A 72,089-nucleotide genomic window follows, 5' to 3' on the forward strand; every position below is an offset into this window, starting at 1 on the left:
TCAACTAACTATGCACAAAAATTTCTATTTCAAAAAAATTTCAAATTTTAAATTTTAAATTTCAACTTCCAGTAACTTCCTTTTTCAACTTCCAACTTCCATTTTCAACTTTCAAACTTCCACTTCCAACTTCCAACTTTTAATTTTCAAACTTCCAATAACTTCCAAATTTTCATTTTCAAACTTCCAACTACTTCCAAATTTTAATTTTCAAACTTCCAATAACTTCCAAATTTTAATTTTCAAACATCCAATAACTTGCAAATTTTAATTTTCAAACTTTCAACTAGTTGGACACAATTACCAAAGACAAAAAAAATCAATGATTTATATTGAAATTCTTTAAACTAAATATAGTTAATTAATCATAATAAATTTTAACATAATCAAATAACAATCATCAACACACATCATGGTAATTATTCAATTATCTTAACATGTCAAAACATTTTTTAATTTTTTAACAGAATCTAATCGTCTTAGAAACAAAACATAAGCAATTCAAGCATTAATCAATTCAAACAAAATTCAATTAATCATACATACTAAATATAGTTATTTAAACATTGTAAACACAATCAAACAATTTCAACAATTATTTTCTATTTGCCACAAAAATAACTTAATTGTAAATACTAATCATACCTTAATTAATAGAGATGGCTTAGATGTTACCTCTTTTGAGATTTTACTGGTATTGTTGTCGTCGTATGTAACATGTCCACTTTTCTTGGGGGAAATGGTTGTAAATTTGGATACATCTCCCGTTATATGCTTTGAACAACCACTGCCGATGTACCACTTCTTCCTTACATATTCTTCTTTGTAGTTCTCATGAGATTTTGTCATGAGACACAAGTTGGCTTGATCTTCATCATGATCTTGGAATGACATATACCTGAAATTACTTTTGAAAAACAAAGAATTTAAAGAGGCCATGAATCTTGAAGTTGTTAAACTTTCTACAAGATACCTGCTCTGATACCACTTGTTGGATCAAGTGGCCTCGGAATAATTAAGAAGGGGGGGCTGAATTAATTATTAACAAACCTTTACTAATTAAAAATATATCCTTCTTAATATTACCAAAATTAAAAACAATAATTAAAGTGCACAGTGGAAATTAAAAGAGTAGGGAAGAAGAAGACAAACACACAAGAGTTTTATACTGGTTCGGCAACAACCCGTGCCTACATCCAGTCCCCAAGCGACCTGTGGTCCTTGAGATTTATTTTCAACCTTGTAAATTCCTTTACAAGCAAAGATCCACAAGGGATGTACCCTCCCTTGTTCTCTTTGAACAACCTAGTGGATGTACCCTCCACTAGAACTGATCCACAAGAGATGTACCCTCTCTTGTTCTCAGTCAAAACAACCCAAGTAGATGTACCCTCTACTTGTATCACAAAGAATGTACCCTCCAATGTGTTAAGACAAATTTCTTAGGCGGTTAGTCCTTCGAAACTTTGTGAAAGGGGAAACAAAAAAATTCTTAGGCGGTTAGTCCTTTGAAATCTTTTGTTTATGAGAAAGGGAAGAATCAAAAGAATTCTCAGACTGTGTCATTTAGAATTCTTTTACAAGGGAGAAGGGAGACACAAAAGAATTCAGGCGGTTAGTCCTTTATTCTTTTGGAAAAGGGAGAAGAGAGATACAAACAGAATTCAGGCGGTTAGTCCTTGGCGAATTCTTTTTGGCAAAGGGAGAAGGGATACACAAAAGAATTCAGGCAGTTAGTCCTTTGTTCTTTTGGAAAAGGGAGAAGAGAGACACAAAAAGAATTCAGGCGGTTAGTCCTTGGCAAATTCTTATTGGCAAAGGGAGAAGAGAGACACAAAAAGAATTCAGGCGGTTAGTCCTTGTCGAATTATTTTTGGCAAAGGGAGAAGAAAATGAAAAGATGAATAGCACAAGTTTTTAAACAAAGAACTTTTCTTGGAAGAGAAAGTTTTGAACAAAAACTTTTAGAAAGATGAAGAGAAGATGAAACCAGAAAGTTCTGAAAGAAATGAAAGAAGATGTTGAAAGATAGAATGATTGAAAGAAATGATGGATCATTTTCAAATCCATGCCATGGTCACATATTTATAATCTTTTGATGACTCAAGTCAAAGTTTGTGACTCTTGGCAATTTCTTTTAAAATAGTCACTTAGAAAAGTTGTGACTTTTGAAAGAATCTTCAGAAACAAGTCACTTGAAGAATTGTGACTTTTGGAAATGAATTTTTCGAAAACAGTCACTAGTAATCGATTACCATTAAGGTGTAATCGATTACACATCAACAGATGTGACTCTTCATTTTGAATTTTGAAAATCTTAACGTTTTAAAAACACTGGTAATCAATTACATGATTATGGTAATCGATTACAGCTTTGTAAATCAATTTGAAAAACAATGCTGGCTACTGGTAATCGATTACTACCTTCTGATAATTGATTACAAGAGAGTAAAACTCTTTGGTAAAAGATTTTGTGAAAACTTCATGTGCTACTCAATGTTTTGAAAAACTTTTTAATTCTTATCTTGATTGAGTCTTCTCTTGATTCTTGAATCTTGATCTTGATTCTTCTTGATTCTTGATTCTTGAAACTTGATTCTTGAATCTTGAAACATGATTCTTGAATCTTTGCTTGAAACTTTGCTTAACTCTTGATTCTTTGGCATCATCAAAATAACCTTGGAAGGCATTGTTTCCATATCCTGAGGATCAGACTACACCAGTCTTGTCTCCGAACACCTCTCTTACAGCTACACCTATGCTTCACTTAACAGGCGAGGAGGATGTTCAAACACAAGATACTCAGGATCGATCATAGGATTTTTCAATTACTGATGATATTTTTTGTGCCATTTGGTTTATTATTATTTTAATTATGGTTTTAGTACAGTAATTCCTTTTTGCTAGTTTTATTTATGAATAATTGGTTTGCTTATTCTGAAGCATTTTGAATAGTTTATCTTAGTTTTTGATGACATGGCAGTAAAACACTCTTATCTTTTTGTGAAAAATGGGTGTATGTCTTTATTTTGAATTGAATGCATGATTTTGATGGAATTTGTGCTTCTTTTCATGAGTTTAAGCAAGTGTGTATGTTAGACAAAGAAAGAACAAGAATGTGAACTTGCAATTAGAATTGTTAGTCAGTAGACAGATTGATTGAGAAAGAAAAGCTTGAACCAATACTGGTGAGAGTGTGAACTTAAACTGTGAGTGAACGACTAGTTGTGAGTAATAATCTTTGCATGAATCTCTAAATTTTAGAATGAAATGTATAAACGAGAACATGATGAAGGCCATGATTGTACATACACAAGCCTTTTGACCAAAAAGCTTACCTTGAATTATAATTCTATCATTTGCACCCTTTGTGAGCTGAATGAGTTTGTCAATAAATTTAACCCTTAACTTGAATGATACTCTCCAGATACCTTGTTTAGATTCTAGGAGAGCATATAGTTCAAGGCAAATATACCCCAAATTTGGGGGAGTGAAACTAATTGGGATGCAAAGAAAGAGATAAAGCAACAGCACATACAACACACAAGTTGTTTGTTAAAAAAAAAAGAAAGAAGAAAAGTGTGTTGATGTAACAAGGTCAAAAGAAAATGAAAGTGAAAAGCTAGTGAGCAAGCCAATTGTAGTAAAAAGACCATTGGGATAAGTCTAGGATTTGTGCTCTATTAGAATCTAAACTTTTGAATCCTAGAAAAACCAATGAATTTTTGTAGCCAAGCCTCACTACAAGCCTGAGAAAGTCCTTCTGATTCTGTTTATACATTTCTGACTTTATGGCATGAGATGAAATTCAAAGATTGGACCTCTTGCTAGTTGTTACTGATGAATAGCTTAAACACTTGTGCGTGAGTGAAATAGTAGCCGTGAGACTGTGGTTTAAGCTACTTTCCTTGATATTTGTCTTACATCTAACTCCATCTAATTGATCAGATTACATTTTATTCTTCTCTCTACGAATCCTTATGCTTAGCCGACATTTCAAATTCAAAAATCAATCTTTTTTTTTTTGCACAAACAAAAGGCTTGGCTTAGCGCTCGGATAAAACCACTTAGCGAGTTATGCAGATCAAAAAACCTGCAACTCTCGCTAAGACAGGCTCTCTATCGGCTTAACTAAAATGATGCATTTTAAGTACAGAGGAGAGACCACTTAGCTGATAAGGGGTCGCTTAGCGCTTACATTGCCGCAAGGAATTCAGCTTAGCCACCATGATTGGCACTTAGCTCCAGGAATCCCAGTTCTGGCCGCAAAGAAATGAGCTTGGCAAAAACTAGTCGCGCTTAGCCAAACACTACATGACGCTTAGCGGTTAGACCGTCGCTTAGCCAAATTCAAATCAAGTTGAAATTGGCTTAGCTCAGCCTTGGCTAGCTTAGCGGACCAAATCAGCCTCAGATGCCAGGGTCGATCGCTAAGCACGTGAGAATCGCGGCTTAGCGCATGAACAAAGATGCGCTTAGCGCGAGGCTTGCGCTTAGCGAAAGGACTGTTTTTCAGAAAATGTTTTCTAAGTAATTTTTCAGTCCCTTCCTCAACAAATTGAAACCCTTATATCTAACAATCAAGGGTAAGCTGATATACTCTAATGTACAGATTGTAAAGCAAGTTCCACATGATATAATGCATGAAAAACAAAGATAACAGAAATGAAAACTAGGTTGCCTCCCAGGAAGCACTTCTTTAACGTCATTAGCTTGACGCATTTACCTCAATGGGTGATCTCATGTTTTGGATCTTACCTGCAGAACCTCTTGATCCACCTCCATTACCTGTAAGCAAACATTTTATCTTGGAGCAGGCTTGTCTTCAACAAACAAATCAAAATCAATTTTCTGATCCTTAAAACCCATCTCCAACTTCTTTCTACCCATGTCAACTATGCAGCTTGCAATTAACATGAATGGTCTCCCCAATATTACAAGAATGTCACTATCTTCACAGATATCCATTACCACGAAGTCTGTCGGGAAGATAAAATGTTTCACTCTAACCAGCACATCTTCAATTACTTCATATGGTCTGGTAATGGAGCAGTCAACCAATTGTAAAGTTATTTTAGTGGGCATGATTGTTAGTCGGTGAAAATGACTAACTTTTGTGTATAAAACTTGTGTAAATTGTATCAAACTCTTCCAATTTATGGTTATTTTGTAGTGTTATAAGTATTTTTTGTTAAGTATAGGTAATAAATATTTAGTACTTCAATTTTTTGTGTTTAATAATCATTTTCTCTCAATTTTAGGTTAATTAGGCAAGCTTTGAAAAGTTTTGTTTTTCACCTTCTCGCTAAGCCAATCTACTGGCTTAGCGAGCATCCGCTAAGCCAATCTGCTGGCTTAGCGAGCATCCGCTAAGCGCAACACTCATGGGCTAAGCGCGAGGAAGACTCTGGAAGAAGATGATCTGTACAGGTTCGCTAAGCGCACCACTTCATCTCACTAAGCGCACCGCTTCAGTTCATCCGCTAAGCGAGAAAGGCACGCGCTAAGCCGAAATTCACTAATCTGCGCTAAGTAGTCCATAAGTGCGCTAAGCGCACGAGCACGAACAAGGTCACCTATTTAAGCCTAAAATCAGATTTCAGAGAAGGAGTTTGGACTGGGATTCAAAGCTTTGCATTTCTATGGTTTCTAGAGAGAGAAAGGTCCAAGTTCTAGAGAGTTTTGAGAGATTTTGCTGTGTGAAGATCTGCAGAGACCAGAGCTTGAAGCAGGAGCCGGTTTGAGAGTTTGAGATGAGTTTGTGAGTGATTGTCAGATCCTGGAGGTGAAAGAGACATCCTCACCACTTGTTTTTTTTTTTTGAAATCCTTCATCTTGTTCTTCTCTTTGTTGTAAAGAAGGCTTCCTGGTATGGAAAGCTAAATCCTCTGTTGGATCTTCCCTTTAAGTACCTAATGTAAATATATTTTTATCTATTTAATGATGTTTTGTGTGTTCTCTATGCTATCTGCTTTTCACTCCAGTATATCTTTACCTTGATCACGTAGATGCATGCTTTGTTAGGGTCATTCAATAGTGGAAACTGGTCTAACACTAAAGTCCTTGATAGTACAGGGCTAAGTTATCGTACTATCACGAGGAATCGGGGTGCGATAAGTTAGTTGTGTATGTGTGTCTTAATGCGGTCCTGGTTGAGTTTAGTCTTACAGGACGAATCTGCAGACGATGCTTGATCAGGAATAGGCTAAACTATCATGAGGAATCGGGGTTTAGTATCTCAGGAGACACCATAAGAACACATGAGCATTGTTAGATAGAGAATATCTTTTCAGCATCAGGCACCTATTAGGAAGACCAACGTGTTTCTATTTGTTTCTACACATCATTTCTCTCGCGTGATTTTCTTTCTTTTTGCACAGATAGTTTATACACCTGTTCATATTCACACTTATCTTTACATACCAGACACTTAATTGCTGAAATAACTTACCAAATAACACAAGTTCCCCGAGAGTTCGATACTCGGTTCTTACCGTTTTATACTACTTATGCAATCCAGTGCACTTGTCGAAAGCCGAATAATGATCTCCAACTCTCCTAACCTTCTGCACATGGAGAGTGGCATTAGATTTATACTGGCTCCTAAGTCAATAAGAGCTTTTACCACAGTGACTTCTCCAATTGAACAAGGAATAGTTACACTCCCAAGGTCTTTATGCTTAGGTGGAAGGATCTTTTGAATCACAGCACTACAATTTCCTTCCACTACAATGTGTTCTTGGTGAATATACTTATGTTTCCTTGTTAACATATCCTTCAAGAATTTGGAGTAGCATGGCATATGCTGTAAAGCTTCTCCGAAGGGCATGGTTATTTCCAGTTTCCTGAAAATATCTAAAAATCTCGCCAAATGTCAGTCCTTCTCCTTCTTGGAAGGTACCACAGGATATGGTACTTCCATATCTTCATTCACAGCTTTTTTCACTTCTACTCTTCTTTTCATTCTCATTTTTTCATCTTTTTCAAATTCTTTATTTTCTTTTTCTTTTTCTACTTCTTTTTCTTTTTCTTGGTCATTCAATTCTTTTTTCTTGACCATTATTTGTTTTTCTTTTTCCTGATTTTTTTCACCTCTCACCTCATTTTTCTTACCATCAGTACCTTTCTTTTCAATAGCTTTCTTCCTGAGCCCAACACTCTCCTCTTCCTCATCCTCCACAAACCTTTTACTCCTTGTCATCACAGCTTTGTATTCCTCCTTGGCATTCTTTTCTGTATTTGCCACAAAACTGTTGGATGACTTGTCAGCTATCTGCTTGGCCAATTGTCCCACCTAGACCTCAAGGTTCTTCAGTGCTTGTATGATTTGACATTGTTACATGCATAAACTGAGTCAAAGTCTCCTCCAGCTTAGTAGTCCTTTGAAAGATGTTGGGCCCTTGTTGGATTGGCCTGTTCGAAGGTCCACCCTGGTCTTTGTTGAACTGATTGCCCGGGTGCGACCTCCACTGTCCTTGCTGATTATAAGGACTCTGCTAGAATCCTGAAAATCCTCCTTGAGTATACCCTTGTCTCTGTTGATTTCCCATATAATGAATTTCTTGTGTGTTTTCTTCAACATGAATACATTGGCCTGTTTCATGAGCCTCACCATAGATGGTACAACCTGTAATCTGCAAAACAGAAGAATGTGAAGTTTGACCAATGGAAAGTTTAGTTGGCAACTTACCAAGTGTTAATGTTAAAATCTCAAGTTGCTTAGAAAGCAACTTATTTTGTGCCAATAAAGCGTCATGTGATGATAGTTCTAACAAGCTTTTCTTTGTGGGTTGATGGGTTTTATCGCACAGAATGGCATGATCACTGGCTGACATATTCTCAATTAGCTCAATTGCTTCTTTCGGGGTCTTTAGCTTTATTTTCCCCCTACAGAAGCATCTAGTAGTTGCTTGGTTTGTGGTCTTAGTCCATCTATGAACATATTCAATTGGATTGGCTTGGACAACCCATGGGTGGGAGTTCTTCTCAATAAACCTCTAAACCTCTCCAATGTTTCACTCAGACATTCATCAGAGAACTGATGAAATTAAGAGATTGTAGCTTTCCCTTCCACATTCTTGGACTTTGGGAAGTATTTCTTTAGAAACTTTTCAACAACTTCTTCCCAGGTTTTCAGACTGTTACCCTTAAACGAGTGAAGCCACCTCTTGGCCTCTCCTGCCAATGAGAATGAGAATAGGCTGAGTCTTATAGCTTCATCTGGCACACTAGCAATCTTAACAGTGTTGCATATTTCGATAAAAGTTGCCAAATGTGCATAGGGGTCTTCATTAGGCAATCCTTGGAATAAATTCCCCTGTATTAAATGAATCAAAGAATGCGGGTAGTTGATGTTGTGAGCTTGCACTTCAGGACGTGCAATGCTAGTAAAGAATTGCGGCACTGAGCTGCTTGAATAATCCTCAAGGGTGATCCTCTGGTGTTGTTCGTGTGCCATGATAGTGGCTTCAGGCAATTGAGTAGCGGATTCCCTTGATAATGGTGAATCAGGTGATAATGAATCAGAAAAATGAGTTTCTTCCTCAAGAATGGATGCGACTGTTCTGTCTTGCAGAAGCTTCCTTCTCCTCTCCACCCTGTTCGTTCTCAATGTAGCTTCAATTTCTAAGTCCAGAGGAACTAAATTGCCTGTGGGAGATCTATGCATATAAAATACTAACAGACATAGCGACTATCCAATTTAATAAGAGAAGATAAATATAAATAGAAAGCAAATATTCACAGATAATCAAAGAACAACGAATAAAGAATAAACACCTAAAAATGAACTAACTTTCCAAATAAAAAGAAGTTCGCCGGTAACGGCGCCAAAAAACTTGTTCGTGTCTGGCAAGTGCACCGGATCACGCAAATAGTATAAAACATAAGAACTGAGTATCAAACTCTCGGGGAACTTGCGTTACTTGGTAAAGTTATTTCAGTAAATAGATGTCTAGTGTGAAAAAAGATGTGTTTACTATGAATAGGTGTGTAAGCTAACTATTAAAAGGGAAAAATCACGTGAGAAATGATGCGTACAAACAAGTAGACGACACGTTGGTCTTCCTAATAGGTGCCTGATGCTAGAAGGATATTCTCTACTTAACAATGCTTATTCGTTCTATGGTGTCTCTTGAAATTCTAAACCCTAATTCCTCATGATAGTCTAGCCTAATCCTAACCAAGCATCATCCGCAAATTCCTCTTATTGGACTAAACTCGGCCAGGACTGCATTAAGACAAACATACAAACACTAGGTTACCGTACCCCAATTCCCCGTGAAAATACAACAAACTAGCCCTGTCCTATCAAGTTCTAAGAATCAGACAAGTTTCCACTGTTGAATGATCCTAAAAACACATGCATCTACGCGATCAAGGCAAAAGCATGGTAGAATGAAGTTCTAATAGCATAGTGAACACACAAAATATCATTAAATAGATAAAAAGATATTTACATCAAGTACTTACAAGGAAGATCCAATAGAGGATTTAGCTTTCCATAACTGGGAAGCTTCCTTTACAACAAAGAGAAGAGAATGAAAGATTTCAGAAATACAAGTAGTGGGGATGTCTCCTCCACCTCTAGGACCTCACAATCACTCACAAACTCATCTCAAGCTCTCAGGACGGCTTCCTCTTCCAGCTCTGGTCTCTGCGGATCTTCACACAACAAATTCTCAAATGGGGAAGACCTGCTCACCTGTCAACGATATCGGTGGAGTTTCGTGCTCTTGACTTCCATTAAATGCTTTTTTCAATCGCTTGTAAGGGTGATAAGGTTTTAGAAAACACCGATGCCTAGTGTAGACTATTTTTCTATCATGTTTCAGTTGTATGTATGTGTGTGTGTATGTGTGTACATGGTTGTGTGTTTGACAATGCCATCAAGTGGCTACGTAATTGGGAATTGGTGCAAATGAAAAACATTGGCAAATACATTGCAGATTGCAGATTGCAGCTAGCAGCAGTGGAGAATGCATAACTTGTTGGGGTTTTGGTTCCATATACCATTCTGATTGATAAAGAAAGAACATAAAGAAAACCCTATGAACTTAGCTACAAAGGGATCTTCCCCACTAGTCCTACTTTAGTGAATGTTGCCTTTGTCCCTATGCCTGCAATTTCCAAATTCACATAAAAGCAAACCCCGAAGCCATAATTCTCATGCCTTATGTAATAACTCTACATTGCAGTCTCATTATTGACCCCTACACTGTAGTGTAAGGTCAATCTCAAATGGGGTTTTCTCATTAAATTCCTCCCTTCACATTGCAACTAATGAAGTGCTCACATTTCTGAACACAACTTATAATAAAGACATAACCAAAAAGGAACTAAATGTAAGTCATGGTAAAAGCAAGTTAAGAGCTTCTTCTATTTGAAGAAAATGCTTCTTCTATTTGACTTAGTTTTATGTGGGATTGCTAATCCGAAAATAGAGAGGTTGACTAGTTGAGAGCTGCCTTATGAGTTTGTTGACAACCTTAATGAATTTGTTGACAACCTTAATGAGGATCATGAGCCAAACTATGAGCTTCTTCCATTGGCTAGAGGAGCTTTTTCTTTGGATCAAGAGCCTAAGATTCCAATTAAGGCATTGGTAGGACTCAAGGAATTTGATGGACATGAAGGGCTTGATTCAGAATTTAATGGTGATGATGTTTTCATGCTGGACGAATCTCTCTTAATAAGTCATACAAGTGAATGTGTAGTTTCCAAAAATTATGAATATTGAATAGCAAGTTGGACACTGATAAATATCCGAACAGGGTTTACATGAAATTTTTGGCGGGAAATGAAGGGCCTTGTGGTGGGTATTACTTAAGTTACCTATAAGTGTTATTTGATAGTTATGTAATGATTATAATTGGGTGAATATTTGAGGGAGGATAGGCAATATTTGATTGATCATCATGCGGCCACACCTATAACTACTATTGAGGTAAGTCACTTTCATCTTGTTCTAACAAAATCTATTTTATTTTTTTGCTAATAGTAGTTTTTTTATTTTGTTTTCAAATACACTTTAATGTTAATATTGGGCAGGGATAAGAGCTGAAGAAGGAAATTGGTAATATCGTGTACATAGAATGCAACTCAAACACTCAATAGGTTTTTATTTTTCAATGCATATACTAGAAGGTGACAAAGAGAATAGTTATATGTTGGAAGCTGACAAAGAATCAAATTAGAATGTACTGGCAATGGTATTATTTGTCTCCATGGTTTATATCTTTTTCTTTCTTTCATTTTGCTAGATCTTCCATGTGGTAGAAAATCAATTGACTGGAATACAAGAATCAAAAATAGCAGTTGGTGCAGCTAGAGGCTTAGAGTATTTGCATAGTAAAATGAAACCTTTTATCATATATGAAGACCTGAAATGCTCCAATATCCTGTTAGGTGAAGGATATCATTCCAAGTTATCTGATTTTGGCTTGGCAAAAGTAGGATCAAGTGAGGCAGAGCAACAACAGAGCAAGCATGCTTTAACAGTGGGGAGTCAATGTCCAACACTAAGTGAGGCAGAGCAACAACAGATTGCCTTTCAATGTTGAATTTGATCATTTCAGTATTTTAATTTTCATCTTTGAGATGTGTATTTTTATGCTATGTGTATGTGTCATTTTCTGTTAGATTTCATGGTAAAATTTTGTTCCGTGAGATTGCTCTAGATGTGTATAGGATATGGCAGCCTTTGGAGAATGTCATATTGATCAGGTGGAACCTCAGGGGTGTGCCCCAGGTTCCATGGGAGGCTAAGGGTGAATTTCAGGGTACATCTCGATACAAATTGGACCGAAATGGGAAAATTTATGAACACAAAGTAGATAATTTAGCATTCAACTTTCCACAGATCCTCAAACCAATTTTAGTTTTCGATTTGGTTACTGCTTGCCCTGCAAGTCCAAATCTAACATTTTCATGGGGTCCTTTGGATTCCAACTCTTCTTCATGGTTAGAGTTTTATCAGGCTGTTAAGGACACAGTGGATCAAGAAGAAAGGTTACTACCACAAGATTGTATGGCTACATGTTCATAATGGCCACTTAGTAAATTGTTCCCTAGATGATATATACTATACGTTGTAATAGATTGGTTACATATGATGAAATTTGGTCAATAACATACAATGGTTTTTCTCAAAGGATAGAAGAGTGTATATACATAGCCAGGGATGCAGAAGAGTGCAAGTTTCCCATTCTGATATTGGAGGAAATGAAGGTTTTTATGTATGGTGAGTTTACACAGATGAGATAGATCTATATGCTATAATCAAAATTTTATAATTAAGAATTATTTTGATTCTCTTGCATAATGGAATCTTGGCATTTTATTCTCATATAATTGTTTAACCTTAAGAATGTTTAATCAGATCAACTTGAAACATGTTGATTAGTTTCAACTTTCTTATTTGAATGTACATTGACCTGATGATGAAGTGCATCTCATCCTGTAGTGCATCATACTTTCGATTCATGGGAGTTAACAAATAGGATGGAGGTAAATTTGATATTTCATTTATAGTGTTTGATAAGTTTCTCACTTTAAATATTGAATTTGACTTGACAGTTTGAGGATTAACTTTAGAAACTTTAAAATAGACTTATAGAAATTAGACATAAGTCCTGTAAATTTGATTGAGTGGGAGCACTCAACATCCTTGATGTAATTAAATAATTAACCTACCTAGGTCAAACTCTTAACTGTACTTCATGGTGAACAATGAACAATATTTTATTTTGGACACAACTTGTCAATTGATTTTGTGATAATTAAAAAGGGATTATACTTTTTGGGAAAAAGAAATTAATTGAGAGCATGGTTGTTGTTGTTGTGTGAGAGTGTGATATACAACTAACTGGAACAAGGCTTGGATGGTGACACTCTCCAAAATCAGTCACACACACCCTTTGGCCTCAGAGTTACACAGACACACAGTTGGAACAAAACTGATAGTGGCTAACATGCGCCAAAATAGGTGCAAGGGTGTGGTGGGACCTACTTCAGAGAATATCAGCTGTGGCAGCAACTAAACTTCTATATTCTGCTGCAGGGGCCACTTCTATATCAGCTATGGCTTTGTATCTATTGATACTTCCATCATAATTTTCTTTAACTCTAAAGGCCCTGTAGCAACCTACCCTTCGGCGGGAGGGTGACGCGGGGCTCACGGGTGTGTCTTCCAAGGGAGCAAAACGCGCGGAGTCACCGCCAGCATTTATTCGAGGAAAACATTGGAAAAATTGGAACGCGTGGTCTATGAACTTTAAGTATGAAAGGTTCGAGAGTTGTTTTTACGCACGGGGAAGGTATTAGCACCCCATGCGTCCGTCACAAGGGAGGACAACCTTCAATCAAGTGTGCAAATATGACTTCAAAACTACGTATTTTCCCTTTTTATGTTTTTATGTATTTTCCATTTTTTATGTTTTTTATCTTTTAATGGGTCTTTTGTATTTTTTATCTTTTTGTGGTCAACAAGGGTGTTTCCCTTGCTTCTACGTATCCTCAATTGTGATGAGGAAATCAGACCTACATAGTTATTTTAGAACTAAACATTGGTTAAGTTGTTTTTATCTTTTTTCGCAAGATATATTTTAACCGAACAAAATTCGTTTAAGGCATTGGACCTTTAAACGATCTTTTGATTTTTGAAAAGGAGAGAAACATTAAGGCATTGGACCATTAACGATCTCTTGGTTTTTGAAAGGAGAGAAGCGTTAAGGCGTTGGACCATTAATGATCTCTTGGGGTGGTCGACAAAAGCGAGGCTTTTGCTCCTACGTATCCTCAATTGCGATGAGGAAATCAAACCTATGTAGTTCTTGCAAAAACGATCAAGTTAAGACCTAAGTAGTTCTTGCAAAAGTGATAAAGTTATGTGTTGATTTTATGCTTTGAATGGTCCATTTTAACCAATAAAAGCAAAGAGGACCGTTTTAAGGCGTTGGACCTTAAAACGGTTTTGAGTGACTTTTGCAGACAAAGCTTGGTTTGTGAGTTGATTTTAGCCTTAGTTTCACTTTGTTTATTAGTCAATTCATTCAAGGAAACTTTCAAAGAAAAACGTCTGATTGATTTTTTTTATTATTTTATTATTAATATTTTTTCAAGATATTTTGATTATTATTATTATGATTTTGCTTTTTTTGGTTTAACCAAGGTTACAGTGTAAACGATCAGTTAGATTTTGCTTTAACAATGATTAAACGAGATTACAACGCAAATGATCGGTTGAAATTCATTTTATCAATTATTAGGTCAGAAAACGGCTTAAATAAACGGTTAAAGCTAGTTAAAAACGGAAGAAAAGAAAACTGAAAGTGAACGAAATAAAGATGAAAGCCAACGAAACAAGAAATGAATTGAAAGTCTCGAATTCGAAAACTTACCAGTTGAAGACCGAAGAACGCACGAAGAACGGATGAAGAACGACGAAGCACGGAGGAAAATCTTCACGAAATTGCTCATGGAAACATCTCAGAAGCGTTATAGAAGCACCTCAGCTTGGATTTTCTTCACGGAAAGACGTTTTTTCACCCAAAACAGCTGAAATGCATAGCATAGGGGTCAGGGACCCTTTGGAACAACCCCCCTCGACCTATTTATAGAAAAAAAGGGGTGGCGCTTGCCGCCCAGCTCGCCCAGGCGAGAAGGTGGCTTCCTCAGGAAGCTTCTTAAGGCACCCCCCTTTTTACTAAGTTCACCCCCTTTTTCGTAATTTATGGAAAAGTTACGGAATCCTTATGGAAGCATATCGGACTTGACTTTCTTCTCACCCATCTTAAGTGAAATATGTTTATTTAGGGTTACGGGAATTTTACGGAAGCATTATGGAAGCCCCGGAAGCCATTTTTCAACAAAATGGGGGAGGAGGTTGCCGCCCAGCTCGCCCAGGCGAGCTAGGTTGCTTCCTCCTTAAGCAATCCAGCTTCCAAAATGTTTTGGAAGGGCTTAGATTCGAAAATTTCTATTTACACCCCTATCTTGATAAGTTCACCCCCCCCCCCCATTTTTGTGTTTTTTGGTTGTTTTCCTTCTGAAACCTCACAAAACTTTATGAATTCCACGGTGATGGGTATTAAGCTTTCTGAAGCGATCAACAATGCTCCTCGAATCAAATTAGGGTATAACAATCTATTTACGTACCCCCCACTTTGCTAAATACACTCCTGTTTTCGTGTTTTTGGTCGATTTCTCTGAGAAACATCCCGAAACTTTAAACATTTTTAAGTGGTCAAACAAAGGTTGCATGCCGACAAACAATGGTCCCCGGACGAAATTAGGGTATGACAGGCCCACTTACATCCAACATCATTTTTGTGAGGAAGATGAGAGACTAGGGTCCCAAGTGTTGTTCTTTTGAAGAGCTTGAAATTCATCGATCATAGCAGCAAACCACTTTGATTGTTGAAGAGCTTATTTAACTAACTTGGGTTCAGTATGAACAAGAAGCAAGGAAGCATGAATTCTTGACTGCACTATGCCATCTTTGGCTCATGTAACCATAGGATGCAGATTGTTTGGTTTGACAAGAGCTGGTTGAGGAGGATTGGGAGATTCAGTTGCAGACAACTGAGGAGGGACATGAGACAACACTGTAACAGAGGCAGAAGAAGCCAAATTAGAAGACTGTGCAGGACCAAAATGTTGGGAGACAATAGTATCAGACTTGGAAGCCTTAACAGAAGGTGAAGAGTGGGGACCCTCAATAGAGGATGAGGAAGAAGGATTAGAATTGAGAGGAGGATGACAAACTGAGTCAATGGAGGATGAGGAAGAAGGATTAGAATTGAGAGGAGGATGACAAACTGAGAACAAGCACTTATAACCCTTGTGACTGAGTGAATAACCCAAAAACACACATTCAGAAGACCTGAATTCAAGTTTGAGTATTATAAGGACACAAAAAAGGAAAATAAGACAAATCGAGCACTCTTAAAAACTGCTAATCAGATTCAGTTTGAAAAAGAACCATCTAAGGAATGGCAAACTTAAGAGGAGCTGAAGGTAACCTGTTTATGAGATACACAACAGTCTGAAAAGCATGATCCCAAAAAGAAAGAGGTAGGGAAGCATGACTAAGAAGAGAAAGACCCAATTCTACTAAAGAGAATTTCAACAAGAAGGATGATGAACATGTGCTTTGTCCACGTTTTAGAAAGCAGAAAACTCAACAAAAATTTTCAGCACAAGTGATTTCGTTATATAACATGCACATGGAACTCATAAATAATAGCTTGCACATGCTTAAAAGTTTCAGCACAAGTGGTTTCTTTATGTAGCATGCACATACTAAAAAGTCTCAGTTGATCCTTATATAGCATGCACATGGAACTCATAAATAATAGCTTTAATAATTCAAAATTGGAACTTCCTTCAAATGAAAAGGTGGGTGGTATGGTTATTAATTTAAATATTTCTTTCTCACCAAAGGAAAATAAAGTTGTATGGACCATTGGTTCAACAAACCGCTCCTAAAGTAATAAAGGCAAGGAGAGAAACGATAAAATCTTCTTCTTTTTTGGCATTTCATGTCCAATAACCAATTCTTTATTTGGAAAGTGCCAAAATCCTTAATGTAACATAATCAAACACACTTCAAAAACTATAACATGCCTAATTCAATCCAGAACATTTATGGCTAACAACCCAGAAACAACAGCTAATGTAAATATCCAGTCACAAGTTACATTTGAAATTACCTGGATGACTGCCTTTGATACAACAAATACTTCAATCTTTTTCCAATCACGATAAAATCTGATACAAAATGAAGGAACAAGAAAAAAACAATATGAGATAATGCAAAAGGATGGTACTAAGGCCATAAAAGGGAAAAACAAACAAATAACTTAGGCTCAAGCCATGTATATTAAATCAAACTCAGCCTCAGGCCATGTATTTTAAACCAAACTCAGGCTCAGCCTCAAGCCGTTAATATTGACTCCAATGCTTCACATGCACATAACTATATATATATATATATATATATATATATATATATATATATATATATATATATATATATATATATATATATATATTTATATATATATATATATATTTATTTATATATATATATATATATTTATAATATAATTGAAAAAAGCATGTAAGTAATTGAAAAATATTAAATTGACAAGCTATTGCATCACAAATGAATAATTGATATCCAATGAATAACGCAGATGTTGCTTGTGTTTGTTGAGTTCAAAGTTGAAAATTAAAATAGAAAGCTCATAAGTGCCAAATTTTTGTAACTTGAGGCATATACTTGGAAAAAATTTCCAAAAGCTTGGATTTGAAAGGATAATTTCTTATCCCACAAAAAAGTAATATAAAAACTAACTCCTAATCCCAAAATTGAGCTACATATAAATAAGACAATGCAGACACTTTTTACTTATACAAAAACATAATATTTATATGAAAATACTTAACCACTCCATAACTCAATTGTCCATATCTGGTTCATGATTAACTATTGATGGAAATGATCAGTTTATAATAATAATTATAATGGGTATTGGTTCTTCAAAATGTTGGTTTTAGTCCCTAGAAAAACAAGAGTTTAATACGTTTTTAGTCCGTGCATTTACCTAAGGCTATTTTTCTTAACTAGGCTCTTTTTCATTATTAGACCCACAGACTGTCTTAGTCCTCGCATTTTGCTTTTTCTTAAGGTGTTAGAGGCAGCAAGGTTATAAAACCCGGTAGTACCACTACTCAAAGCCCAAAGTAACATTAGAGATTTATTGTAAAATAATAAAATTTATTAGAGGGAAAAGAAGAGAAAATGAGAGGGAGGACTGAAGACCAATAGCGATACAGGATTAACTAGCATCATAAAGGATAAGCTTACAGATCAAATGATATGATCAATATTTGGACTTAGTTTTGATTTTGGGGATTATTGTATTCTTCAATAATCTTTACTAAAAGCTGTTAAGATGTTATTATATCATTCTAATACTAGTATTTAAGTAACTTCTGCAATATTTATTATGTCATCCCAAACTAGTAACTAGAACCAATATTTTATTTTATTCTATGCATAGCATCATTGTTGAGCTTGTTTTGGTTCATAAATAATGATAAGTATATATAGTTGCCAATACTTACATGATACAATGGAGAATCAACCATATTGAACTAAAAATACATGTTGCAGAAAACTACTAAAAACAACAAGGACTTGTATTTACAAGTTTTCTCTCATGAATGAATTTTATTAACTTATTTCCTGGACATAGGGCACACCAACTTTAACAAAATACCAAGCACAAAACTTAGTCTTAAACTTCAAAGTCACAACAGCAAAAACAATCTGCCCAAAATATCTCAGCATATAAACTGCTTCACATTTATCCTTGAACATCCAAGTTTAGTCCTAACAGATTCAATTGTTTTCTTCGTTAGAGTTAAGCCACCACTAAACACAAACCCACTTTTCCTTACCATTCCCCCTAATTATTGCACAACATTGTTTTTAGATCATATGTATATAGCTACTACCTTCATTCTTCTGCTTATTATAAGCCTTTTCCTGATAACCCATGGCTCATATTTCACAGCCCCAACTTCTATGGTTTTCTATTTCTATTCTTAACAGCACAAAAAATTTATTTGGCCCTTAGTTGCTTTCAGCTCTTTATTTGAAATACATTTTTTTTCTCTTTTCTTTTCCTTTTTTTTTTAACTAACAATGGCACTGTAACAACTGACCACATGCTGCAATTTACCTCTGGTTGTGTGTTGTTATTAATGTCCCTACAACAAAAATCACCCAAGAATCCTCCCCCAAATTAGGGGCAAATTTTCCTTGACCCATGCTCTCTTACAACCTAAGATAAGGTAGTTATTAATTTCATTTGGCTCGGGTTTCAAAGATAATTTATTCACTTTAGGCTCAACAGGGTGCAAGGTATGTATTAATTCATGACAGGGTGGCTATTTGGCTAAGTGGCTGAAACAATTTAATACAAACAAGACCTTGATCATTTCCATATTTTGTATATACTCAAATAGTCTAAGAATCATGCAAAATCAGAAAGTTTAAAGACAGTTGTTCTCTCACAATCAAAGGTTCGCATAACTCATCAGACATTTATGAAGTACTTGGCTTAACCAACCATGATTTCTGTTCAGACGTGCTAACCTCTATACCATTGTGCTTTCGACTCATACTTCATCACTCACAATGGCACCTGCTCACACAAGAATAAGAACAATTATCTCATCAGTAGACAGTATCTCATGCATCAATTCATCCATGTCACAACCTACCCTTTTGCGGGCGAGCGAGGCGAGGCTCACGAGTGCGTCTTCCAAAGGAGGAAAATGCGCGGAGTCGCCACCAACGTTTATTTGTGGAAAACGTCGGAAAAAACCGAAGGAAACCGGTCATGAAGAATATTCCAGATTCGGGAGTTGTATTTATGTTTGAGGAAGGTATTAGCACCTCTCACGTTTGTCTCAAAGGACAACAGCCTTAATTTTAGAATTGTGTGAAATTGTGTACCTAAACTTTTATTCCTTTTTTTTATCTTTTGAGGTCGACAAAAGTGGGACTCTTGCTCCTACGTTGATGCAATCCTACCCCGCAAGGGAATTGGATAGAAAACTCCAAGTAGATTGGGCCAGAGATGCAAGAGAAGGCCCTAGGGTTCTTATGAGCCTTAGGGTAGATTTCGGGCCCATGGGCTAAGTACGAGCCCACTTATCTTTGTAAATATTAGATTAAGGTTTCATTATTTTTGGGACTTGTATTTAGGGCTCCACAATGTAGGTAGGGTACCCTAGAAATATAGGATTTTTCAGCCCTTATATTTTAGGGCACCTAGACTAGTTTTTGTATTAGGGGTAGTTTTGTAATTTCACATGCACTAAGTGGATATTTGATGTGTGGTTGGAAATAAATTTAATTGAATTGGTAGAAGCCCAATCCAATTAAATTTTAGAGGGGGAGGTGAGCATTTGCTTACTACACCCCATTGCCACATCATATAGTCACACTTTGTGCATGTCCTTCATGCTTTTCATGCCTCATGACACCTAAGCACACTTAGTGGAGAATCTTGGAATTGATCTTGGATTAGTGGGCTGAACCATAACTAAAATTCACTAATCATAATTAGTGAAATTTTGGCTCCAAAGTTTGGCTCCACAAATTCAAGTGAAATTTGAATTTCCCTCCAATTTTGTGTGACACTTAGGCTATAAATAGAGGTCATGTGTGTGCATTTTTTTCAACTTTGATCATTTGAATATTAAACTTCAGATTTAAAAGCTCATTTAGAGCACAAAATTTCGTGCTCTTCTCTCCCTCTCCCTTCATTCATCTCATTCTTCCTCCAAGCTCTTATCCATGGCCTCCTATGGTGGTGAGCTTCTTCTAGACTCATCTTCTCCTTGAAGTGGCGTCTCCTCTCTCTCTTCCTTTCTCCATTCCGCTGTCATTCATCTTCCAAGAAGCAAAGGAATCCATTGATGAAGAAGATCCTAGGCCTACAAGCTCCAATGGAGCTTACACCATACGTACCCTCCATCGAAGAGGAAATCAGACCTACGTAGTTCTTTCTAAGGGGCGAATCAAGCGATTCTTTTTACTTGGAAGGTGGTCTTTTTAAGGCGTTGGACCTTAAAATGATCCATTTTTACTTGGTGAGAAAAACTGAGGTATCGAACCTTAAAATCCTTTTTATTGATTTTTTGCGGACGAGCTTGACTTTGCGAGTTGATTTTAGCCTAAGTTTCACTTTAGTTATTAGTCAATTCAATTAAGAAAGAGAAATCCCAAAGAGAAACGTCCGATTGATTTTTTTGGTTTATTTTACTAAAAGATATTTTTTATTATTATATTATTATTTTACCTCTTTTTGGTTTCCAACGTGGTTACGGCATGACCGAACGGTTGGATTTCATTTTAACAGAAATTAATGGATATTACAAATCAAATGATCGGTGGAAATTTATTTTATTTTTTGATTAGGCGAGAAAATAACTTAAGTAAATGACTAAAGCACGTCAAAAGGGGGTACGGAAAGTAAATGAAACGAGAATAAAAGTACGCGAAACAAATGGGGACCACCAAGGGTACATAGAATGAATTGAAAAGTTCAATTTCGGGAACTTACCGGTTGAAGACCGAAGAACGACGAAGAACGAACGACGAACGAAGAAGAACGAACGACAAACGACGAAGAACGGTTGAAAATTTTTGCCAAATCACCCACGGAAACGTTACGGAAGCGCCTCGGCTTGGATTCTCTTCACGGAAATAATTTTCCTCACTAATTTTAAGTGATTACGAAGTACCAGAAGGGCTAAACCCTTTTCTTCTTCACTCCTCCCTCTATTTATAGGAAAATAGGGGAGGAGCTTGCCACCCAGCTCGCCCAGGCGAGCCAGGTTGCTTCCTCCAGAAGCAACTGCCTTCTGGAGGAACATCCTGGAAGGCCCAAGTGGGCCTAGTTGCTATTAGCACCCCCTTTTTACTAAATACACCCCCTTTGCTTTTTTGGTGATTCTTTTTCCATAACGTTATGAAACTTTACGAATTTCGTAACGATACTTGTTTTCTTTCTGTAAGGTTATGGAACCTTACGGGTCATGTAATTACTCCTTTTTTAGCTTTCAGAATGTTACGGAAACTCACGGATTGCGTAATAATACTTCCTTTCGATTTCCGGCATGTTACGGAATTTCACGGATTGCGTAACAAAGCTTCCTTTTGATTTCCGGCATGTCGCGGAACTTCACATATCATGCAACAAAGAGTGCCAAGTACCTCGAAGCGGTCAAACAAAGGTTGCATGCCATCAAACAATGGTCCCCGGACGAAATTAGGGTATGACAGTTGCCCCTCTTTACTTGCCTTTTATCGGAGATAAGAGGAAAGCAAAGATAAAACACTGATGATGAAATTAGGGTATGACAGTTGCCTTCTTCTTTCTCTGCACAACACAAAACAAACACAAACAACAAAAAACACCAATAACATAATATACACATATACACATGTTTGGCAAAGGAACCGATCGGGAAAATAACAAAAAACCATATTTTCCAGTCATCGGAGGCTTTGCGCTTGATGACGGAGGATGCATGAACAACGCTAGGCAATCAATTCATGGGGCTCCGAATAGGACGGTGGAGGATACACGAACAGCGCTAGGCAATCAATTCGTGTGACTCCGGACTCGATGGTGGAGGATGCATGAATGACAATCAATTCATGGGGCTACGAACAAGTTTCGTTGGTGGAGGATAGACGAACAGTGCTAGGAAATCAATTCGTGGGGCTCTAGACTCGATGGTGGAGGACGCATGAATAGCGCTAGGCAATCAATTCATGGGACTCCGAATAAGATTTGAGGGTGGAGGATAGACGAACAGCGCTAGGCAATCAATTCGTGGGGCTCCAGACTCGATGGTGGAGGATGCATGAATGACAATCAATTCATGGGGCTCCGGATAAGATTTGAGGGTGGAGGATAGACGAATAGCGCTAGGCAATCAATTTGCGGGGCTCCAGACTCAATGGTGGAGGATGCATGAATGACAATCAATTCATGGGGCTCCGAATAAGATTTGAGGGTGGAGGATAGGCGAACAGCACTAGGCAATCAATTCGCGGGGCTCTAGACTCGATGGTGGAGGATGCATGAATGACAATCAATTCATGGGGCTCCGAATAAGATTTGAGGGTGGAGGATAGGCGAACATCGCTAGGCAATCAATTCGCGGGGCTCCAGACTCGATGGTGGAGGGTGCATGAATGACAATCAATTCATGGGGCTCCAATTACGATTTGAGGGTGGAAGATAGGCGAACAGTGCTAGGCAATCAATTCGCGGGGCTCTAGACTCGATGGTGGAGGATGCATGAATGACAATCAATTCATGGGGCTCCGAATAAGATTTGAGGGTGAAGGATAGGCGAACAGCACTAGGCAATCAATTTGCAGGGCTCCAGACTCGATGGTGGAGGATGCATGAATGACAATCAATTCATGGGGCTCCGGGTAAGATTCGTTGGTGGGACCGAATGGTCCACCGGGTTTGTTCACCTAAAAAGGCGAACATGCTTTAGCAAGGAAAAATAAATCATTTGCGAGAACACCATATCTTAGAGAAACAATATACCCATGCCAAAAGTAATTTTCCTTGTAACCAAAAATGAAGGGCAGGATGTCAACATTTAGCTTTTAAATGAACATTCAGGGGAAACGTCGGGTCAAACTGAAATTGGGAATAAAATCACTCAAAGTGTATAAAAACTCACACAGGGAAGGGTTTTACCCTAATCCCAAACCATAGCTGCACCATGACTTTATTTTGTACATGATTTCCTATCGAACCAAAAGATCACACGCACGATCACGGATCAATAGGATTTTCTCGAGGGTAGTGTTTTTGGAGAGGAAGCTGGGTGTTTCGGTCTTTTCCTCCTTGTTTATGTGGGGCGGGATATTGCCAGTCGAGAGCGACTTTGAATGGCAATCCCAAAGGAAGAACCACTTTAAAAATGGGTTTTCCCTTTGCTGGCGGTTATTTACCTCACCGAAAATTTATTTGGTCCGAAGATCTCCTGTCCTCTTTCTTGCTTTCCATTATTGATCGGGAATTTATTCTGTTTTCCTCCGATCTTTTCCTTTTTACTTTCTTCCGATCTTCAACCGGGAATCCTTCTTTTCCTTTTCTTTTCTTTCTTTTCATTTCTTCCTTTCCGATCTTTGTTTAGGAATTCGGGTTTTAGCATTCGTTATTCGCTCTCCCTTGAGGAGATTCTACTGTCCTTTTCTTCGGGGGAAAGGATGAGGATTCTTTTCATGGGCCAAGGTTCAAAGTAGCTTAAGGTTATGTCTCAACATGGTGTTTTTATCGTGCGAGCCTGATTTGATACCTAGGGCAAAACAAATTCATGTGTCAAGGTGTCGGTCTTGGGTTGAATTTCCATATTATTTCCACGAGGCACGCGTAACAATGATGATTTGGAAAAAACCTGATTTATGCTTCCTATGACCATAACATGCCGACCTTCGAGGTCTTTCTTTCTTTTTTCTTTTTTGTTTCATTTTTTATGTTCGCAAGAACTATACATCCATCGTTATCTGTGAGAAAAACTTTTTCTTTGTACACCTACATTCCTATACACGACAAACTTTTTCTGTATACACACGCTTTAAAAATTCTTTCTCTTTATATCAACATGGTCTATATACAAACTTTATTCCTATTCAAATATTTCTTTTTCGTTTTTTTTTTCAACATACACTCGTGGTTTATACAAAAATTTCTTTATATACACTCGTTGCTCACACACAAGAATTTCTTTTCACGCATTATTTAAACACACACAAAATCTTTCCATACATTTTTTTTCTTTTACATATAAAAACTCTTTTCTTTTCTTTATATAGACATGACATTTGTTCACAACGTGTCATACCCTAATTTCGTCCGGGGACCTTTGCTTGATGACATGCGACCTTTCTTTGGTCCTTGTGAGGTGCTTGGTACCCATCATTAGGCAATTTGTGAAATTCCAGGACATGCCGAAAAACCAAAAAAATATTGATGCACAATTCGTAAGTTTCCGTGACACACCGGAAATCAAATGGAAGCATCGTTGCATAATTAAGTGAGGTTCCGTAACATTCCGTAAGTCAAAAAGGGGATGATTATGTAATCTGCAAGGTTCCGTAACATTACGGAAAGAAAACGAGTATCGTTACAAAATTCGTAAGTTTCCGTAAATTTACGAAAAAAGAATCACCAAAAAAAGCAGAGGGGGGTGTACTTAGTAAAAATGGGGGTGCAAATAGCACCCAGGCCCACTTGGGCCCTCCAGAATATTCCTCCAGAAGGCTGTTGCTTCTGGAGGAAGCAACCTGGCTCGCCTGGGCGAGCTGAGCTCGCCTGGGCGAGCTGGGCGGCAACCACCTCCCCTATTTTGCTATAAATAGGGGAGGAAGTGAAGAAGAAAAGGGTTCAGCCCCTTTGGCACTTCTCTCTCTTTCGAATTTGCTTGGAAAAATCGTTTCCGTGAAGAAAATCTAAGCCGAGGCGCTTCCGAAACGTTTCCGTAACGTTTTCCGTGAAGAATTTCGCAAAGGTTTCAACCGTTCTTCGACGTTCTTCATTCGTTCTTCATCGTTCTTCGATCTTCAACGGGTAAGTACCTCGAACCAAGCTTTTCGATTCATTCTATGTACCCGTAGTGGTCCACATTGTGTTTCGTGCATTTTTATTCTCGTTTTGTTTACTTTTTATACCCCCTGTTGACGTGCTTAAGCCATTTTACTTAAGTCATTTCTCGCTTAACTTAAAAATAAAATAAATTTCCACCGAACGTTTGAATTGTATTATCCATTAACTTCGGTTAAAATAAATTCCGACCGTTCGGTCGTGCCGTAACCACGTTGGAAATCAAAAAGAGGTAAAAAATAATATGAATAATCAAAAAGACATCTTTTAGTAAAATAAAGCGGAAAATCAATCGGACGTTTTCTCTTTGGGATTTCTCATTCTTAATCGAATTGATTAATAACTAAAGTGAAACTAAAGGCTAAAATCAATTCGCCTAGTCAAGCTCGTCCATAAAAATAGGCTTTTGAAGTTTGTCATTTCATTTTCTCACTAAGTAAAATGGATCATTTTTAAGGTCCAGCGCCTTAAAATGATCACCTCTTAAAGTAAAAAAGAATCACTTGATAAAAAAGAACTACGTAGGTCTGATTTCCTCATCGCAATTGAGGATACGTAGGAGCAAAAGCCCTGCTTTTGTCGACCACCCCAAGAGATCGTTAATGGTCCAATGCCTTAACGTTTCTCTCCTTTCAAAAACAAGAGGTCGTTAATGGTCCAATGCCTTAACGTTTCTCTCCTTTCAAAAACAAGAGGTCGTTAATGGTCCAATGCCTTAACGTTTCTCTCCTTTCAAAAACAAGAGATCGTTAATGGTCCAACGCCTTAACGTTTCTCATCTTTCAAAATCAAAAGACCGTTTAATGGTCCAACACCTTAAATGACCTTTTGTTCAATAAAAACATATTTTACAAAAAAGAAAAAAAACAACTTAACCAAACACTTTGTTCCGAAAGAACTACGTAGGTCTGATTTCCTCATCGCAAATTGAGGAATACGTAGGAGCAAAGGGAAACACCCTTGTCGACCACTAAAAGAGAAAAAATATAAAAAGGGTATAAAGGATATAAGGACATAAAAGGGAACGTAAAAATCAAAGTCATGTTTGCACATTTGATTAAAGGCTGCCGTCCCTTGTGACGGACGTGTGGGGTGCTAATACCTTCCCCGCGCGTAAATACAACTCCCGAACCTTTCACTTAAAAGTTCGTAGATCGCGTCTTTTCCGGTTTTTCCGACGTTTTCCTCAAATAAACGTTGGTGGCGACTCCGCGCGTATTCCTTTCGTGGAACACGCATCCCGCGAGTCACGCGTCGCCCTCCCGCCGAAGGGTAGGTTGCGACACAACGCCTCTTTTTTTTTCTATTCTTGGCGTTATCATGATTTTTGTTCATTTTATTTTTAGGAAGACGTTCCTAAATTGAAAACTCTACATGGTTCCGGAATTTCAACAAACATTATCGACAATAACGAAGTAAACACTAACGCAACAGTCCAAACAAAACGTATGCAGAAAACAAATAACACTCGAAAAAACAAAACAAACGTTAGTCCCTCAAGTTATAAAAATAAAAATGATATGTAACAGATAAAAGAGGAAATATAAAAGAGAATACGAATCTGGGGATCTCCTGGTCACGTGGCTCCACTCCCTCCCAAGAAACCGAGTAAATTTGTCATCTCCTCATCCATGCGGGCCTCCTCCGCGTCGTCGGGAGCCTTTGCGGGCGCCTCCCTTGCCTGGGCCTCAGGCCAATCTCTGGGCCATGCAACCTCAGCCCTGAACTGATCTAGAGTAGGACGCAAAAGGAGCAAAACCCTGGCTCTGCAGATTGAGGATGAGCTGGTAGAGACACTCATGGGTTTGCACCTGCCACCTGTGGTTGGCCGCCTGCTGGCGAACCAAGTGCTGTAAATACCGCTCCATGACAAATGACCCAGCTGGATCAGCCTGATGAGGTGGTGGCGGTGCGTCTACGGCCTGCGGTGCATCATCACCCTGCGCCTGTCTAGGTGTACAATACTTCTCAATGAAGGTCGGGTGATCGGCGGTCGAATCACCTTACTAGGTGTGACGGGAACCCCGAATGACTGGCAGAGACCCGTGATCAACGCTGGAAACCCCAGGGCCCTGTTAGACTTATCTGGGTCTAGAGGATGCCTAGTAGGTGGCATACCTGCAAATAAATAAATGGCGTCAGTGATCAACTGAGCCACATGGACGCTTATCCGTGTCAGGATGGCATACACCAGCTGACACTTCAGCAGAGGGAGGTCGGAGTTATGATCGTTGGGCAGGACGTTGCTGAGCAGCAACATCATCCACATCTGAGTCAAGGTGGTCATGCTGGTGCGCATGATCCGCACCCGTCTCCCGGCAGCGGTCTGGGCAAAATCCTGACCCGGAATGCATAACAGCTGGGCAATGGCCTCCTCGTCAAATCCATCGGCCCGGTTCCTTCTCTGACTAAACTCGCACTTCTGGCCCTCCTCTAACACTAGCGGGTCTCCCAAAAACTGGCTGAGGGCGTCTGCATCAAAAGGATTCCACTGGCCCCTTACCCATGATCGCATGTCCCGCACTCCCTCCTTCGTGGGCCAAGCATTGGCGTAAAACTCTAGGACTACATCTGGGTCAAACTTTGCCATGGGAGTGACCAGCGACGTCCAACGCCGGTGAGCTATCTCTTCCTGGAAATCTGTGTACTCATCGTCCCTGAGCTGGACGCGTCTCTCTCGGTGGAATGACCATCCCTTGATGGCCTCGAAACACTGCTGGTGCTCACTGCTCCTAAAACGATGTCTGTCAAACTCGGGAGCGGCACAGGTCCCTTCAGCCGCGGCGTCCTTCCTAGATCTCTTGGCGAAAAGCTTTCTCGGAGCCATTTCCTGCGGGGACAAACATTTGGAAAGTTAGTTTACAAGAAAACGCTTATTTTAAAGCAAAAATGGCATGCTAATCTTTTCGATTTAGAACAAACTTATGCACACATTTCCTTAATGTAAAACATTTATGAACGCGCATATGCGTAAAATATCCTACTATTTATATCAACATACAAGGATATTCAAAACATTCTAGTTACCACACATATATATGTTTTTTGAAAAGAATACGTATACGCATGCTCAAGGTATTGTGCCACAATTACACATGTTCATATCCTAAGTATTTAGCTACCACAAACTACCTACGCACACTTGGAGTATTTTATTAACATATACATTTTTGTTGTTTCATATTTTATATATGCACATTGGAGAGCCAAACTCATGTCATGCACACACTTGCATTTATTTGAGAAAGAACTTTCATGTCATCTATTTACACTTGAAAGGAAATTCCACATCATATATTCATTTGGGAAGCATTCTCGTGCCATTTTTGGCATGGGTACATTTTTTGAAAGGCTCCTCATGCTACCTATCCACAAATATACATATTTTGAAAGGAATTTTTATGCTACCTATCCTACATATACAAATTTCAAAATGCATTATTTGCTATACATTCACACTTTGCAAGTTATTTTTATGCCATATATTCACACACTTTGCAAGGCATTTCCATGCTATATATATTCACATATATACATACCGTTGAAAGGTATTTTCTATGCTACCTAGGTGCAAGGTATTCCTCATGGGGCACCAAAATTTAAAAACGTCTCAAACATGTCCTAATATTCATGCCTTTTTACATTCAAAACCAAAACTTAGATTCCTAGGCGTAAGTCATGCTTCCTTGTATTGAAATTAAAAGCTTGGGTTCCTGGGCCTAGAATCGCATTCGGGCACTCATTTTAAATCCTTCATGCTGTCCCTATACATATAAAACAGTCCCACAATCCCAAGCTTACAACACCATGTCCATATGTCATTGAGGCATCTCACCGAGCACTTGGTAGGCGCATGGTTTGGCATGAATAGCAAGAGAATGGGGGCAATGTGGCATGCCCCATTACTTCAGAATGCAACATAGGCCTAGGGCCATCCCATACAACCCCCTAACTCACCCCAATCAAGCATGAAACAAAGCCAAAATTTCCCCATAGACTTGGGCATATTCACACAATTTAGAGCACCAAAAGAAGACCAAGATACATCCATGGAAAGCTAGAAAGCTCAAGAATGAGATACTAACTTGATGGAGTGAGTAGCAACAATAAGAGTGGAAGCAAAAGTGCAAAAATAGTGGCCAAGGGGTGAAAATCCTCAATTCCCGTGGTGTTGGCGTTTTTTGAGTGAGGGGGGAAGTTTTTTGAATGCAGAAACCTTCCTCCCCCCCCCCCCCCCTTTTGACCATTTTCGTATAGGGGTTGCTCGCCCAGGCGAGCTAACCTGTATTTTTTTCTTTTAGGAGGAAATAAATAATGATTTCTGTGGATCAGCGTTTGCTTACTTGAACCCCCCCTTAGGGTAGATTAGGCATTCAATATTTACTTTAAAGACACAACAATAATAATTACTAGAGATTTCAAAGGATACTGGGCTGCTTCGCAGTGACGCTTTCCGTTTGTCCCGGGCTAGGCAAAGAATGACGACCTATTGGTCGTGACCCTAGCCTCTCCTTGCGTTCGTCCATAAGTACCTGAAAGTAGGAAACAACAAGGCATGGCAAATCATGATCGCGTCGTCGTCTTACCTTGATTGGTTTCTGCCTTTGACCTTGTCTCGACCTCTGACCGTTGTCTAAGATGATTCTGCCCCTGTTATCACAAAATATGCATGTGTATGCGTATGCATGAATGTTTTCAAATGCAATAATCTTCTTAGTGAAAGCTGGTTAGGTTCAGTTTTAATTAAGCGCTTGGGGCACCCCATGAACTGAGCAAAAGGGCTCAGGTTATTACAAACTGCACATGGTTTAAAACCAAAGTGAGGACTAAAGCCTCAGACCCAGGTTCTCTTCTTTTAAAGAACTGTGATGAGACAATTACAGTGGACAGGAATCCCTAGAGGAAACCAAAAAGAACAAAATCACAAAAATAAAAAAAACATGCAGCGGTTTCCTCAATTGCCCCAGATTTCAAGCGTAATATCGCCTAACGACATCAGAGTTCACAGGCGAGGGTAGCTCCTCGCCATCCATGTTGGTGAGCACCAGAGCCCCCCCAGAAAAAGCCCTTTTCACAACGATAGGTCCTTCGTAATTCGGGGCCCACTTCCCTCGGTTATCTTTAACAGCGTGGGATATCTTTTCAGGAGAAGGTCCCCCTGATTGAACTTGCGCTGGCGTACCTTCTTGTCAAACGCATTCTTTATCCTTTGTTGATACAGGCGCCCATGGCTCATGGCCGTCAAACGCTTACCTTCAATAAGGTTGAGTTGGTCGTAGCGTGTTTGAGCCCACTCTGATTCTTCTAGGCCCGACTCCACTAGTATCTTCTGGGAAGGGACCTCTACCTCAAATGGGAGTACCACTTCCATCCCATAAACCAAGGAATACGGCGTTGCCCCAATAGAAGTTCGTACCGAGGTTCGATATCCATGTAGGGCAAAAGGCAGGATCTCATGCCAATCTTTGTATGACACCGTCATCTTCTGAATAATCTTCTTAATATTTTTATTTGCAGCCTCTACAGCCCCGTTCATCTTTGGCCGATACGGGGTGGAGTTATGATACTGGATCTTGAAATCCCCGCACATTTCCTGCATCATTTTGTTGTTCAGATTGGTGCCATTGTCAGTGATGATCTTCCTGGGGAGTCCGTATCGACAAATCAGTTCCTTCTTTATGAATCTGACCACCACACTCCTTGTGACATTGGTATAAGAAGCCGCTTCGACCCATTTGGTGAAATAATCTATCGCCACGAGAATGAAGCGATGACCGTTCGAAGCTTTGGGTTTGATGGCCCCAATGAAATCTATCCCCCACATGGAAAAAGGCCAAGGGGCGGACATGACATTCAGAGGATGTGGCGGAACATTGACATTGTCTGCGTACGCTTGACATTTATGGCATTTCCTTACATGGGCGCGGCAATCGCTTTCCATAGTGAGCCAATAATAACCTGCTCTAAGGATCTTCTTGGCCATAGCATGCCCATTGGCATGTGTCCCAACGAACCCCCATGGATTTCCTCAATCATGTAGTTCGCCTCTTTGGCATCTACGCATCGCAGGAGGGTCATGTCGTGGTTTCGTTTGTACAGGATGGTACCACTCACAAAGAAACCAGTAGCCAATCTTCTTAACGTTCTTTTGTCATTGTCAGAAATCCCTGGTGGATATTCTTTGTTCTCGACATACTGTTTGATGTCGAAATACCACGGCTTCCCATCTCGCTCTTCCTCTATTGCACAACAATGTGTCGGCTTGCCCCAAGATCTGAATTCAATGTACGGCAGATCCCCGTGTGGGGCAAGTTGAAACATGGATGCCAAGGTGGCTAATGCATCCACCATTTGGTTCTCTTCCCGAGGTATGTGGTGGAAAGAAATGTCGTCAAAGAATTCGGCTAACTTCAAGATATGAGTTTGATAGAGCATCAACTTTGGATCCCTAGTTTCCCATTCTCCTCTCAACTGGCGTATTACCAAAGTCGAGTCTCCATACACTTTGAGTAGCTTTACGTCAAAATCAATGGCCGCTTGAATCCCAAGGGCGCATGCTTCATATTCGGCCATACTGTTGGTACAATCGAAACCTAGCCTGGCCGTGAAAGGAATACATTGATCAACTGGGGATACAAGGATTGCCCCTACTCCATGGCCCAAAGCATTAAATGCCCCATCGAAACAAGCAATCCATTTGTCTATATCCTCGTGCATCTGTTTTTCTTCGAATAGGGCCATGATGTCTTCATCCGGGAACTCAGGGTGCATCGGCCGATAATCTTGGAGAGGTTGTTGGGCCAAATAATCTGCCAAAGCGCTTCCCTTTATCGCCTTTTGGGTTACATACACAATATCGAATTCAGATAGTAGTACCTGCCACCTAGCGATTCATCCCGTGAGGGCCGGCTTCTCAAAGATGTATTTCACGAGATCCATTTTGGAAATAAGCCATGTGGTATGACTAAGCATGTACTGCCTAAGACGATGTGATGCCCATACCAAGGCACAGCACGTCCTTTCCAACATTGAGTAATTCATCTCACAGGCGGTAAACTTCTTGCTTAAATAGTAAATGGCTTGTTCCTTTTTCCCAGAGTCGTTGTGCTGACCCAACATGCACCCCATAGACTCGTCTAACACAGTCATGTACAGGGAAAGAGGTCTTCCTGTTACAGGTGGCATGAGTACCGGGGGGTTCGCGAGGCTCTGTTTGATTTTTTCGAAGGCCTCTTGGCAGTCGCCGTTCCACAGGACCGCCTGGTTCTTACACAATAGTTTGAAGATGGGCTCGCAGGTAGGGGTGAGTTGCGAGATAAATCTCACGATGTAGTTCAACCTGCCCAGGAAACCTCGAACCTGCTTCTCCGTGCGTGCCTCTGGCATTTCAAGAATGGCCTTCACTTTCTCGGGATCTATTTCTATCCCTTTCTGGCTCACGATAAATCCCAATAACTTCCGTGATTTCACCCCGAAGGTGCACTTGGCGGGATTTAGTTTCAGTTGGTATTTCCGCAGCCTTCCAAACAGCTTATGCATATTGACGAGGTGTTCGTCCTTGGTCCGAGATTTGGCAATCATGTCATCTACATAGACTTCTATCTCTTTATGCATCATGTCATGGAACAATGCTACCATGGCACGCTGATAGGTTGCCCCAGCATTTTTTAGCCCGAAGGCCATCACTTTGTAGCAGAATGTTCCCCATAGGGTGACGAAAGTAGTCTTCTCCACATCTTTGGGTGCCATCTTTATCTGATTATACCCTGAGAAACCATCCATAAAGGAGAAAAGGGCGAAATTGGCTGTGTTATCTACCAATATATCAATGTGCGGCAAGGGAAAGTTGTCTTTAGGACTGGCTCGGTCTAAGTCCCGATAGTCTACGCACATTCGAACTTTGTCATCCTTTTTTGGGATCGGGACAATGTTGGCTACCCATTCCGGGTATCGAGCTACAGCCAAGAAACCCGCATCGAACTGCTTTCTTACTTCTTTTTTAATTTTCAAAGACATTTCGGGTCTCATCCTTCGTAGTTTTTGTTTAACCGGGGAAGACCCAGGATTCAATGGCAACTTATGTTGCACAATGTCAAGGTCCAGACTTGGCATGTCTTGGTACGACCATGCAAAGATGTCTTGATATTCTTCAAGAAGGGTTATCAAACCTTGGCGGATAGGTGCGGTCATACCGGTTCCTACTTTCACTTCTTTCTTTCCCTCCCCGGTCTCTAATTTTATCAGTTCAGTTTCCTCTTAGTGAGGCTTCATTTCGCGCTCTTCCTGAGCGATCAACCTCTCCAACTCTAGTGAAAGGACGTCCTCTTCCTCTTCTTCATTTATTGTTTGACTTACTTCTCGGTCAAAATCGATTATCAAACCCTCGTTGTTAAGATCCTCAAAGAATCGACCCTTACATCTATACCAATCAAGACAAAATACAAAAACATGCAAAATGATATGAGAAAAGGTGGGATCGCAAGAACAGATGAAACAAGATCTCATTGTTATTTAATAAGGTAGATTTCACAAAACAAAAGAGAAAGGAATCTATAGCCTCTAATTACATTGAATCAGCGGTATAGACTTCTGACTGGCTCATCACGCGCCAGTTTCCCACTTGGGAATTGGGATGGCATGGTCGCATGAAACATGGCGGATCTTGTGGAGACTCCTCTCCTATTGCCGCCACCTCTTCCTCGAACATTATCGCGACACTTGTGAAACACTGGCTTACATGGTCGGGCCATGCCCTATCTGTCTGGAGTCTTGATGGCGCATTCCTTCTTCCTGGTTTCCCGGGTTCATACCCCAACCCATATTTGTACGAGTTTCCCCTAATGTCAACCACATCGACATTCCCGTGGCTGTCCTTGCCCAGACCCGTTCCGGACTCATAACCGTGCCTGAGCATCACCCGTGACACCATTAGGGCCGCATTAGAGAGACAAGGCAGCAACGGACTTGTTTCCACAGAGGCACAACTCACCACCTCGAAGGACTGGAAAGTGGTTTCCAATGATTCCTCCGCTGCTTCCACATATGGCGCGGAGGAGGGGCAGCTCATCAACATATCATCTTCGCCTGACACTATCACCAAGAGTGCACCAACCGCGAATTTCAATTTCTGGTGAAGCGTCGAAGGGACCTGCCATACCCTAATTTCATCTGGGGACTATTGCTTGATGGCATGCAACCTTTGATTGACTGCTTCGAAGTACTTAGCACCCTTTGTTGCACAATATGTGAAGTCTCGAGATGCGTCGGAAATCAAAAGAAAGGATGGTTACGCGATCCGTTAAATTCCGTAATGTGGCGGAAACCAAAAGAAAGTATTGTTACGCAATCCGTGAGTTTCCGTAATTTCTTCAAAAGCTAAAAAAGAGTAAATACATGATCCGTAAGGTTCTGTAGCATTACGGAAAGAAAATAAGTATCGTTACGAAATTCGTAAAGTTTCGTAACGTTACAGAAAAAGAATCACCAAAAAAGGCAAAGGGGGTGTATTTAGTAAAAAAAGGGTGCAAATAGCAATCAGGCCCACTTGGGCCTTCCAGATTCTTCCTCCAGAAGGCGGTTGCTTTTGGAGGAAGCTACCTGGCTCGCCTGGGCGAGCTGGGTGGCAAGCTCCTCCCCTATTTTGCTATAAATAGGGGGAGGAATGAAGAAGGAAGGGGTTCAGCCTTCTTGGCACTTCGTATTCTCTTGAAATTGCTGAGGAAAATTGTTTCCGTGAAGAAAATCCAAGCCGAAGCGCTTCTGTAACGTTTTCGTGGGTAATTACGCGAAGATTTTCAACCGTTCTTCGACATTCATCGTTCGTTCTTCGTTTTCTTCAGTCTTCACTCGGTAAGTACCCCAAACCGAGCTTTTCAATTCATTCTATGTACCCGTGGTGGTCCCCATTTGTTTCATGTACTTTTATTCTCGTTTTCATTTACTTTCCGTACCCCCTTTTGACTTGCTTCAGTCATTTATTTAAGTCATTTCTCGCCTAATCAAAAAATAAAATAAATTTCCACCGATCATTTGATTTGTAATATCCGTTAATTTCAGTTAAAATGAATTCCGACCGTTCGGTCGTGCCGTAACCACGTTGGAAATCAAAAAAGAGGTAAAATAATAATATAATAATAAAAAAATACCATTTTAGTAAAATAAAGCGGAAAAATCAATCGGACGTTTCTCTCGGGGATTTCTCGTTCTTAATTGAATTGACTAATAACTAAAGTGAAATTAAGGCTAAAATCAACTCGCAAAGTCAAGCTCGTCCACAAAAAAGTCACTAAAAAAGGATTTGAAAAGTTTAATATCTCAGTTTTTCTTACCAAGTAAATGGATCATTTTTAAGGTCCAACGCCTTAAAATGATCACCTTCCAAGTAAAAAGAATCGCTTGATTCACTCTTAAAAAAGAACTACCTAGGTCTGATTTCCTCTTCGATGGAGGGTACGTAGGAGCAAGAGCCCCGCTTTTGTCAACCTCAAAAAATAAAAAGAAATAAAAGTTAAGGTAACACAATTTCCACAATTCTAAAAATGAGGTTGTTGTCCTTTGAGACAAACGTGAGAGGTGCTAATACCTTCCTCAAACGTAAATACAACTCCCGAACTTAGAATTTTTGTTTTGACCGGTTTCCTTTGGTTTTTCTGAGTTTTCCACAAATAAATGTTGGTGGCGACTCGACGTATCTTTCCTCCTTTGGAAAGCGCACCCGTGAGCCTCGCCTCGCTCGCCCATAAAAGGGCATGTTGCGACAGTTGGCGACTCCACTGGGGACTTTTTGTGAGTTAGGCCTATTTTAAGGAATTGTGGAAATTGTGAAACTTTGTGTATGCATTTGTTGAACTGTGTAAAATGTAAATAACTGTTGTCTATTTCACATTTTTTACACTGCATTCTAAGCACCCACGGGTTTGAGTAAAAAAGGGGGTCCTATACCCGGGTTCATGGGAATCTAAGGAGTGGAGGTGAATCTATCATCATGCTAGGTCTCCGACTTGCTTGATAATAGTGAAACCTCGTCTAGAGCTTTCTCTCTTTATAATATGTTGTCGCTGGTATTCCATACCACCACAATATTATTATCTTGAGTGATGATACCTCTAGAAAACAGCCATGTGAGTTATGAATCGTTGGGAGTAGTTATTAGAGACCCCTAGATATTGTCCTATAGGTTCCCAAATAGGGGCATAGAGCAAACACGCTCCGTGCCATTTGTTCTCATGCATTTTTTTGCAAATAGCACTAAATTATAGTTTTGTTAGTGATATTTTGTTTCTTTAGAGTAATACGTCACTTTTTAATACTTACGTTGAGGCGCCATGATGCCTAAAATGTAGCATTAAAAAGATGGATCTTTGCGGTCTCGTATATGTAAATTACCCCTTTGTTTTGTTTTCTTTCTGTTTCATGCATACGCATTGCATCATTCATATCGGAGTCTTGATCCACCCCTTTTTTAGGTAAATGATGGGGACAAATCAAAACGGAAAAAGATTTTATCAAGTCAAGGTTAAGGGTCTAGATGTCACCAGCCTCAAGGAATTGGGACGATTGATGGGACCTCTCCAAAGGCAAGCCTTCCACAAAGTGTACGGAAAAATTCTAGATTTGACCACAGCGGAGGTATTTACGGAAGCTGTTGTATCCCTTGCCCAATACTATGATTAACCGTTGAGGTGCTTCACGTTTGGGGACTTCCAAATGGTACTGACTGTTGAAGAGTTTGAGGAGATATTAGGATGCCCTCTTGGGGGAAGGAAACCGTATCTTTTCTCCGGGTTTCTTCCCTCCTTGAGTAAGATTGCAGCTGTGGTCGGAGATTCGACAAAAGAGTTGGATCGCATGAAGCAAACTCGGAACGGCGTAGTGGGCCTGCCGCAAAAATACTTGGAAGGCAAGGCAAGGGATATGGCAAGCCAAGAGAAATGGGTCTCGTTTGAGGATATACTAGCTTTGCTGATCTTTGGGGTTGTCCTCTTTCCGAACGTGGACGGTTTGGTGGACCTAGCCGCAATTGATGCTTTCGTTGCATATCACCATAGCAAGGAGAGTCCAGTGGTGGCTATCTTGGCGAACTTATTTGATACCTTTGACCGAAGGTGTGAGAAGAACAGCGCACGGATTGTTTGTTGCTTACCCGCTCTCTGTGTGTGGTTGGTTTCGCACCTATTCCAACAAGACATAAGACACCCGTGTTCGCTTCAAAGTTATCGCTCGTGCATCAAAAAAAGAAGAGTCGATTGGGACCAACATTTGGCTGGGATAGGAGGCAGCACAATCAATTGGTTTCCTCGATGGAAGGAAGGAAAGGAGGGAGTTCTTTTCTCATGTGGGGACTACCCTAATGTTCCGTTGATAGGGACGAGGGGTTGTATTAACTATAATCCCGCACTTGCCATAAGACAGCTAGGGTACCCCATGAGGGGAGCGCCAACGGAAGAAAGCCTCTCGCCTTTCCTTGTGAGAGATTTCAGCGCGCAAAGTCTCAAGGTTATACAAAGAGTCCACAAGGTGTGGAGAAGTCCATTGAGGAAAGACAAAGAGCTTAGGGCCATCCGTAATGGCGTCATCGGTGGTTATCATGGATGGCTAAGAGTTCATACGCGAGGGTTAGATTGGCTCTCCAAGTTGAAAGTTATCAATGAGGAGAACTTTGAAGCTCCGGAGGAAGATGAAGAAGTCCAAGCTCTAAAATTAGAGCTAGGGAAGGCAAGACTCGCCAAAGAAAAGTTCAAGTCAGCCGCTACAAACATTCGGAAAGAGTGCACCGAGTTACGAGAGGAAAATGCAACCACTGCAAGAGCCCTTGAACAAGAAACCAAAAGGGCCCGCAAGGAGGAACATGGCCGAGATAAATTCCGTGGAGCTTTGTGGGGCAGTAACAATGAGCTCAAGCTTCGGAGAGAAGAAAGAGACCAGTCACGGGTGCATGGCATGATCTTAAAGGAAGAGTTAGCTGCTTGCTCAAGATCCAAAAGGAGTTTGGCTCAACACTTGGAAGCCACGGAGCAAAGCATGCTAGCTATCATAGGGCAGTACAAGGAAGAGTTAAACCAGTCTGTGACCCATGAACAAAAGCTAGTAGAGGATTTCACACAAGTGTACGCTGAAAAGGAAGCAAGAGGGAGGATGATTGATGCATTGCATCAAGAAGCGACTATGTGGATGGATAGGTTCGCCTTGACCTTGAATGGAAGTCAAGACCTCCCGCGACTACTAGCCGAAGCAAAGGCCATCGCTGAAGTGTGTACAGCCCCCGAGGAAATTCTCGGGCTAATCAATTACTGTCAACACATGATAGATTTGATGGCCCATATAATTAGAAACCGTTAGGTTCTGTTGTAACACTTTTGTATAATCTTGGCTAGATAAAAGCCTTGTTCTTTTTATAAAACGAGAAGTTCTGAACTCATCACGTTATCTAAAAAACCTTGAGGTGGATCCAAGTGCTCCGATCATTCATTTGCATATTCATGTTTTGGTGGCATACTCACCGTTGTTTGTTTCTTTAGGGAACTCACCATAACTAAGAAAGTGCAAAGGCACCCCTATAACACTCGATCCAGAGAAATGGATAATGAAGAGGGCGTGCAAGAATAGATGAAGGCCGATCTATCGGCCTTAAAAGATCAAATGGCATCTATCACGGAGGCCATGCTAAAACTTCATAAAACTATAGAAGATAATGCCATGGCGGCCGCCTCCAATATGGCTAGGGAAGCGGAACCGGTGCTACAGCCCGCAATAAACTTGGGCCGAGACAGAAACACGACGGTGTTAGGTCGGAGGTATAGTCCTCAAGCCTACCCTTACCGCTCCGGATGATTTGAGCCGAGACAGAAACACGATGGTTTGCCTCCGGACTTCACTCCCCGTACCGCTCCGGATGATTTGAGCCAAGCCCCTACCTTCGAGGGGCAACTCCCTCCTTATGTCGACTATCCCCTGCAAGAAGATGATGAAGGAGATGCCCATCTAGGCCCTCTGCTTCCCCTCAAAGATTCGGCCCCCCATGAATTACCCCAACCAAACATAGTCCGCCATGTCTCGTCTTCACCCGCACCCGTAAAAGAATTCGTTCCCTTTGCAGAAGATAAGGGAAAGATTGATTCACTTGAAGAGAGGCTAAGAGCAGTAGAGGGCCTCGACAACTACCCGTTCTCGGATTTAGCGGACCTATGTCTGGTACCTGACATCGTCATCCCTCCCAAGTTCAAAGTACCAAATTTTGATAAGTACAAAGGGACGACATGTCCAAAAAGGCATCTTCAGATGTATTGCCGAAAGATGGGGGCGTATTTTGCAGACGAAAAGCTGTTGGTGCATTTCTTTCAAGACAGCTTGGCCGGAGCAACAGTGGCATGGTATACCAATCTGGAAGCTTCTCAGATCCGGTCATGGAAAGACTTGGCAACTGCCTTCATTAGGCAGTACCAATACAATACGGATATGGCTCCCGATCGGAACCAGCTTCAGAGTATGACCAAGCGAGAACATGAGTCCATTAAAGAATATGCCCAAAGGTGAAGAGATCTCGCAGCCCAAGTCGTCCCACCCATGACGGAGAGGGAGATGATCACAATTATGGTAGATATGTTGCCTACGTTCTACTATGAAAAACTGATAGGATACATGCCAGCTAACTTTGCGGATCTCGTCTTCGCCGGAGAAAGAATTGAGTTCGGACTGAGAAAAGGCAAGTTTGAATATGCCTCCAACGTGGCCCCCAACAACAACAGAAGAGCCCCAGTGGTGGGCGCGAGGAAAAAGGAAGGAGATACCCACGCGGTCACCAACCCAACCCCCCGAACTTTTCAATTCGAGCCGGAAGCTGCCTCCCAACTCAAGTGAAAGGACCACCCGCAGTAGAAAGAATGTCGGCCCAACACACAGCTCCAGCCACTCCCCGGCCAGTCAATAATACAGCTCCTGGCGCGAGCTATAATAATGCACGGCGCCCACCCCCGAAAGATGATTTCTCTCCTAATCCCATGGCATACTCCGAGTTGTGGCCTTCATTATTGGAGAATCATTTGGTGGTGGCCATACCCGGGAAGGTCCTCCATCCACCATACCCCAAGTAGTACAACTCGGATGCCAAGTGTGCATACCATAGTGGAGCTCCCGAACACAACATTGACTCCTGCCTCACGTTCAAGTATAAGGTGCAACACCTAATTAATGCCGGCTGGCTATCATTCCAAGAGGAGGGCCCCAACGTTAAAACCAACCCACTAGCCAGTCATGGAGGGGCTAGCGTAAACGCCATTGAAGAGCATGGGCCATCGGGGGCAAAGAGATTAGAAGATGTGGCTACATCTAGACGCTTCATCTACCAGTCGTTGCAAGCGGCATGCATGGTCTCCCGTGGTGGAGACGAAAGGGACGAATGTTTGTTTCACCTCGAGGAGTCACACGACATGGAAACTTGTCCCGCGGTGGAAGAATTGCTTCAACGGCTCATGGACTGGGGGCAGCTTGAAGTGTCCAAAGGAGGGAGGGAAGAACCACAGATTTGCATGCAGTCGGAAGAAAAGAAGGTTCCCCCAACCCCAAAGCCCTAGTAATATGTTTCACTAGAAAAGGGACCAGCTCCACGCCCATATACCCCTGGACAGCGCCCAAGCCGATGTCGTTTGCATATCAAAGCAATAAGGCCGTTTCGTGGAAGTATACCCCTCCCGCTTTTGGAGAAAGAGTTGCAATCGAGGTTGACTCCCTGTCAGCCAAGGTGACCAACATCACCGGCCTCAGTGGCGTAACCCGCAGTGGCCGGGTGTTCGCTCCCCCTGACTCGACGGAATTGCCCTCCAAGAGGAAAGCGCCCATGGTCCAAGAGCCCAGAGACGTAGCCACCCCCTCAAAAGAAGTGGATCCTCCGGTGGTAAAGGGGGCTGAAAAGAAAGAAGGTCTTCAAGGAAAGATGGTGACTTTGGAAGAGGCTCATGAGTTTCTTCGCCTCATCCAACAAAGCGAGTTTAAGGTAGTTGAGCAACTAAATAAAACTCCAGCAAGGATCTCTTTGCTGGAACTGCTCATAAACTTCGAGCCTCATCGTGCACTGTTGATAAAGGTCCTCAATGAAGCCCACGTAGCACATGATATCTCAGTTGAGGGTTTTGAAGGCATTGTTAATCATATAACCACCAATAACTATATCGCGTTTGTGGAAGAAGAGATTCCCGTTGAGGGGAGAGGACACAACAAGGCTCTACATGTGTCTGTGAGATGTATGGACCATGTCGTCGCAAAGGTACTTATCGGCAATGGTTCATGTTTAAATGTGATGTCGAAGACCACCTTGGAAAAGCTTCCTTTTAATGCGTCACGTTTAAAACCAAGTTCGATGGTGGTACGAGCCTTTGATGGTACTCGGCGGGAAGTGATGGGGGAAATCGAAATCCCCATTCAGATAGGCCTCCACCCTTGCAATGTGATGTTTCAAGTGATGGACATAAATCCCGCCTACAACTGCCTCTTGGGGAGACCTTGGATTCATACGCTAGGAGTGGTCCCTTCGACGCTTCACCAGAAATTGAAGTTCGCGGTTGGTGGACTTTTAGTGATAGTGTCGGGTGAAGAGGATATGTTGGTAAGCTGCCCCTCTTCCACATCATATGTTGAAGCAGCGAAAGAATCTTTGGAAACAGCTTTCCAATCCTTTGAGGTGGTGAGTTGTGCCTCTGTGGAAACGAGCCCGCTGCTACCCTCTCTCTCTAATGCAGCCATAATGGTGGCACAGGTGATGCTCAAGCACGGATATGAGCCCGGAATGGGTCTGGGCAAGGACGGCCTCGGGAATGCCGACGTGGTCGATATTAGGGGAAACTCATACAAATATGGGTTGGGGTATGAACCCGGGATGCCGAGAAGGAGGAATGCACCGTCAAGACTTCGGGCGGATAGGACATGGCCCGGCCATGTTAGCCAGTGTTTCACCAGTGCCAGAATCATGTTCGAGGAAGAGGTGGCAGCGATAGGAGAGGAGTGCCCTCAAGACCCGCCGAATTTCGTGCGGCCATGCCATCCCGATTCCCAAGTGAGGAACTGGCGCGTGATAAGCCAGTCAGAGGTCTATACCACTGATTCAATGTAATTAGAGGCTATAGTTTCCTTTCTCTCTTGTTTTGTGAAACCTACCTTATTAAATAAACAAAGAGATCTTGTTTCATCTGTTCTTGCAGTCCCACCTTTTCTCATATCATTTTGCATGTTTTTGTTTCTTTTGTCTTAATTGGTATAGATATGAGGGTCGATTCTTTGAGGATCCTAACGACGAGGGTTTCACGATCGATTTTGACTGAGATGTAAGCCAAACAATGAACGAAGAAGAGGAAGAGGACGTCCTTTCACCAGAGTTGGAGAGGTTGATCGCTCAGGAAGAACGCGAAATGAAGCCTCACCAAGAAGAAATCGAACTGGTGAACTTAGGGACCAGAGAGGGAAAGAAAGGAGTAAAAGTAGGAACTGGTATGATCGCACCTATCCGCCAAGGCTTGATAACCCTTCTAGAAGAATATCAAGACATCTTTGCGTGGTCATACCAAGATATGCCCGGTCTGGACTCTGACATTGTGCAGCATAAGTTGCCATTGAATCCTGGGTCTTCCCCAGTTAAGCAAAAGCTACGAAGTATGAGACCCGAGATGTCTTTAAAAATCAAAGAAGAAGTAAGAAAGTAGTTCGATGCGGGTTTCTTAGTTGTAGCTCGATACCCGGAGTGGGTGGCCAACATTGTCCCGGTCCCGAAAAAGGATGGCAAGGTTCGAATGTGTGTAGACTATCGGGACTTAAACCGAGCCAGTCCTAAAGACAATTTTCCCCTGCCACACATTGACATACTGGTAGATAATACAGCCAAGTTCGCCCTTTTCTCGTTTATGGATGGTTTCTCGGGGTATAATCAAATAAAGATGGCATCCGAAGATGTAGAGAAAACCACTTTCGTCACCCTATGGGGAACGTTCTGCTATAAAGTGATGGCCTTCGGGTTGAAAATTGTTGGGGCAACCTATCAGCGTGCCATGGTAGCGTTGTTCCATGACGTGATGCATAAGGAGATAGAGGTCTACGTAGATGACATGATTGCCAAGTCTCGGACTGAGGACGAACACCTTGTCAATCTGCGTAAGCTGTTTGGAAGGTTGCGGAAATACCAACTGAAGCTAAACCCAACCAAGTGCACCTTCGGGGTAAAGTCGGGGAAGTTGCTGGGATTTATTGTAAGTCAGAAATTGATAGAGATAGATCCCGAGAAAGTGAAGGCCATTGTTGAAATGCCGGAACCACGCACGGAGAAGCAAGTTCGAGGTTTCTTGGGCAGGTTGAATTACATCGCGAGATTTATCTCGCAACTCACTCCTACATGTGAGCCCATTTTCAAAAAATGCACACACAAAGTTTCACAATTCCACAATTTCCTAAGATAGGCCTAACTCACAAAAACAGTCGCCAACTGTCGCAACCTACCCTTTTGCGGGCGAGCGAGGCGAGGCTCATGGGTGCGTCTTCCAAAGGAGGAAAATGTGCGGAGTCGCCACCAACGTTTATTTGTGGAAAATGTCGGAAAAAACCGAAGGAAACTGGTCATGAAGAATATTCCAGATTCGGGAGTGGTATTTACGTTTGAGGAAGGTATTAGCACCTCTAACGTTTGTCTCAAAGGACAACAGCCTTAATTTTAGAATTGTGTGAAATTGTGTACCTAAACTTTTATTGTTTTTTTTATCTTTAGAGGTCGACAAAAGCGGGGCTCTTGCTCCTACATACCCTCCATCGAAGAGGAAATCAGACCTCCATAGGTCTTTCTAAGGGGCGAATCAAGCAATTCTTTTTACTTGGAAGGTGGTCTTTTTAAGGCGTTGGACCTTAAAATGATCCATTTTTACTTGGTGAGAAAAACTGAGGTATCGAACCTTAAAATCCTTTTTAGTGATTTTTTGCGGACGAGCTTGACTTTGCGAGTTGATTTTAGCCTTAGTTTCACTTTAGTTATTAGTCAATTCAATTAAGAAAGAGAAATCCCAAAGAGAAACGTCCGATTGATTTTTTTGGTTTATTTTACTAAAAGATATTTTTTATTATTATATTATTATTTTACCTCTTTTTGGTTTCCAACGTGGTTACGGCACGACCGAACGGTCGGATTTCATTTTAACAGAAATTAACGGATATTACAAATCAAATGATCGATGAAAATTTATTTTATTTTTTGATTAGGCGAGAAAATGACTTAAGTAAATGACTAAAGCACGTCAAAAGGGGGTACGAAAAGTAAATGAAACGAGAATAAAAGTACGCAAAACAAATGGGGACCACCAAGGGTACATAGAATGAATTGAAAAGTTCGATTTCGGGAACTTACCGGTTGAAGACCGAAGAACGACGAAGAACGAACGACGAACTACGAAGAACGGTTGAAAATCTTCGCGAAATCACCCACGAAAACGTTACGGAAGCGCCTTGGCTTGGATTTTCTTCACGGAAACAACTTTCCTCACTAATTTTAAGTGATTACGAAGTACCAGAAGGGCTGAACCCTTTTCTTCTTCACTCCTCCCTCAATTTATAGGAAAATAGGGGAGGAGCTTGCCACCCAGCTCGCCCAGGCGAGCCAAGTTGCTTCCTCCAAAAGCAACCGCCTCCTGGAGGAACATCCTGGAAGGCCCAAGTGGGCTTGGTTTCTATTTGCACCCCCTTTTTTACTAAATACACCCCCTTTGCTTTTTTGGTGATTCTTTTTCCGTAACGTTACGAAACTTTACGAATTTCGTAACGATACTTGTTTTCTTTCCGTAAGGTTACGGAACCTTACGGGTCATGTAATTACTCCTTTTTTAGCTTTCAGAATGTTACGGAAACTCACGGATTGCGTAATAATACTTCCTTTTGATTTCCGGCATGTTACGGAATTTCACGGATTGCGTAACAAAGCTTCCTTTTGATTTCCGGCATGTCTCGGAACTTTACGTATCGTGCAACAAAGGGTGCCAAGTACCTCGAAGCGGTCAAACAAAGGTTGCATGCCATCAAACAATGGTCCCCGGACGAAATTAGGGTATGACAATCTAGAACAAGTCACAACCAATTATTGATTTCCTATGTCTCTATCCTAAAATTTTTTATTCAATGACTGAAATTAATTGCTGAAATTAAAAGAAAACTAAAGAAAAAGAAAAATAAAGAGAAAAAAAATCCTAAAATAATGGGCCTCAATCCTGTGTGTGGGCCCTGGATCCCAAGCTCTGTGAGCATCATTGATGTCTGCAACATAATCATCATCAGCTTCAACAAATGCGACATCATTATCAGCAACACCAAAGGTGTCACCCCCCCCCCCCCGAACAGAAGGAAGTTGGACTCCTGGCCAAGCAATCTGCGCTAGGAATGCCTTTGGTGCCATCACCGGCTTCTTAAGGGAGAGATGGTGGAGGATCTGCATCAGTACGTACTAGCCATGGTGGAGGCTATGAAGCATAGGGAGGAGCTGCTTCAGCTGAGAAAAAGGCATAGAGGTCTGGTCGATAGGTGGAAGGGAGACATCTAGAGGAGGGACCGCTGGTGGAATGTTTGGAATGTCTCAAGTCTTGGCCTTTTTTGGCCCCAAAACGACACTAGAAGAGTCTGTAGGATTCACAACTGGCTTGGTTTCATCTTCTTCTAGAAACACAGAATTCAGGTGCCCCCCAACAAGATTAGCTTTTTGCTCAATTTCCTCCATCTTAAAACAAGTCTTGCTATCACTGGGATGCTTACTTCCCTCAAACAAGTTGAAGGTGGCTTTCTAGTCTTCCACACTCATCTCCAAGTTGTCTTTTCTCATGTCCACAACACACTTTGCAGTCACCATGAATGGTCAACCCAGAATCAAGGGGATCTCAGCATCTTCTTCAATGTCCATGATTACAAAGTCCACCAAAAAAGTGAGTTGGTGTACTTTGATCAGGACATCTTCAACTACCTCGAACAATCTTGTGATGGAAGGGTCTACCAGCTGGAGTGTCATCCTTGTAGGAGCTATCTTCAGATTTCTGATTCTTTGGCACATGGACAAGGGCATCAAGTTCATTCTTGCTCCCATGTCAAGGAGATCCTTCCCTACGGACACATCCCTAATGGAGCATGGGATAGTCACATTTCCTGGATCTTTGAGCTTGTGTGGTAGCTTCCTCTGGATCACTACATTACAATTGCCCTCTACCACTATGTTCTCACTATTGACATATTTCCCTTTGAGGAAGTCCTTCATGAATTTGGTATATAAAGGTATCTGCTGTAAGGCCTCTTTAAAGGGAATGGTGATCTCCAGCTTATTGAAGATGTCAAGAAAACGAGCAAAGCACTGCTCCCTGTCATTCTTGGATGGAACCAAGGGATATGGAGTTTTCTTCACTGGGACGGAGGGTGTCTCCTTTCTTCTGGCCTCTCGAGCTAATTGGCTCTTGGTCTTACTCTTATCTTTTTCTCCCTTTTTTTTTTCTTTTCTCCTTCCTCATCACGCACATCCTCCTCAATTTTTTTTCCTTCTTAGCACTTTCCCTCCTAGTGAAAATTACCTTGCACTCCTCTTTGGTATTCATCTCAGTATTGGCCCCAAAGGTTCCAGTTGGCCTTTCAACAATTTGCTTCACTAGTTGACCCACATGTACCTCCAGATTCCTGATTGTTGCATCAATACTCTTCTTATGTGATTCGATTCTATTGGCTAGGAGCCCGATGAGATGGACCTCCTTAGTTGAAATTATTCCCTGGATAGAATCTCCAACCTTGGCCCTGCAACAAATTACCTCTCTGATAGAATCCTGGTGGTCCTCCATGATGGAATCCTTGCTGATTCTGACTGCCCATGTAGTTAACTTTGTTAGCAGCATCATCTTGGACCATGCATGAGCCTGACTCGTGAGTGCCACCACAGATGTTACATCTCCCAATGTGCATGACTAAAGCTGGAGAAGGTTGCACTGCATGCAACTGTTGAGGGAGATTACTCAGAGTTGTTGTGAGGGTCTCTAAGGTCTTGGCCAGGAGCTTGTTTTAAGCCAACATAGCATCTTGGGAAGTGATCTCAAGAAGACTTTTCTTTATGGGTGTGTAGGCTCGATCACGGAGGATAGCGTGCTCACTGGCTGCCATATTTTCTATCAGCTCCATCGCTTCTTCTGGAGTCTTCAGCTTGATCCTCCCATCGGCGGAGGTGTCGAGGAGTTACTTGGAATCGGGTCGCAAACCATCAATGAAGATGTTGAGTTGGACTGGCAACCCATGTGTAGGAGTCTTCAGGAGTAATCCATGGAAGCGGTTGTCATACCCTAATTTTGTCCGGGGATTATTACTTGATGACATGCAACCTTTGATTGGTCGTTTCAAGATACTTGGCACCCTTTGTTGCACAATATGTAAGTCTCGAGACGCGCCGGAAGTCAAAAGGAAGCAGGGTTATGCGATCCGTGAAATTCCATAATGCGGCGGAAACCAAAAGGAGGTGTCGTTGCACAATCCGTGAGTTTCCGTAACTTCTTCGAAAGCTAAAAAAGAGTAAATACATGATTCATAAGGATTCGTAACCTTACGGAAAGAAAATAAGTATCGTTACGAAATTCGTAAAGTTTCGTAACGTTACGGAAAAAGAATCGCCAAAAAATAGAAGGGGGTGCATTTAGTAAAAAGGGGGGTACAAATAGCAATCAGGCCCACTTGGGCCTTCCAGATTCTTCCTCTAGAAGGCTGTTGCTTCTGGAGGAAGCAACCTTGCTCGCCTGGGCGAGCTGGGTGGAAAGCTCCTCCCCTATTTTGCTATAAATAGGGGGAGGAATGAAGAAGGAAGGGGTTCAGCCTTCTTGGCACTTCATATTCTCTTGAAATTGCTGAGGAAAATTGTTTCCGTGAAGAAAATCCAAGCCGAAGCGCTTCCGTAACGTTTTCGTGGGTAATTATGCGAAGATTTTCAACCGTTCTTCGACATTCATCGTTCGTTCTTCGTTTTCTTCAGTCTTCAACTGGTAAGTACCCCAAACCGAGCTTTTCAATTCATTCTATGTACCCGTGGTGGTCCCCATTTTGTTTCATGTATTTTTATTCTCGTTTTCATTTACTTTCCGTACCCCCTTTTGACGTGCTTCAGTCATTTATTTAAGTCATTTCTCGCCTAATCAAAAAATAAAATAAATTTCCACTGATCATTTGATTTGTAATATCCGTTAATTTCTGTTAAAATGAATTCCGACCGTTCGGTCGTGCCGTAACCACGTTGGAAATCAAAAAAGAGGTAAAATAATAATATAATAATAAAAAAATACCTTTTAGTAAAATGAAGCAAAAAAATCAATCGGACGTTTTTTCTTTGGGATTTTTCATTCTTAATCGAATTAACTAATAACTAAAGTGAAACTAAGGCTAAAACCAACTCGCCTAGTCAAGCTCGTCCACAAAAAAGTCACTCAAAAGGGTTTGAAAGTTTATCATTTCAGTTTTTCCTTATCAAGTAAATGGATCATTTTTAAGGTCCAACGCCTTAAAATGATCACCTTTCAAGTAAAAAGAATCGCTTGATTCACGCTTAAGAAAGAACTACGTAGGTCTGATTTCCTCTTCGATGGAGGGTACGTAGGAGCAAAAGCCCCGCTTTTGTCGACCTCAAAAAATAAAAAGAAATAAAAGTTAAGGTAACACAATTTCCACAATTCTAAAAAATAGGCTGTTGTCCTTTGAGACAAACGTGAGAGGTGCTAATACCTTCCTCAAACGTAAATACAACTCCCGAACTTAGAATTTTTCATTTTGACCGGTTTCCTTCGGTTTTTTCCGACGTTTTCCACAAATAAACGTTGGTGGCGAATCCGCGCATCTTTCCTCCATTGGAAAGCGCACCTGTGAGCCTCGCCTCGCTCGCCCGCAAAAGGGCATGTTGCGACAGTTGGCGACTCCACTGGGGACCTTTTGTGAGTTAGGCCTATTTTAAAGAATTGAGGAATTGTGAAACTTTGTGTGTGCACTTGTTGAACTGTGTAAAATGTAAATAATTGTTGTCTATTTCGCATTTTTTACACTACATTCTAAGCACCCACGGGTTTGAGTAAAAAAAGGGGCCCTATACCCGGGTTCATGGGAATCTAAGGAGTGGGGGTGAATCTATCATCATGCTAGGTCTCCGACTTGCTTGATAATAGTGAAACCCCATCTAGAGCTTTCTCTCTTTATAATATGTTGTCGCTGGTATTCCATACCGCCACAATATTATTATTTTGAGTGATGATACCTCTAGAAAACAGCCGTGTGAGTTATGAATTGTTGGGGGTAGTGATTAGAGACCCCTAGATATTGTCCTATAGGTTCCCAATTAGGGGCATGGAGCAAACACGCTCTGTGCCATTTGTTCTCATGCATTTCTCTAAAAATACCGCTAAATGTAGTTTTGCTAGTTTCCTTAAGTGTAATGCGTAACCTTTTAATACTTACGTTGAGGCGCCATTGTCATACCCTAATTTTGTCCAGGGATTATTATTTGATGATATACAACCTTTGATTGGCTGCTTCGAGATACTTGGCACCCTTTGTTGCACAATATGTGAAGTCTCGAGACGTGCCGAAAATCAAAAGGAAGCAGGCTTACGCGATCCGTGAAAATTCTGTAATGTGACGGAAATCGAAAGGAGGTGTTTTTCGCAATCCGTGAGTTTTCGTAACTTCTTCGAAAGCTAAAAAAGAGTAAATACATAATCCGTGAAGATTCGTAACCTTGCGGAAGGAAAATAAGTATCGTTACGAAATTCGTAAAGTTTCGTAACGTTACGGAAAAAGAATTACCAAAAAAGGTAAAGGGGGTGTATTTAGTAAAATGGTGGGTGCAAATAGTAATTTTCGAATATGGGTCCTTCTAGAGGTTTTTGGGCAATTTCTTGCTTAAGGTTGAAGCAACCTAGCTCGCCTGGGCGAGCTAGGTGGCCACCACACCCCCCGTTTTGTTGAAAAATGGGATTCCGGGGCTTTCGGGACACCCGTAATGCTTCCGTAAAATTCCCATAATCCTAAATAAGCATATTTAACTTAATAAGGGTGAGAGGGAAGAGAAAAAAAAGAGGAAAATGAGGTCCTATATGCTTCCATAAGGCTTATGTAACTTTTCCGTAAATTACGAAAGAGGGGGGGTGAACTTATCAAAATTGGGGGGTGCAAATAGCAATTTCGAAATTTTGAATTGGGCCTTCCAGAATGTTTGTTGAAGTTGGATTGCTTCTGGAGGAAGCAACCCAGCTCGCCTGGGCGAGCTGGGCAGCAACCTCCTCCCCCTTTTTCCTATAAATAGGCTGAAGGGGGTTGTTCTAAGGATCCGGGATGCCCCTGGTGAGGTATTTTAGCTGTTTTGGGTGAAAAAAATTGTTTCCGTGAAGAAAATCCAAGCCGAGGTGCTTCCGTAACGCTTCCGAGATGTTTCCATAAGCAAATCCGTGAAGGTTTTCCTCCGTTATTCACATTCATCGTTCGTTCTTCGTTTTCTTCAGTCTTCAACGGGTAAGTACCTCAAACCGAGCTTTTCAATTCATTCTATGTACCCATGGTGGTCCACGTTTTGTTTCATGTATTTTTATTCTCGTTTTCATTCGCTTTCTATACCCCCTTTTGACGTGCTTTAGTCATTTATTTAAGTCATTTCTCGCCTAATCTAAAAATAAAATAAATTTCCACCGATCATTTGAATTGTATCATCCATTAATTTCTGTTAAAAAGAATTCCGACCGTTCGGTCGTGCCGTAACCACGTTGGAAATCAAAAAGAGGTAAAATAATAATATAATAATAAAAAAATACCTTTTAGTAAAATAAAGCGAAAAATCAATCGGACGTTTTCTCTTTGGGATTTCTCATTCTTAATTGAATTGACTAATAACTAAAGTGAAACTAAGGATAAAATCAACTCGCCTAGTCAAGCTCGTCCACAAAAAATAGGGTTTTGAAAGTTTTATCATTTCATTTTCTTACCAAGTAAAATGGATCATTTTTAAGGTCCAACGCCTTAAAATGATCACCTTTCAAGTAAAAAGAATCACTTGATTCACGCATAAGAAAGAACTACGTAGGTTTGATTTCCTCTTCGATGGAGGGTACGTAGGAGCAAAAGCCCCGCTTTTGTCGACCTCAAAAAACAAAAAGAAACAAAAGTTAAGGTAACACAATTTCCACAATTCTATAGAATAGGTTGTTGTCCTTTGAGACAAACGTAAGAGGTGCCAATACCTTCCTCAAACGTAAATACAACTCCCGAACTTAGAATTTTCATTTCGACCGGTTTCCTTCGGTTTTTCCGACGTTTCCCACAAATAAACGTTGGTGGCGACTCCGCACATCTTTCCTCCTTTGGAAACCGCACCCGTGAGCCTCGCCCTCGCTCGCCCGCGAAAGGGCACGTTGCGACAACCATGATGCCTAAAACGTAGCATTAAAAAGGTGGATCTTTGCGGTCTCGCATATGTAAATTACCCCTTTGTTTTATTCCATTTCATGCATATGCATTACATCATTCATATCGGAGTCTTGATCCACCCCTTTTTTTAGGTGAGTGATGGGGACAAATCAAAAGGTAAAAGATTTTATCAAGTCAAGGTTAAGGGTCTAGATGTCACCAGCCTCAAGGAATTGGGAAGATTGATGGGACCTCTCCAAAGGCAAGCCTTCCGCAAAGTGTACGGAAAGATTCTAGATTTGACCGCAGCGGAGGTATTTACGGAAGCTGTCGTATCCCTCGCCCAATACTATGATCATCCGTTGAGGTGCTTCACGTTTGGGGATTTCCAAATGGTACCAACTGTTGAAGAGTTTGAGGAAATATTAGGATGCCCTCTTGGGAGAAGAAAACCGTATCTTTTCTCTGGGTTTCTTCCTTCCTTGAGTAAGATTGCAGCTGTGGTCGGAGATTCATCAAAAGAGTTGGACCGCATGAAACAAACTCGAAACGACGTAGTAGGCCTGCCACGGAAATACTTGGAAGGCAAGGCAAGGGATTTGGCGAGCCAAGAGAAGTGGGGCCCGCTTGCGGATATACTAGCTCTGTTGATCTTTGGGGTTGTCCTCTTTCCGAATGTGGACGGTTTGGTGGACTTGGCCGCAATTGATGCTTTCCTTGCATATCACCATAGCAAGGAGAGTCTAGTGGTGGCTATCTTGGCGGACTTATTTGATACCTTTGACCGAAGGTGCGAGAAAAACAACGCACGTATTGTATGTTGCTTACCCTCTCTCTGTGTGTGGTTGGTTTCGCACCTGTTCCAACAAGACATAAGACACCCATGTCCGCTTCAAAGTTATCGCTCGTGTGTCGAAAAAAGAAGAGTCGATTGGGACCAACACCTGGCTAGGATAGGAGGCAGTGCAATCAATTGGTTTCCTCGATGGAAGGAAGGCAAGGAGGGAGTTCTTTTCTCGTGTGGGGACTACCCTAATGTTCCGTTGATAGGGACGAGGGGTTGTATTAACTATAATCCCGCTCTTGCCATAAGACAGCTAGGGTACCCCATGAGGGGAGCACCAACAGAAGAAAGTCTCTCGCCTTTCCTTGTGAGGGATTTAGGCGCGCAAAGTCTCAAGGTGATACAAAGAGTCAACAAGGCGTGGAGAAGTCCGTTGAGGAAAGACAAGGAGCTTAGAGGCATCCGTAATGGCGTCATCGGTGGTTATCATGGATGGCTAAGAGTTCACACGCGAGGGTTAGATTGGCTCTCTAAATTGAAAGTTATCAATGAGGAGAACTTCGAAGCTCCGGAGGAAGATGAGGAAGTCTAAGCTCTAAAATTAGAGCTAGAGAAGGCAAGACTCGCCAAAGAAAAATCCAAGTCAGCTGCTACACACATCCAGAAGGAGTGCACCGAGTTACTAGAGGAAAGCGCGGCCACTGCAAGAGCCCTTGAACAAGAAACCAAAAGGGCCCGCAAGGAGGAACATGGTCGAGAGAAATTCCGAGGAGCTTTGTGGGGTAGCAACAATGAGCTCAAGCTCCGAAGAGAGGAAAGAGACCGGTCACGGGTGCATGGCATGATCTTAAAAGAAGAGTTAGCTGCTTGCACAAGGTCCAAGAGGAGTTTGGCTCAACACTTGGAAGCCACGGAGCAAAGCATGCTAGCTATCATAGGGCAGTACAAGGAAGAGTTGAAGCAGTCTATGACCCATGAACAAAAGCTAGTGGAGGATTTTGCTCAAGTGTACGCCGAAAAAGAAGCAAGAGGGAGGGTAATTGATGCGTTGCATCAAGAAGCGACTACGTGGATGGATAGGTTCGCCTTGACCTTGAATGGAAGTCAAGACCTCCCGTGACTATTAGCCAAAGCAAAAGCCATGGCCGAAGTGTGTACAGCCCCCGAAGAGATTCATGGGCTAATCAATTACTGTCAACACATGATAGATTTGATGGCCCATATAATTAGAAACCGTTAGGTTCTCTTGTAACACCTTTGTATAATCTTGGCTAGATGAAAACTTTGTTCTTTTTATAAAATGAGAAATTATGAACTCATCACGTTATCTAAAAAACCTTGGGGTTGATCCAAGTGCTCCGATCATTCATTTTCATATTCATGTTTTGGTGGCATGCTCACCGTTGTTTGTTTCTTTATGGAATTCACCATAACTAAGAAAGCACAAACATAGTCCGCCATGTCCCATCTTCACCTGCACCCGTAAAAGAATCTGTTCCCTTCACAGAAGATAAGGGAAAGATTGATGCGCTTGAAGAGAGGCTAAGAGCAGTAGAGGGCCTCGGCAATTACCTGTTCTCGGATTTAGCGAACCTATGTCTCGTGCCTAACATCGTCATACCTCCCAAGTTCAAAGTACTGGATTTCGATAAGTACAAAGGGACGACATGTCCAAAAGGGCATCTTCGAATGTATTGCCGAAAGATGGGGGCGTATTCTGCGGACGAAAAGCTGTTGGTCCATTTCTTTCAAGACAGCTTGGCCGGAGCGGCTGTGGCATGGTATACCAATCTGGAAGCTTCCCAGATCCGATCATGGAAAGACTTGGCGACTGCCTTCATTAGGCAGTACCAATACAATACGGATATGGCTCCCGATCGGAACCAGCTTCAGAGTATGACCAAGCGAGAACATGAGTCCGTTAAGGAATATGCCCAAAGGTGGAGGGATCTCGCAGCCCAAGTCGTCCCGTCCATGACGAATAGGGAGATGATCACAATCATGGTAGATATGTTGCCTATGTTCTACTATGAAAAGCTGATAGGCTACATGCCAGCTAAATTTGCGGATCTCATCTTCACCGGAGAAAGAATTGAGTCTGGACTGAGAAAAGGCAAGTTCGAATATGCCTCCAACACGACCCTCAATAACAACAGAAGAACCCCAGTAGTGGGCACGAGAAAAAAAGGAGATACCCACGCGGTCACCACCACCCCAACATGGATGAAAGCACCCCAAAATATCCAAAGCTCATACCATCCTAACCCCCCGAACTTTTCAATCCGGGTCGGGAATTCCCTCCCAACTCAAGTAAAAGGACCACCCGCAGCAGAAAGAGCGCCGGCCTAACGCACAGCTCCAGCCGCTCCTCGGCCAGTCAATAATACAGCCCCCGACGCGAGCTATAAATATGCATAACACCCACCCCCGAAAGATAACTTCTCTCCTATTCCCATGGCATACTCCGAGTTGTGGCCTTCATTATTGGAGAATCATTTGGTGGTGGCCATACCCGGAAAGGTCTTCCAGCCACCCTACCCCAAGTGGTACGACCCGGGTGCCAAGTGTGCGTACCATAGTGGAGCTGCCGGATACAACATTGACTCCTGCATCCCATTCAAGTATAAGGTGCAGCACCTGATTAGTGCCGGCTGGCTATCATTTCAAGAGGAAGGCCCAAATGTTAAAACTAATCCGCTAGCTAGTCATGGAGGGGCTAGCGTGAATGCCGTCGAAGAGGATGGGCCATCGCGGGCAAAGAGATTAGGAGAGGTGGCTACTTCTAGACGCTTCATCTACCAATCACTGCAAGCGGCATGCATGGTCTCCCGTGGTAGGGACGAATGTTTGTTTCACCTCGGGGAGTCGCACGACATGGAAACCTGTCCCGCAGTGGAAGAATTGCTTCAGCGGCTCATGGATTGGGGGCAGCTTGAAGTGTCCAAAGGAGGGAAGGAGTGTCGCAACCTACCCTTCGGCGGGAGGGCGACGCGTGACTCGCGGGATGCGTGTTCCACGAAAGGAATACGCGCGGAGTCGCCACCAACGTTTATTTGAGGAAAACGTCGGAAAAACCGGAAAAGACGCGATCTACGAACTTTTTAAGTGAAAGGTTCGGGAGTCGTATTTACGCACGGGGAAGGTATTAGCACCCCACACGTCCGTCCCAAGGGACGGCAGCCTTTAATCGAATGTGCAAACATGACTTTGATTTTTATGTTCCCTTTTATGTTCTTTATATCCTTTATACCCTTTTTATATTTTTTCTTTTTTGTGGTCGACAAGGGTGCTTCCCTTTGCTCCTACGTATTCCTCAATTTGGGATGAGAAAATCAGACCTACGTAGTTCTTTCGGAACAAAGTGTTTGGTTAAGTTGTTTTTGTCTTTTTTGCAAAATATGTTTTTATTTGAACAAAAGGTCATTTAAGGTGTTGAACCATTAAACGGTCTTTTGATTTTGAAAGATGAGAAATGTTAAGGCGTTGGACCATTAACGATCTCTTGGGGTGGTCGACAAAAGCGGGGCTTTTGCTCCTACGTATCCTCAATGAGGAACTCAGACCTACGTAGTTCTTTCAAAAGCGGTAAAGTTACATGTTGATTTTATGCTTTTGAACGGTCCATGTTAACCGATAAAAGCAAAGAGGACCGTTTAAGGCGTTGGACCTTAAAACGGTTTTTAGTGATTTTCGGACAAAACTTGATTTGTGAGTCTATTTTAGTCTTAGTTTCACTTTGGTTATTAATCAATTCATTCAAGGAAACTTCCAAAGAAAAACGTCCGATTGATTTTTTTAATTTATTTTATTCAAAGATATTTTGTTTATTTTATTATTATTTTTCAAGATATTTTGATTATTTTATTATTATTTTACTTTTTTTGTTTAACCGAGGTTATAGCGTGAACGATCGGTTAGATTTCATTTTAAAAGTGATTAAATGAGATTACAACACAAATGATCGGTTGAAATTCATTTTATCATTTATTAGGTGAGAAAACGGCTTAAATAAACGGTAAAAGCGCGTTAAAGACGGAAGAAAAGAAATCGAAAATAAAGATGAAAGCTTAAAAAAACAAGAAATGAATTGAAAGTCTCGGATTCGAAAACTTACTCGTTGAAGAACGAAGAACGGATGAAGAACGATGAAGAACGGACGAAAACCTTCACGGATTTGCTTACGGAAACATCTCGGAAGCGTTACGGAAGCACCTCGGCTTGGATTTTCTTCACGGAAACAATTTTTTTCACCCAACACAGCTGAAATACATAGCCAGGGGGCTGAGGGATCCTTAGAACAGCCCCCTTCAGCCTTTTTATAGGAAAAAGGGGGAGGAGGTTGCCGCCCAGCTCGCCCAGGCGACCTTAGCTCGCCCAGGCGAGCTGGGTTGCTTCCTCCAGAAGCAACCCAGCTTCAAAAAACGTTCTGGAAGGCCCAATTCAAAATTTCGAAATTGCTATTTGCACCCCCCCCAATTTTGATAAGTTCACCCCCCCTCTTTCGTAATTTACGGAAAAGTTACGGAAGCCTTACGGAAGCATATAGGACTTGATTTTCTTCTTTTTTTCTCTTCCGTCTCACCCGTATTAAGTTAATTATGCTTATTCAGAGTTATGGGAATTTTACGGAAGCATTACGGGTGTCCCGGAAGCCCCGAAATCCCATTTTTCAACAAAACGGGGGGTGTGGTGGCCATCTAGCTCGCCCAGGCGAGCTCAGCTCGCCCAGGCGAGCTAGGTTACTTCAATCTTAAGCAAGAAATTGCCCAGAAACCTCTAGAAGGGCCCAGATTCGAAAATTACTGTTTGCACCCCCCATTTTACTAAATACACCCCCCTTTGGCTTTTTTTGGTGATTCTTTTTTCGTAAAGTTACGGAAACTTACGAATTTCGTAACGATACTTGTTTTCTTTCCGTAATGTTACGGAACCTTGCGGATTACATAATCATCCCCTTTTTGACTTACGGAATGTTACGGAACCTCACTTAATTATGCAACGATGCTTCCATTTGATTTCCGGTGTGTCACGGAAACTTACGGATTGTGCATCAATATTTTTTTGGTTTTTCGGCATGTCCTGGAATTTCACAAATTGCCTAATGATGGGTGCCAAGCACCTCACGAGGACCAAAGAATGGTCGCACGTCATCGAGCAAAGGTCCCCGGACGAAATTAGGGTATGACAGTTGCCCCTCTTTACTTGTCTTTTATTGGAGATAAAAGGAAAGTAAAGATAAGACACTAATTTCGTCCCTCTCGATTTGACGAGAGTCGCGGGTGACCATAAAATCTCTACATGCAAATGACTTGTTGTTCCCAGAATTTCACAAATTGCCTAATGATGGGTGCCAAGCACCTCACAAGGACCAAAGAATGGTCACATGTCATCAAGCAAAGGTCCCCGAAAATCAGTGTATGACACTAATTTTGCTCCTCTCGGTTGACGAGAGTCGCGGGCGACCATGAAATTTCCGCATGTAAATGACTTTGTTGTTCCCGGAGGAACAAAAGGTGCAGAAGACTGTGTCAGCCCCTGCATGCTATCAAGCGTTCTGTCTTACAGATAGCAAAAGAATGGGTGCGAATAACCATAAGGTATCTCCGCGTATCATGGGTGCAGGATGACCAAACTTGGTCTCTGCGTGCCATCGGACACGACTGTGTCTGAATGGCAAAGGGGTGCGGATAACCGTAAGGTATCTCCGCGTATCATGTGTGCAGAATGACCAAGCTTGGTCTCTGCGTGCCATCGGACACGACTGTGTCTGAATGGCAAAGGGGTGCGGATAACCGTAAGGTATCTCCACGTATCATGTGTGCAGAATGACCAAACTTGGTCTCTGCGTGCCAACGGACACGACTGTGTCTGAATGGCAAAGGGGTGCGGATAACCGTAAGGTATCTCCACGTATCATGTGTGCAGAATGACCAAACTTGGTCTCTGCTTGCCAACGGACACGACTGTGTCTGAATGGCAAAGGGGTGCGGATAACCGTAAGGTATCTCCGCGTATCATGTGTGCAGAATGACCAAACTTGGTCTCTGCTTGCCAACGGACACGACTGTGTCTGAATGGCAAAGGGGTGCGGATAATCGTAAGGTATCTCCGCGTATCATGTGTGCAGAATGACCAAACTTGGTCTCTGCTTGCCAACGGACACGACTGTGTCTGAATGGCAAAGGGGTGCGGATAACCGTAAGGTATCTCCACGTATCATGTGTGCAGAATGACCAAACTTGGTCTCTGCTTGTCATCTGCTCTGGATGACAAAAGGGTGCGGATAACCGTAAGGTATCTCCGCGTATCATGGGTGCAGAATGACCAAACTTGGTCTCTGCTTGTCATCTGCTCTGGATGACAAAAGGGTGCGGATAACCGTAAGGTATCTCCGCGTATCATGGGTGCAGAATGACCAAACTTTGTCTCTGCTTGTCATCTGCTCTGGATGACAAAAGGGTGCGGATAACTGTAAGGTATCTCCGCGTATCATGGGTGCAGAATGACCAAACTTGGTCTCTGCGTGCCATCGGACACGACTGTGTCTGAATGGCAAAGGGGTGCGGATAACCGTAAGGTATCTCCGCGTATCATGTGTGCAGAATGACCAAACTTGGTCTCTGCTTGTCATCTGCTCTGGATGACAAAAGGGTGCGGATAACCGTAAGGTATCTCCGCGTATCATGGGTGCAGAATGACCAAACTTGGTCTCTGCTTGTCATCTGCTCTGGATGACAAAAGGGTGCGGATAACCGTAAGGTATCTCCGCGTATCATGGGTGCAGAATGACCAAACTTGGTCTCTGCTTGTCATCTGCTCTGGATGACAAAAGGGTGCGGATAACCGTAAGGTATCTCCGCGTATCATGTGTGCAGAATGACCAAACTTGGTCTCTGCTTGTCATCTGCTCTGGATGACAAAAGGGTGTGCGTCACATGACCTCAGGGTCAGTATGACAAAGATTATGGGGCGGCCGACAAAAGCAAAGCTCTTGCTCCTACGTATCCTCCAATGAGGAACTCAGACCTACGTAGTTCTGGATAACTTGTGAGACTTGAAAAGTCTCCATCGGAAAATGCTGACATCTCCGTAAAGGGCGCAGATGACCACATTGGCCTCTGCTCGTCAATCACACTTGGGGTCACTGAATGACGAGGTGCGGATAACCGTAAGGTGTCTCCGCGGGCTACCGGCTCTTGAGTTATGGCAACAATAGGCGGTGTGGTCGACAAAAGCGAGGCTCTTGCTCCTACGTATCCTCCAATGAGGAACTCAGACCTACGTAGTTCTGGCGACTTGTGAGACTTGAAAAAGTCTCGTTGTTTTCTCCACAAAAATGCAAACATGCTTTAGCAAAGAGACAAATATTCCAACTGATTTAGAGCAGCATATGCTTTTTTGAGTGAAAAACAATGCGTCTACCGGGGAAGGAGAGTCTGCTGATGAAATCTCCCATAACCATAAATGAGATTTTGGATGTTAGCATTTCGTTTCTAAATGACCATTTAGAGGAAACACTGGGTTCGGCAAAAATAGAAGAAATCCCCTCAAAGTGTATCAATCTCGCACAGGTAAGTGTCTCATCCTAATTCCGAACCATAGATATGTCATGACTTGACTTTGCAAATTATTTCCTATCAAATCAAAAATCACATGCGTGATCATGGATCAATAGGGCTTCCCTTGGGAATGGGTTCTTTTGGTGGTTTCTTCTTTCGGCTCTTGTGTGTTTTTGGCTTTTGATTTTCCTGGCTTTTTCTTTTTCTGTTTTTTTTGTTTAGTGCGGGGCGAGAAAAAAGGGTCGCTAGCGCACGGAATTTTGGTTGGTAATTAAAGGGAGGAGACCATTTTAGGTCGTGGTTTCCTTTCCTTCCTTTTTGTTCATTTGGTGACAATTCTGTATTGTTCAGATATTGTCTGGTCCAAAGACCTCTCTGCACATTTCTTCTGGTTTCTTTGACCAGGAGCTTCCTTCTTTTTTACTTTCTCCCATTCTTTGGTTGGGAATTTTCTTTCTTTTCTTTTTTCTTTCTCCCACTCTTTGATTGGGAATTTCCTTTCTTTTCTTTTTCTCTTTCTCCCACTCTTTGATTGGGAATTTCCTTTCCTTCCTTTTTTGCTTTCTCTTTGATTGGGAATTTCCTTTCCTTCCTTTTTTGCTTTCTCTTTGATTGGGAATTTCCTTTCCTTCCTTTTTTGCTTTCTCTTTGATTGGAAATTCCCTTTCCTTCTTTTTTTTTTGCTTCCGAGGGTAAGGTTTATGGTGAGTCAGGATTTTGGCTCAAGGCTTGTAGAATGGCTAGACATGATACATGTCAGGGTTTGGTTTGGTTCAAGGATAAAAAGGGATGCCCCACATTATTTCCATGACACAAATGCAAAAATGATGATTTGGAAATTTTATGCAAAACTGGTCATGCATGCATCTATGCGGACACTCAAATGTCAAATTTTTATGGTCATGTGATGCTAGGGCTCAGGATTCATTTCCTCTATTTTAATCAACCCAATGTTTCCAAAATATGTTCTTTTATCAATTTGTGCATTCATCCGAGTCCATTTCGGGCGTCCGGGGAAATTTCACAGCATTCACCCTTCAGGTGTAGACACATTTTCCAAAAATTGGTTATGATCAGCGAATTTTCTTTAAAGAAAAGTTGGAAGTCATCTCTTTTCAAAAGCATGTTGGTTTTTCAGCTAGACAACTTATTATTTTTTTCTTTTCTCCTTCTTTTTTTTTTATCATTTTTTTTTTATCATTATCATTTGTTTATTTCTTTTTCTTGTTTGTTTTCTTTTTTTTTTTTTTTTTTTTTTCATGAGGTATTTTGCTACCTAAACATGTGCATATTTTTGCGAGGTATTTTTGCTATATACATGCATATCCAAGGTATCTTGCTACCTAAACATACATATATATATTTTGTGAGGTATCTTTTTGCTACATACATGCATATCTAAGGTATCTTTCTACCTAAACATACATATATATATTCTGTGAAGTGTTTTTTTGTTTACATACATGCATATCTAAGGTATTTTCACTACCTAAACATACATATATATATTTTGTGAGGTATGACTACCTTCCGAGCTTGTGCTCGTTTTATTTAAATTCCTAGGATCATGAGCAACTAGGTGTGTCTTACTATGAAAAGTGATCAAATAACAAGCACAGATTCAAAAGGTACTAGGTTGCCTCCTAGTAGCGCTTCTTTAACGTCTTTAGCTGGACGCCTTATGACTTGTCGGTCACCGACCTAGTACTTTGCTTACCTTTGGCTTTGGACTTGGTCGCCTATTGGTCGGCCATGTGTCGTAGGCAATACTCAAACCTTTTTGTGGATGAGCAGAGGTGAACTCTAAAGGTGGTGGTGGTGCGTCTATTGCCTGCTACCGACCATCCCCAGGCTGCTGTGGTGTTTCGCCCTGCGCCTGCCTGGAGACGCAGTACTTCTTGATGAAAGCTCGATTACTAGGGGGCCTGATGCCCTTGCTGGAGGTGACAGGTACTCTGTAGAACTAACAGAGACCCGTAATTAGAGCTTGACAACTCCAAGACCCTGTTGGACTTCTTCGGGTCCACTGGGTGTCTTGCAGGTGCGATCCCTGCAAACAATTGATGAAATCAGAAATCAGTTGAGCGATGTGCATACTTACCTATGATGACATAACCTTGCCGGGGGGGTACGGGCACCCTATAGGACTGATAGAGGCCCGTAACCAGAGCTGGAAACCCCAGGGCCCTGTTGGACTTTTCCGGGTCCACTGGGTGTCTTGTGGGTGCGATCCCTGCAAACAATAGATGGTATCAGAAATCAATTGAACCATATGCATACTTACCCATGTCGGGACGACACAGACCAACTGATACTTTTGCAGGGGGAGATTGGCATTGCGGTCGCTGGGCAGAATATTGCTAAGTAGCAATGTCATCTATGTAAGAGTGGTCATGTTGGTGCGCATGATCCGCACTCGTCTCTTTGCAGCGGCACGGGTGAAATCTTGCCCCAGTATGCATAGTAGCAGTGTGATAGCCTCCCTCTCTAGTTGTGCCCGCACAGTTGGCGCTCCTCCAATATCAGGGGGTGGCCCAGGAACCGTTAAAAGGAAACTACTGGTCCCTTAACCGGGAGTGCAAGTCTCGGTTAAGCATTTAAGGACAGAGGACCTTAAATTATCTGAAGGTGTGGATATGGAGCCCACTGAAAGTGAGGACACGTAGTCCTCTAAAGGTGAGGGCGTGCAGCCCTTTCAAGGCGAGGATGTGTAGTCCTCTGGAGGTGAGGGCGTGCAGCCCTCTGCTGGTGAGGACGTGTAGTCCTCTCAAGGCGAGGACGTGTAGTCCTCTCAAGGCGAGGACGTGTAGTCCTCTCAACGGTGAGGGTAACTAGTACCCAAGGTGAGGGCGTGTAGCCCTCTCAAGGCGAGGACATGTAGTCCTCTGGAGGTGAGGGCGTGCAGCCCTCTGATGGTGAGGACGTGTAGTCCTCTCAAGGCGAGGACGTGTAGTCCTCTCAACGGTGAGGGTAACTAGTACCCAAGATGAGGGCGTGTAGCCCTCTCAAGGCGAGGACGTGTAGTCCTCTGATGGTGAGGGCGTGCAGCCCTCTGATGGTGAGGACGCGTAGTCCTCTCAAGGCGAGGACGTGTAGTCCTCTCAACGGTGAGGGTAACTAGTACCCAAGGTGAGGGCGTGTAGCCCTCTCAAGGCGAGGACATGTAGTCCTCCGGAGGTGAGGGCGTGCAGCCCTCTGATGGTGAGGACGTGTAGTCCTCTCAAGGCGAGGACGTGTAGTCCTCTCAACGGTGAGGGTAACTAGTACCCAAGGTGAGGGCGTGTAGCCCTCTCAAGGCGAGGACATGTAGTCCTCTGAAGGTGAGGGCGTGCAGCCCTCTGTTGGCGAGGGCGTGTAGTCCTCCAAAGGTGAGGGCGTGTAGCCCTACGAAGGTGAGGACATGCAGTCCTCTGATGGCGAGGGCGTGTAGCCCTCTGAAGGTGAGGACGTGTGATCCTCTAAAGGTGAGGGCGTGTAGCCCTACGAAGGTGAGGACATGCAGTCCTCTGATGGCGAGGGCTTGTAGCCCTCTGAAGGTGAGGACATGCAGTCCTCTGATGGCGAGGGCGTGTAGCCCTCTGAAGGTGAGGACATGCAGTCCTCTGATGGCGAGGGCGTGTAGCCCTCTGAAGGTGAGGACATGCAATCCTCTGATGGCGAGGGCATGTAGCCCTTTGAAGGTGAGGACATGCAGTCCTCTAAAGGTGAGGGCGTGTAGCCCTACGAAGGTGAGGACATGCAGTCCTCTGAAGGCAAGCCAATAGGTACAAGTACCAAAGGACTTTTACCTTACAAGAAAGCAAGAGGTTGACTCTTTGAGAGGGCCTCTCATCTATTCACTTATTACCTAATATGAACATGATGATTTTTTGGGGATGCAAATGTATGCAACCTTTGTTGTGAAATTTGGGTAAATGCGGACTTTATATGAAACAATGCAATGTAATGGAAAGTTGTACAATGTTCATGACATTCTTTCCCTATTTTGTGATTTTGATTTTGATTTGATTTTTTTTGGAAAACATAGATTGACTGGCCTTTTGAAAGATGTGATAATTCATGCAACCTCATCCTATCTTTTTTGCAAATCTCTCCGGGAACTCCCTCAGAGTGTGTGTTCTGTTTGATTTAGTCACTTGACCATTTTGGAGTGACGGCAATGGAGTCGTTTGATGTTCGATCAATCCATTGAAATCCTAGGGTTTGTCCCCCCTTTTCTTTTTCTTGTTTAAAAACATCGACAGGTGAGAACTTTTGATCTGCCCCTATGTTCACTTGAGGCTCATGCACGATGCCCCTCATTGCCCCAGTGTAAGGCTTTGAGGTACCAATCGTTGCTTTTCGTCATGACCTTGTAGGAGGGAACCTATTGGGTGAGAACTTCTAATCTGCTCCTAGGTTCATTTGAGGCTCATGCACGGTGCCCCTCATTGCCCCAGTGTAAGGCTTTGAGGTACCAATCGTTGCTTTTCGTCATGACCTTGTAGGAGGGAACCTATTGGGTGAGAACTGCTAATCTGCCCCTAGGTTCGCTTGAGGTTTTTGCATGGTGCCTTTCATTGCCCCAGTGTAGGGCTTAGAGGTACCAAGTGTTGTCTTGTTTTCACAACCTCGTAGTGAGGAAGAATGAAAGAAGCAGTTGATTCTTGCAAAAAGAATTTTCCAAGGACGAGAAATAAATGAAGGATCTTTCAGTTGATGGATTAAGTCAAATGACTCCTATGTAGAAGCAAGATGTTTTGATGTCTTGATGATGCTAAAGGATCAAATTCTTCTAAGTTTTATCCAAGACAAGAATCCAAGAAAGTCAAGATATATTATCAAGTTTGATCTCTTAGAATCTTTAGGAAGAAGTTTCCAAATTGAAACAAACAAAAGGTTTGACCAAAGAATTCTATCATTTCAAATTGAGATTTTCTCTCTGGTAATCGATTACCATTAGTTGAAAATGTTTTAATTCAAATTTTTAAAACCCGTAATCGATTACATAAGTCTTGTAATTGATTACCAGAGGGGATTTTCAGAAAATAATTTCCAAGAGACATATCTATTCAAATGTTTTATGAATGGCCATTCAAATGTTTTAAAGAGAGTTTTCATTGCCCAAACAGTTTTATCCTCTCGAAAGATCAAGAGTTTTTCTGAACTGAAATGTCTTATCCTTTCAAAAAGATTCCTTGGTCAACCACTTGCTTATTCAATAAGGAATTTTTGATTGATCTTCATTTTACAATCTACCTCTTTTACGAGAGACCTCTTCTTCTCTTCTTCTTATTTCTGAAAAGGGATTAAGAGACCGTGGGTCTCTTGTTGTAGAGGATTCCTGAACACAAGGGAAGGGTTATCCCTGTGTGCATTGTTAATCCGAAAAGAGAGAGTGATAGTTCAATTGGGGAATAGTCTTTGCATCTTAATTCAACCCCCCTTTTTCTTAAGGTAACTGAGGCCATTTGTCCAACATCCTATTCTTGATAACTCACTTCTCTCTAAAAAGACAAAATGAGGTCACATGAACGTCTATATTTTTACTTGAAAACACAGTCAATCAAATGCCTTTTTATTTTTTATTTTGAAACTTATTTGTTTTGAACTTTGCTCGTTGTTTTACGGCACCCCCACCAACGTGCAAGATGAGTAATCTCTGATTGAACGGTCTTGGAAGTCAACACTCAGGAGCGCAGGTTGCTTGAGCAAACAGACCAATGGCTTACACCCACATTCCGGTGAAAGTTGAATAAGCAAACATGCGTTTGTGAGAGGATGAGGGGCAAAGATGTCAACTTTATCCATTTCATTTAACATTGTAGCTGTGGTTTACAATAATGGCATAAACTTGGAAACCCTGATGAGTCATTAGGGACACCTAACAATAGCTTTCAAAATTGCCCCATGTGTGGCATCTCTTGTCAATGTCAGGATTTACACGCAATTCTCCTCAAATTTCAGCCAGCCCGCATCAATTAGACCTTGCACCTTACGCTTCAGAGCCCTACCATGCTCAATGGAATGCCCCGGGGCTTCTCCGTGACAAGCACACGTTGCGTTCGAGTTGTATTCTCGGAGAAATGGAGGTTGATGAACCTTGGCTAGGGTTATGGCTACCATTGAATTATCAAGTAGATATGGGAGCAAGTCAGCATAGGACACTAGAATTGGGGTGAATTCCACAGGCTTTCTCACTACAAAATTCATTTCTTGGTTGGTGTTTTTTTGGTTTTGCTAAAGGTGGTCTTCGTCATTGGAAGTGCGGTAGACAGGCTTTGTGGTTGATTTAGGGATGGCCTTTGTGGATAACTGGGTGGTGGGTAAGGAGGAGGTTTGTTATTGATTGAGTAATGACATTGTTGGGTTGGTGGGAAACTTGGCCGTATAGGAATGGCAGTCACAGCATGGGTTTCTCCCTCATCCTCACCCTCTTTATTTGCCCCAGTTTTCTCAGTCGTCCTAGTAGGATGATCAAATTTGCCCCTTTTTTTTTTTTTTTTTTTTTTTTTTTTTTTTTTCAGACCCACATCGGTCCTTTCACTGGCAAAGACCAAATCCTCAAAGCTTTGAAGGTGTGTAACCCACCATTTTTTTCATAGTAGAACACCGGTCACGTGTCTACTATCATTGTGATAATCTCTTTCTCTGTTTTTGGGGGTGCTACTTGAGTTGCCAAGCCTCTCCATCTTTGGGCGTGTTCTTTGAAAGATCCGTCCCCCCTTTTGCACACGTTCTGTAGTTGCATCCTATCCGAAGCCATATCAGAATTGTACTGACACCGCCTAACGAAGGCAACCATTAGGTCCTTCCAAGAATGGACTCAAGAAGGTTCCTAAGTTAGTATACCAGGCGACAGTTGTCCTAGTAAGACTTTCTCAGCAGTTTCTCATCTTTTGCGTATGCCCCCATCTTCCGACAGTACATCTTTAGATGGTTCTTGGAGCGAGTAGTCCCCTTGTACTCGTCGAAGTCCGGCACTTTGAACTTGGGAATGACCATGTTTGGGTATTAGGAACAACTCTTCTAGGTTAGCAAAGGCATAATCTTCACCTCCTTCAATGGCCCTGAGCCTTTCCTCTAGATGATCCAACTTTCCCATTTCTGCCATAGTCATGAGGGTTTTTAACCACTGTGGAACGTGAGGGTTGTGGTTGTGGGCGAAACTGAGGGCCCTCCAAAGTGTTTTGCAGGGGTATACCACCAACTGCTTGCCCTTCAGTGGCATATCCGAGCCAAGGCTCGAAGTCAGCTAGATTGTGGTGGGGAATTTCATGTGTCTCCTCCATGAGAGATATGTGCATGATCAGATTGAGGTTGTTGGCTCTTAATGAGTATGGGAGTGGAGTTATTGAGATTTCATTGGGAGTGTACGCCACATTGGGTGGCGTATAGTTGAGAGGCAAGCCATATGGCGGGAAGGCGTGCTCGTTTTGAATTTGCACATTATGGGGGCCGCCCGTACTTCCCAAATCTTTGCCTACCATATCTGAGGTTGGATGATTCATTTGGTTGATGCCGGATGGGGATGTCGGGTTCACCTTAGCAACAACGCTGGTAGCGGCAATTGCAACCGCATTGGCTTCCATTATCTTCTTCACGCTCATCATGGCCTCCATCATTGTGGCCATTTTCTCTTTAATGGCCTCCATGTCGGCCTTCATATTCTCTTGTGTCTTCTCTACTTCACCCATTACTCTAGCTCTAGCACAAGTTCGGTGAGGATGCCGTAAAGCATGTTTTTTTTTTTTTTTTCTTTTTGATAAGTTCATTTTATTTTATCTTATTTTATTTTTCAAGGAAAGAATGCAATGAGCAATGCAACCAATGAAAAGCATGGATGCATGCGAATGATGTACAGTCGAAGTATTGCGAATATTTATGCAGGATATGGGGTTGAATCAATTTAGATTTTCAACATGGTCCATGACATCTTTGTCAAGGTGAAACTGGAAGTAACAAGGACATCAATAATCCTAAATATGTTTGGCAGTAGACGAAGCAGTGATGTGACTCGATTCATCTTTTGCCCCAATTTTGCAAGACGGTTACTTCCATATTTCAACTTGACTTGATGAACCTTTTTATAAAAGCATGAGCTTGGTTCAACCCTATAATCCAAGGAATGACAATTCTGATCGCCAATACTTCAACAACATCTCATAGGGATGAATGACTCGGGCGTACTTTAAGCTTATGCATGGAAAATGTAATTATAAAATTGAGATGCCCGAAGAAACACCATTTCTTAGTTAACCATGCATTAGGTACCATGTTCAATTATTTTGTTTTTAAGTGAAACGGGTTTATGAACCCAACATGGTTGGCTCCTAACACATGAAACTAAGAATGTAGTGTGAAGTTTCACGCTTCCCCCTTCTTTGTTTTTGTTTTGTAGAGGAAAACGCAAGGATGAGCAAACATGAAAACAAATGGTATGCAATTTTGCAGATCAAAAAGTTTGTTGAACGCATATGCATGATGATGCCATGACTCATGCAAAATGTGAGGCTGGAATATGATAACGGACAAATGCAGGATATGTCCATTATGATGTTATGAAGAGATGCTTATGCGATGCATGATATGAATGCATTTTACGGACACGAGAGCCCGGAAAATTATCTCTTCTTACTTGTGCATTTGGGGGCGCAGTGCCCCATGTGTACAATTAAGAAGGTGATATGGACCTTCCGGCTTCCCGTGCCAAAGGACGAGACCAACATACAATGCATGCTAGAGATAAAATGCGGGAGTGACTTGATTTGCACAAGCTTTTGGAGTAGAAACATGGGACCAACTCATTTTATTTCAAAAAAGGAAGTCGTATCTAGTCAAGGTCTGAGAGACCATACAAGTTTCCTAACGATTTCTAATTATGTGGGCCATTAAGTCTATCATATGCTGACAATAGCCGAGAAGCCCATGAATCTCTTCGGGGGCGGAGTAGGTGTCTGCCATCGCCTTGGCCTTGGCTAACAATCGGGGAAGTTCTTGACTCCCGTTCAAGGTAAGAGCAAACCGATCCATCCACATGGTTGCCTCTTGGTGTAAAGAGTCGATCACCCTTCCTCTAGCCTCTTTTTCCGCATATACTTGAGCATACTCATCCGCGATTCTATGCTCGTGGGCCGTGGCTAGACCTAACTCTTCTTCGTACTTGGCGATGATAGCTAACATGTTGGTCTCTGTCTCGCATAAACGCTGAGACAAGCTTCTTTTGGACCTTGAACAAGCAATCAACTCCTCTTTCAGAACCATGCTATGTGCTCGCGACTGGTCCCTTTCTTCCCTTCGCAACTTGAGTTCACTATTGCTACCCCATAGAGCTCCGCGAAATTTGTTCCGGTCATACTCTTCCTTGCGAGCCCTCTTGGTCTCTTGTTCAAGGGCTCTTGCGGTAATTGCATTCTCTTCCCGTAACCCGGCACACTCCTTCCTAACTCGCTCTTGAGAGCTTGGACTTCTTCGTCCTCTTCCGGTGCTTCAAAATTCTCTTCGCTGACGACTTTTAACTTGGCGAGCCAATCTAAACCTCGTATGCGAACTTTCAGCCATTCGTGGTACCCACCAATGATGCCATTACGAATGCCTCTAAGCTCTTGATCTTTCCTTAACGGGGTTTCCCATGCCTTATGGATTCTTTGTATAGTCTTGGAATTTTGTGCGCCGAGATCCCTCACAAGGAAAGGAGACATGCTTTCTTCCGTTGGTGCTCCCCTCATGGGGTACCCTAGTTGTCTTATAGCGAGCGTGGGATTGTAATTAATACAACCCCTCGTTCCTACCAGCGGAATGTTTGGGTATCTTCCACATGAGAAAAGGACTCCTTCTTTTCCTTCCTTCCATCGGGGGAACCAACTGATTGTTCTACCTCCTATCCCGGCCAAGAGCCGGTCCCAATCTATTCTCCTCTTTTCAGTACACGAGCGATGGCTCAGGAGCGGACATGGATGTCTTGTGTCTTGTTGGAACAGGTGCGAAACCAACCAAACACAGAGGGCGGGTAAGCAACAGATGATCCGTGCGCTACTCTTTTCGCACCTTCGGTCAAATGTGTCAAATAGATCTGCCAAGACAGCTACCACCGGACTTTCCTTGCTATGGTGGTAGGCAAGGGAAGCGTCGATTGCTACTAGGTCTATCAAACCATCCACGTTTGGAAAGAGGACGACCCCAAAAATTAGCAAAGCCAACACATCCATAAACGGGACCCAGTCTCCTCGATTGGCCATACCCCTCGCCTTGTCTTCTAGGTACTTCTGTGGTAGGCCCGCTATGCCGTTCCGAGTTTGTTTTATGCGGTCCAAACCTCTTGCTGAATCCTTGACCACAGTTGCAATTCTGCTCAAAGAGGGGAGACACCCGGAGGGAAGATATGGCTTTCTTCCCCCGAGAGGACATCCTAGAATTTCCTCAAATTCTTCAATGGTTGGTACTAATTGGAAGTCTGCGAATGTGAAGCACCTCAAAGGCTGGTCGTAGTATTGGGTAAGTGATGCAATGGCTTCTATGGACACCTCTGCTATGGTCAACTCTAAGATCTTTCCGTAAGTCTTGCGGAAGGCTTGCATTTGGAGGGGTTCCATCAACCGCCCTAATTCCTTGATGCTGGTGGTATCTGGGCTTTTGACCTTGACTTGGTAGAACCTCTTGCCGGTTTGATTTGTTCCCATGCTTACTAAAGTGAGATAAAAGCTGGTGCAAATCAAAACTCCGATATCTCATGGGTGGAATGGATGAATGCATGATGGAATGCATATGACACAGATGCAATCTAGGAATGCGGGGGTCCGGGGAATTTGTCCCCTTCTTAGATACGACGTCTAGGGGTAGCAAAATGCCCCAACGCACGTTTTTAAGAAGGCGACACGGACCCTCCGTTGGTTTGTTTACAGTAGGGATCAAGACAGAACCCATATGCAATGCCTATGCAAAAGACACAATGCGGGAATGTACACAGTATGACAATATTTACTGAACATAAGCAAAAGGGTATATGATACTCATGCATGGCAGTGTGAAAAATGGCACGCAGCGTGTTTGCTTCGTGCCCCTATTTAAGGGACCTATAAGGGAGAGAACTAACTAGGCTTTTAGCAATAATCCCCAAGGTAGTTATATCTCTCTTGATGGTTTCTAGAGGTATCATCCCCTTCGAAGAACATATTGCAGCAGTAGGGACTACTAGCAACAATAAGTTTTCAAAGAGAAAAGCTCTAGATGAGGGTTCACTGTAATCAAGCAAGTCGGAGACCTAGCATGATCACAGATTCACCTCCACTCCTTATGTTCCCATGAACCCGGGTATAGGGCCCTTTTTCACTCACAGTGTGTGCAAATAGTGTTGGTGTTTGTGTGCATCAAATGAATAAATATTTACTTCATGCATACATTTAAAACGCACTAAAAGCAACGAAGAGTTTATATACACAAGAACATAATGAAAGGAAACCAACAAAGGGGTAAGTCACGGTAAAACATTGCACAAAATTAAATGGCCTAACTCTCTAAAAACAGTCCCCAGTGGAGTCGCCAACTGTCGCAACCTACCCTTCGGCGGGAGGGCGACGCGTGACTCGCGGGATGCGTGTTCCACGAAAGGAATACGCGCGGAGTCGCCACCAACGTTTATTTGAGGAAAACGTCGGAAAAACCGGAAAAGACGCGATCTACGAACTTTTTAAGTGAAAGGTTCGGGAGTCGTATTTACGCACGGGGAAGGTATTAGCACCCCACACGTCCGTCCCAAGGGACGGCAGCCTTTAATCGAATGTGCAAACATGACTTTGATTTTTATGTTCCCTTTTATGTTCTTTATATCCTTTATACCCTTTTTATATTTTTTCTTTTTTGTGGTCGACAAGGGTGCTTCCCTTTGCTCCTACGTATTCCTCAATTTGGGATGAGAAAATCAGACCTACGTAGTTCTTTCGGAACAAAGTGTTTGGTTAAGTTGTTTTTGTCTTTTTTGCAAAATATGTTTTTATTTGAACAAAAGGTCATTTAAGGTGTTGAACCATTAAACGGTCTTTTGATTTTGAAAGATGAGAAATGTTAAGGCGTTGGACCATTAACGATCTCTTGGGGTGGTCGACAAAAGCGGGGCTTTTGCTCCTACGTATCCTCAATGAGGAACTCAGA

General features: G+C 42.0%; 1 protein-coding gene across 1 annotated transcript; it reads right to left on the minus strand.

The window, feature by feature from the left end:
• Positions 1 to 46,080: 46,080 nt before the first annotated feature.
• Positions 46,081 to 47,098, minus strand: LOC114411159. The gene is made up of 2 exons (XM_028374914.1): positions 46,781 to 47,098; positions 46,081 to 46,692 (listed from the first exon to the last, which is right to left on the minus strand). The coding sequence occupies exons 1-2, from the start codon at positions 47,096 to 47,098 to the stop codon at positions 46,081 to 46,083; spliced, it is 930 nt and encodes a 309-aa protein (XP_028230715.1).
• Between the last annotated feature and the right edge of the window lie 24,991 nt (positions 47,099 to 72,089).

Source organism: Glycine soja, chromosome 5, assembly GCF_004193775.1.
Source record: "Glycine soja cultivar W05 chromosome 5, ASM419377v2, whole genome shotgun sequence".
Taxonomy (NCBI): Eukaryota; Viridiplantae; Streptophyta; class Magnoliopsida; order Fabales; family Fabaceae; genus Glycine; species Glycine soja.

What these genes read in the sequence shown, in the direction of transcription:
- LOC114411159 (XM_028374914.1), bottom strand. Translation starts at nt 47,098, where the DNA reads ATGATGCTGCTAACAAAGTTAACTACATGGGCAGTCAGAATCAGCAAG. An exon ending in ATACCAAAGAGGAGTGCAAG is followed by an intron (nt 46,693 to 46,780) that starts GTAATTTTCACT and finishes GAAAAAAAAAAG; the next exon opens with GGAGAAAAAGATAAGAGTAA.